This window comes from Oncorhynchus gorbuscha, linkage group LG10 (genome assembly GCF_021184085.1).
Source record: "Oncorhynchus gorbuscha isolate QuinsamMale2020 ecotype Even-year linkage group LG10, OgorEven_v1.0, whole genome shotgun sequence".
NCBI classification, from domain to species: domain Eukaryota; kingdom Metazoa; phylum Chordata; class Actinopteri; order Salmoniformes; family Salmonidae; genus Oncorhynchus; species Oncorhynchus gorbuscha.
This window is the reverse complement of record NC_060182.1, coordinates 6,182,670-6,244,589: the sequence shown is the minus strand read 5'-3', so window position 1 is coordinate 6,244,589 and position 61,920 is coordinate 6,182,670. Positions and strand designations below refer to the sequence as shown.

The 61,920-nt window shown below is 43.7% G+C and overlaps 1 protein-coding gene across 1 annotated transcript; it reads right to left on the bottom strand.

Moving 5' to 3' along the window:
• Window positions 1-1,708: 1,708 nt before the first annotated feature.
• Window positions 1,709-28,342, bottom strand: LOC124045473 (guanine nucleotide-binding protein G(t) subunit alpha-2-like). Its single transcript, XM_046364782.1, has 9 exons — window positions 28,037-28,342; window positions 18,220-18,262; window positions 17,794-17,935; window positions 14,837-14,997; window positions 10,259-10,387; window positions 6,177-6,306; window positions 4,650-4,803; window positions 3,893-4,097; window positions 1,709-2,658 (listed from the first exon to the last, which is right to left on the bottom strand). Exons 1-8 carry the CDS (start codon window positions 28,146-28,148, stop codon window positions 3,910-3,912), a joined length of 1,059 nt encoding a protein of 352 aa, XP_046220738.1. The 5' UTR covers window positions 28,149-28,342; the 3' UTR covers window positions 1,709-2,658; window positions 3,893-3,909.
• Between the last annotated feature and the right edge of the window lie 33,578 nt (window positions 28,343-61,920).

Here is a 61,920-nt window from a genome sequence, read left to right as displayed (position 1 = left end):
TACGACCGGGGCCCGTAGGGCATACGACCGGGGCCCGTAGGGCATACGATGCCTTTTGGGACACATCCCTTGTCTTCATAAACAACACAAGGGCTCCCGAGTGTCGCAGCGGTCTAAGGCACTGCATCGCAGTGCTAGAAGCGTCACTACAGACCCTGGTTCGATTCCAGGCTGTATCACAACCGGCCGTGATTGGGAGTCCCAATGGGACGGCGGCACAATTGGCCCAGCGTCGTCCGGGTTAAGAAAGGGTTTGGCCGGGGTCGGCCGTCATTGTAAATAATAATAATAATGTGTTCTTAACTGTCTTGACGAGATAAAGATTAAATAAAATGAATAAAACCACCAGCTGATGGTAAAGGGTGACATGATGTCCATGTTCAGAGTCTCTATGTAATAGTGTTAAGTACAACTCAACTGTTGTCATCACAGTGTTCTGATCCAATTGTACCTGTCCAAGGCGTTTGGTCCATCCACTCTGCTCTCATACAACAGGTCAAGCAGAAGAGGAATAGCGGCACTGTTGAGGTCAATTCAGAAAGTAATCACAAATTCCTAATTTGCCTCATTGAAAAGAATTGGATTTAGAATTGAAATGTCAATGTACTTCATGAATCGACTGGAATTGAAATGTAATTGACTCCCAAGTCCAAATGATAGTGCTGCAAACAACAGTTTGTTTTCTCGGTGTCAGTACTTTCTGTGTAATCGGTGTCAGTACACTCTGTGTAATCGGTGTCAGTACTCTCTGTGTAATCGGTGTCTGATACGGTCTGTGTAATCGGTGTCTGATACGGTCTGTAATCGGTGTCTGATACGGTCTGAGTAATCGGTGTCTGTGTAATCGGTGTCTGATACGGGCTGTGTAATCGGTGTCTGATACGGTCTGTGTAATCGGTGTCTGTGTAATTGGTGTCTGATACGGTCTCTGTAATAGGTGTCTGATACGGTCTGTGTAATCGGTGTCTGGTACGGTCTGTGTAATCGGTGTCTGGTACGGTCTGTGTAATCGGTGTCTGGTACGGTCTGTGTAATCGGTGTCTGATACGGTCTGAGTAATCGGTGTCTGATACGGTCTGTGTAATCGGTGTCTGATACGGTCTAAGTAATCGGTGTCTGATACGGTCTGTGTAATCGGTGTCTGATACGGTCTGAGTAATTGGTGTCTGATACGGTATGTGTAATCGGTGTCTGATACGGTCTGTGTAATCGGTGTCTGTGTAATCGGTGTTTGATACGGTCTGTGTAATCGGTCTCTGATACGGTCTGTGTAATCGGTGTCTGATACGGTCTGTGTAATCGTGTCTGGTACGGTCTGTGTAATCGGTGTCTGATGTGGTCTGTGTAATCGGTGTCTGATACGGTCTGTGTAATCGGTGTCTGTGTAATCGGTGTCTGATACGGTCTGTGTAATCGGTGTCTGATACGGTCTGTGTAATCGGTGTCTGATACGGTCTGTGTAATCGGTGTCTGATACGGTCTGTGTAATCGGTGTCTGATACGGTCTGTGTAATCGTGTCTGGTACGGTCTGTGTAATCGGTGTCTGATACGGTCTGTGTAATCGGTGTCTGATACGGGCTGTGTAATCGGTGTCTGATACGGTCTGTGTAATCGTGTCTGGTACGGTCTGTGTAATCGGTGTCTGATACGGTCTGTGTAATCGGTGTCGGGTACGGTCTGTGTAATCTTCAGTTATCAAAAACAGAGTACAGAGAAGTCTATCCATCTTTATTTTGTCTCTAAACTTCAAAAATAAGGGCAAACGTAATATTCAAAACGATCCCTTTCTAACAGTACTTGCGATATATTGGTCTGGTCAAAATAGAGTTTGGTCTATTATTATTTAGTCTAAGCTTGTGTCTCACAATAGACAGTTTATGCTATTAAAATAGATTCAATTAAAAATAGATGATCATTTTCAAATATCTGCTGTTAACTTGGTAACTTTTTTACAAAAGTTAAAGAGAAACAGCAGGAGACTACTGAAGGTAAAACATAAACACTAGCTTCAGTTAAAATGGACTTGATGATGATGATGTGATGTTGTAGTAGAAGGTAAAACATAAACACTAGCTTCAGTTAAAATGGACTTGATGATGATGATGATGATGTTGTAGTAGAAGGTAAAACATAAACACTAGCTTCAGTTAAAATGGACTTGATGATGATGATGATGATGTTGTAGTAGAAGGTAAAACATAAACACTAGCTTCAGTTAAAATGGACTTGATGATGATGTTGTAGTAGAAGGTAAAACAAACACTAGCTTCAGTTAAAATGGACTTGATGATGATGTTGTAGTAGAAGGTAAAACATAAACACTAGCTTCAGTTAAAATGGACTTGATGATGATGATGATGTTGTAGTAGAAGGTAAAACATAAACACTAGCTTCAGGGGTTTAAAGGTACGTTACACAATATAAGTGCCGTCCAAGGAGCACTTTCATTTTATTTTTTTACAACAAAAATGTTAAATGTTGATACTCTGTTTTCTACCCAATGGACATGATGATGTTGTAGTAGTAGAGGGATGCATCCGAGGAACCAGGGCTCGGCGGTGGTGACGATGACAGCAGGGTAAACAGTTGTCCACCAACTGTCCACCTTCTCCAGCACAGTGGCCCAATAAAAACCAGTGAGTTGGCTGTTGGAAGTTCTGAAGAGATGAAGAAAAGAGGAAGAACATTTAATATGTCCATAAAAAACTTTGTGAATGCTACTCGTCATAGATCAATCATGTCTGCAGATTCAGTTTTGTTTTGGTCCCCTAAAAGGGAACAAAAGGGACACGCTGCAATGCCTCACAGCTGCTCTAATATATATTTGATCGCATTTGTATTGAGTAAAATATATCTTAATTAGTGTCTTCTATTCAAAGTGTAAAGCCGACGCGATAGAAATGTAAAAGTCATTTCCGGTTTACGTCGACGTGCAGTATGCAGCGTTTTTCATGAACGCTGTCTCCTGTAAAGCCGGAGTGTGCTGTACAGCTGAACTTCTGACATGCACATTAAATAGAGCCCTAGGTCTGTTTTAATGGTACTTTTAGGAGGCTAGTGATGAAAAAGAGGGAGGGAGAGACAGGGATAGTGTTGAGATGGGGAGGAAGGGACAGGGATAGTGTTGAAATGGGGAGGAAGGGACAGGGAGGGAGAGACAGGGATAGTGTTGAGATGGGGAGGAAGGGACAGGGATAGTGTTGAAATGGGGAGGAAGGGACAGGGAGGGAGAGACAGGGATAGTGTTGAAATGGGGAGGAAGGGACAGGCCTAATTACAGTTTGTCAGCAGATGGTCTGTCCACAGCCGGGCCTAATTACAGTTTGTCAGCAGATGGTCTGTTCACAGCCAGGCCTAATTACAGTTTGTCAGCAGATGGTCTGTTCACAGCCGGGCCTAATTACAGTTTGTCAGCAGATGGTCTGTTCACAGCCGGGCCTAATTACAGTTTGTCAGCAGATGGTCTGTTCACAGCCGGGCCTTATTACAGTTTGTCAGCAGATGGTCTGTTCACAGCCGGGCCTTATTACAGTTTGTCAGCAGATGGTCTGTTCACAGCCGGGCCTAATTACAGTTTGTCAGCAGATGGTCTGTTCACAGCCGGGCCTTATTACAGTTTGTCAGCAGATGGTCTGTTCACAGCCGGGCCTTATTACAGTTTGTCAGCAGATGGTCTGTTCACAGCCGGGCCTTATTACAGTTTGTCAGCAGATGGTCTGGTCACAGTCAGACCTAATTACAGTTTGTCAGCAGATGGTCTGTTCACAGCCGGGCCTTAATACAGTGTTTCAGTAAGGCCACAGGACTAATGTTGGTCCTTCATAGTGATTTCCTGTTCGACACTGAGGTGTGAGCGCGTGTCAGGCAGTAATACAGGCCGTCATAGTGTACCTTCAGTCAGGAGCTGCTCAGAACAGCCCGGCGTCTTTTAGGTTGGTTTTGATAACGTCTGTGATGGTGTTGAAGGCCTGGTTCACGTCCTGTGTCTCGACAGCGCAGGTGATGTGGGTGTAGATGGGTTTCTCCGCCTGCCTCAAGTTCAGAGACTCAAACTGCATCTTCACGTGGTTGCTGGCGTCTTCGTATGTGTTGGGCCCTATAGGGAGATAAGAGAGCTGTATAAACTGATCAGAGACTAGTTGCTGGCGTCTTCGTATGTGTTTGCCAGAGGGAATAAGAGGGAGTTTCTTATTTTGTTTTAATTGAGTGAGAAAGATTTCAATGTATTCATTTTTTTAATGTATATTTTTTTTGTTTAATCTTTATTTAACTAGGCAAGTCAGTTAAGAACAAAATCTTATTTACAATAACAGCCAAACCCGGACAATGCTGGGCCAACTGTGCGCAGCCCAGGAATCCCATTCACGGCCCTATGGGACTCCCAATCGCGGCCCTATGGGACTCCCAATCGCGGCCCTATGGGACTCCCAATCGCGGCCCTATGGGACTCCCAATCGCGGCCCTATGGGACTCCCAATCGCGGCCCTATGGGACTCCCAATCGCGGCCCTATGGGACTCCCAATCACGGCCGGATGTGATTCAGCCTGGAGTCATTCATCACACACGGTGAATAAACTCAAAACTCAAAGGTCAAAAGTTCATGGAAAACAACTTTTTGCCATTTTGGGACTCAAGAGTAGGACTCACCATCGTAGTCGGGGAAGCAGACATTGAGGTGGACATTCTTGATCTTCTCCTTGAAGACGTCCTTCTTGTTGAGGAAGAGCACGTGGATGGTGTCCTCGAAGAACCTGTGGTTGCAGATACTGTTGAATAGATGGAGAGACTCGTGCATGCGGTTCTGAAAAGAGAAGAGGACAGAAGAGGAATGAAGGATGGGTCATCGTCATCGTCGGGCTCAACCTCCACTAGCTCGCTGCGGTCACACTAGTTGGTGAGGTTTGCAATATGGTTGAATGTCTCCTCATCTCATCTGTACCCTACCTTTTTTAGTTAAACTAAACTTTGAAGTGTGCGTGTGAAACTGTGTGTGTGTGTGTGTGTGTGTGTGTGTGTGTGTGTGTGTGTGTGTGTGTGTGTGTGTGTGTGTGTGTGTGTGTGTGTGTGTGTGTGTGTGTGTGTGTGTGTATGTGAAACAGTGTGTGTGTGTGTGTGTGTGTGTATGTATGTATGTGAAACAGTGTGTATGTGAAACAGTGTGTGTGTGTGTGTGTGTGTGTGTGTGTGTGTGTGTGTGTGTGTGTGTGTGTGTGTGTGTGTGTGTGTGTGTGTGTGTGTGTGTGTGTGTGTGTGTGTGAAACAGTGTGTGTGTGTGTGTGTGTGTGAAACTGTGTGTGTGTGTGAAACAGTGTGTGTGTGTGTGTGTGTGTGAAACTGTGTGTGTGTGTGAAACAGTGTGTGTGTGTGTGTGTGTGAAACAGTGTGTGTGTGTGTGTGTGTGTGTGTGTGTGTGTGTGTGTGTGTGTGTGTGTGTGTGTGTGTGTGTGTGTGTGTGTGTGTGTGTGTGAAACAGTGTGTGTGTGTGTGAAACTGTGTGTGTGTGTGAAACAGTGTGTGTGTGAAACAGTGTGTGTGTGTGTGAAACAGTGTGTGTGTGTGTGAAACAGTGTGTATGTGAAACAGTGTGTGTGTGTGTGTGTGTAACAGTGTGTGTGTGTGTGTGTGTGTAACAGTGTGTGTGTGTGTGTGTGTGTAACAGTGTGTGTGTGTGTGTGTGTGAAACAGTGTGTGTGTGTGTGTGTGAAACAGTGTGTGTGTGTGTGTGTAACAGTGTGTGTGTGTGTGTGAAACAGTGTGTGTGTGAAACAGTGTGTAACAGTGTGTGTGTGTGTGTGAAACAGTGTGTATGTGTGTGTATGTGAAACAGTGTGTGTGAAACAGTGTGTGTGTGTGTGTGTGTGTGTGTGTGTGTGTGTGTGTGTGTGTGTGTGTGTGTGTGTGTGTGTGTGTGTGTGTGTGTGTGTGTGTGTGTGTGTGTGTGAAACAGTGTGTGTGAAACAGTGTGTGTGAAACAGTGTGTGTGTGAAACAGTGTGTATGTGTGTGAAACAGTGTGTGTGAAACAGTGTGTGTGTGTGTGTGTGTGTGTGTGTGTGTGTGTGTGTGTGTGTGTGTGTGTGTGTGTGTGTGTGTGTGTGTGTGTGTGTGTGTGTGTGTGTGTGAAACTGTGTGTGTGTGTATGTATGTGAAACTGTGTGTGTGTGTAATCACTCACCATTTCCTCGTCCTCCAGCAGCACCAGGTCATACGCGCTGAGGGAACTACAGAACAGGATGCAATGGACGCCCTGGAAACAGTGGATCCACTTCTTCCTCTCTTCTCTTCTACCGCTCATATCAAACATCCTGTCCATCAGAGAGACACAATAATCAATTAATTAACCAATCGATCAATTATTAAGCCCTTTTTACAGGACAGGAGCGATCCGTAACTCCAGTACAATATCATGAGCTCCTCCAGGCTTTTTACACATAGTTCTTGGTTCTCTAGGTCTATGGTGAGAACGTGGTACTTGTAATACAAAGGTTGAAGGTTCAACTCCAGCAGGAATCACATACAAATACTGACAATGCATGCACACTGTATTATACGTTGCTACGAGTACAGACACTACTACGTTGCTACGAGTACAGACACTACTACGTTGCTACGAGTACAGACACTACTACGTTGCTACCGTACAGACACTACTACGTTGCTACGAGTACAGACACTACTACGTTGCTACGGTACAGACACTACTACGTTGCTACGGTACAGACACTACTACGTTGCTACGAGTACAGACACTACTACGTTGCTACGGTACAGACACTACTACGTTGCTACGGTACAGACACTACTACGTTGCTACGGTACAGACACTACTACGTTGCTACGGTACAGACACTACTACGTTGCTACGGTACAGACACTACTACGTTGCTACGAGTACAGACACTACTACGTTGCTACGGTACAGACACTACTACGTTGCTACGGTACAGACACTACTACGTTGCTACGGTACAGACACTACTACGTTGCTACGGTACAGACACTACTACGTTGCTACGGTACAGACACTACTACGTTGCTACGGTACAGACACTACTACGTTGCTACGGTACAGACACTACTACGTTGCTACGAGTACAGACACTACTACGTTGCTACGGTACAGACACTACTACGTTGCTACGGTACAGACACTACTACGTTGCTACGAGTACAGACACTACTACGTTGCTACGGTACAGACACTACTACGTTGCTACGGTACAGACACTACTACGTTGCTACGAGTACAGACACTACTACGTTGCTACGAGTACAGACACTACTACGTTGTTATGGTACAGACACTACTACGTTGCTACGAGTACAGACACTACTACGTTGCTACGAGTACAGACACTACTACGTTGCTACGGTACAGACACTACTACGTTGTTATGGTACAGACACTACTACGTTGCTACGAGTACAGACACTACTACATTGCTACGGTACAGACACTACTACGTTGCTACGAGTACAGACACTACTACGTTGCTACGAGTACAGACACTACTACGTTGCTACGGTACAGACACTACTACGTTGCTACGAGTACAGACACTACTACGTTGATACGAGTACAGACACTACTACGTTGCTACGGTACAGACACTACTACGTTGCTACAAGTACAGACACTACCAAGTTGCTACGGTACAGACACTACTACGTTGCTACGGTACAGACACTACTACGTTGCTACGGTACAGACACTACTACGTTGCTACGGTACAGACACTACTACGTTGCTACGAGTACAGACACTACTACGTTGCTACGGTACAGACACTACTACGTTGCTACGGTACAGACACTACTACGTTGCTACGGTACAGACACTACTACGTTGCTACGAGTACAGACACTACTACGTTGCTACGAGTACAGACACTACTACGTTGCTACGAGTACAGACACTACTACGTTGCTACGGTACAGACACTACTACGTTGCTACGAGTACAGACACTACTACGTTGCTACGAGTACAGACACTACTACGTTGCTACGAGTACAGACACTACTACGTTGATACGGTACAGACACTACTACGTTGCTACGAGTACAGACACTACTACGTTGCTACGAGTACAGACACTACTACGTTGCTACGAGTACAGACACTACTACGTTGATACGAGTACAGACACTACTACGTTGCTACGAGTACAGACACTACTACGTTGATACGGTACAGACACTACTACGTTGATATGAGTACAGACACTACTACGTTGCTACGGTACAGACACTACTACGTTGATATGAGTACAGACACTACTACGTTGCTACGGTACAGACACTACTACGTTGCTACGGTACAGACACTACTACGTTGCTACGGTACAGACACTACTACGTTGCTACGGTACAGACACTACTACGTTGCTACGGTACAGACACTACTACGTTGCTACAAGTACAGACACTACTACGTTGCTACGAGTACAGACACTACTACATTGCTACGGTACAGACACTACTACGTTGCTACGGTACAGACACTACTACGTTGCTACGAGTACAGACACTACTACGTTGCTACGGTACAGACACTACTACGTTGCTACGAGTACAGACACTACTACGTTGCTACGAGTACAGACACTACTACGTTGATACGAGTACAGACACTACTACGTTGCTACGGTACAGACACTACTACGTTGCTACGGTACAGACACTACTACGTTGCTACGGTACAGACACTACTACGTTGCTACGGTACAGACACTACTACGTTGCTACGGTACAGACACTACTACGTTGCTATGGTACAGACACTACTACGTTGATACGAGTACAGACACTACTACGTTGCTACGGTCCAGCACTACTACGTTGATACGAGTACAGACACTACTACGTTGATACGAGTACAGACACTACTACGTTGCTACGAGTACAGACACTACTACGTTGCTACGGGTACAGACACTACTACGTTGATACGAGTACAGACACTACTACGTTGATACGAGTACAGACACTACTACGTTGATACGAGTACAGACACTACTACGTTGATACGAGTACAGACACTACTACGTTGCTACGAGTACAGACACTACTACGTTGCTATGGTAAATATGGAAAAGGAGGACTGAGCATGCCCCCATTCTCCTCAACGGGGCTGTAGTGGAGTTGGTTGAGAGCTTCAAGTTCCTTGGCGTCCACATCACCAACAAACTAACCTAGTCCAAGCACACCAAGACAGTCGTGAAGAGGGCATGTCTAAGCCTATTCCCCCTATTCACTCCAGCCCTGTTCCTGGTCAGCTACCCTCCTAGTGAACCTATAGGAGGGTAGCTCTCCAGGAACAGGGCTGGAGTTTAAACCTATAGAAGGGTAGCTCTCCAGGAACAGGGTTGGAGTGAACCTATAGGAGGGTAGCTCTCCAGGAACAGGGTTAGAGTGAACCTATAGGAGGGTAGCTCTCCAGGAACAGGGTTAGAGTGAACCTATAGGAGGGTAGCTCTCCAGGAACAGGGTTGGAGTGAACCTATAGGAGGGTAGCTCTCCAGGAACAGGGTTGGAGTGAACCTATAGGAGGGTAGCTCTCCAGGAACAGGGTTAGAGTGAACCTATAGGAGGGTAGCTCTCCAGGAACAGGGTTGGAGTGAACCTATAGGGTAGCTCTCCAGGAACAGGGTTGGAGTGAACCTATAGGAGGGTAGCTCTCCAGGAACAGGGTTAGAGTGAACCTATAGGAGGGTAGCTCTCCAGGAACAGGGTTGGAGTGAACCTATAGGAGGGTAGCTCTCCAGGAACAGGGCTGGAGTGAACCAACAGGAGGGTAGCTCTCCAGGAACAGGGTTGGAGTAAACCTATAGGAGGGTAGCTCTCCAGGAACAGGGTTAGAGTGAACCTATAGGAGGGTAGCTCTCCAGGAACAGGGTTGGAGTGAACCTATAGGAGGGTAGCTCTCCAGGAACAGGGTTGGAGTAAACCTATAGGAGGGTAGCTCTCCAGGAACAGGGTTAGAGTGAACCTATAGGAGGGTAGCTCTCCAGGAACAGGGTTGGAGTGAACCTATAGGAGGGTAGCTCTCCAGGAACAGGGTTGGGGTTTAAACCTATAGGAGGGTAGCTCTCCAGGAACAGGGTTGGAGTATCCTGATCTAATGGTTAAGATGTTGGATAAGAAGTGGCTGGTTCAGTTGCAACAGTTACACTACCTTTCCTTCATTTGACATCTTTGCAGGTGAACTATAATGTGCTATGACAAAGGAGCCAGGTAGTTAGCTACTGTAGCTCACCTGAATTTGACATCTTTGCAGATGAACCTCTCCTCGTTGACCCCGTCGGTCTTGATCCTGCACCGAATGATGTCCTGGTCGTTAGGAGTGAAGTCAGCCTGGGTGATACGTTCCAGATCACTGAGGAAGCTGTGTGAGAGGCAGTCAATCAATGAATCAATCAAGATCAGATCACTGAGGAAGCTGTGTGAGAGGCAGTCAATCAATGAATCAATCAAGATCAGATCACTGAGGAAGCTGTGTGAGAGGCAGTCAATCAATGAATCAATCAAGATCAGATCACTGAGGAAGCTGTGTGAGAGGCAGTCAATCAATGAATCAATCAAGATCAGATCACTGAGTTAGCTGTGGGAAAGAGGCAGAGTAAATCAATCAACTAATCAATAAAAAATGTATTTATAAAGCGTTTTTTAGATCAGCAGTTATTACAGAGTGCTTTACAGTAACTAGACCCCAAAGACAACAGCACTGTCTAGCATCCACAGAGGCCATAGACCAGGGATCTCCAACTGGCGGCCCGCAGGCCAAACTTTGGCCCGTGATTGATTTTATTTGGCCCCTCAATTTTTCTGAACACCAAAAAAAAAACACTGAACAAAAATATAAATGCAACATGCAACATTTTCAAAGATTTTTAGAGTTACAGTTCATATACGGAAATCAGTGAATTTAAATTAATTAATTTGGCCCTAATCTATGGATTTCACATGACTGGGAATACAGATATGCATCTGTTGATCACCAAAAAAATAGGGGCGTGGATCAGAAAACCAGTCAGTATCTGGTGCGACCATTAGCCTCATGCAGCGCGACACATCTCCTTCACATAGAGTTGATCAGGCTGTTGATTGGTGGCCTGTGGAATGTTGTTCCACTCCTCTTCAATGGCTGTGCAAAGTTTCTGGATATTGGTGGGAACTGGAACACTCTGTCGTACACATCGATCCAGAGCATCTTAAACATTCTAAATGGGTGACATGTCTGGTGAGTATGCAGGCCATGGAAGAACGGGGACATTTTTCAGCTTTCATGAATTGCGTACAGATCCTTGAGATGGGGCCATGCATTACCATGCTGAAATGGTGATGGCAGCTGATGAATGGCACAACAATGGGCCTCAGGATCTCATCACGATATCTCATTGTCATCCATAAAATGCTATTGTGTTCGTTGTCCGTGGCTTATACCTGCCCATACCATAACCCCACCTCCACCGTGGGGCCCTCTGTTCACAACGTTGACATCAGTAAACACCATACCATAACCCCACCTCCACCGTGGGGCCCTCTGTTCACAACGTTGACATCAGTAAACACCATACCATAACCCCACCTCCACCGTGGGGCCCTCTGTTCACAACGTTGACATCAGTAAACACCATACCATAACCCCACCTCCACCGTGGGGCCCTCTGTTCACAACGTTGACATCAGTAAACACCATACCATAACCCCACCTCCACCGTGGGGCCCTCTGTTCACAACGTTGACATCAGTAAACACCATACCATAACCCCACCTCCACCGTGGGGCCCTCTGTTCACAACGTTGACATCAGTAAACACCATACCATAACCCCACCTCCACCGTGGGGCCCTCTGTTCACAACGTTGACATCAGTAAACACCATACCATAACCCCACCTCCACCGTGGGGCCCTCTGTTCACAACGTTGACATCAGTAAACACCATACCATAACCCCACCTCCACCGTGGGGCCCTCTGTTCACAACGTTGACATCAGTAAACACCATACCATAACCCCACCTCCACCGTGGGGCCCTCTGTTCACAACGTTGACATCAGTAAACACCATACCATAACCCCACCTCCACCGTGGGGCCCTCTGTTCACAACGTTGACATCAGTAAACACCATACCATAACCCCACCTCCACCGTGGGGCCCTCTGTTCACAACGTTGACATCAGTAAACACCATACCATAACCCCACCTCCACCGTGGGGCCCTCTGTTCACAACGTTGACATCAGTAAACACCATACCATAACCCCACCTCCACCGTGGGGCCCTCTGTTCACAACGTTGACATCAGTAAACACCATACCATAACCCCACCTCCACCGTGGGGCCCTCTGTTCACAACGTTGACATCAGTAAACACCATACCATAACCCCACCTCCACCGTGGGGCCCTCTGTTCACAAAGTTGACATCAGCAAACCGCTCGCCCACACAACACCATACACCAGGATTCATCCATGAAGATCACACTTCTCCAGCGTTCCAGTGGCCATTGAAGAAGAGCATTTTCCCACCGAAGTCGGTTACAACGCCGAACTGCAGTCAGGTCAAGATCCTGGTGAGGACAACGAGCACGCAAATGAGCTTCCCTGAGACGATTTCTGAACATTTCTACAGAAATTCTTCCATTGTGCAAACCCACAGTTTCATCAGATGTCCGGGTGGCTGGTCTCAGACGATCCCGCAAGGGAAGAAGCCGGATGTGGAGGTCCTGGGCTGGCGTGGTTGCACGTGGTCTACGGTTGTGAGGCCGGTTGGGCGTTCTGCCAAATTCTCTAAAACGGCAATGGAGGCGGCTTATGGTAGATAAATTAACATTCAATACTCTGGTGGACATTCCTGTAGTCAGCATGCCAATTGCACGCTCCCTCAACATGAGACAGCTTTGGCATTGTGTTGTGGGACAAAACTGCACATTTTAGAGTGGCATTTTATTGTCCCCCAGCACAAGGTGCACCTCTGTAATGAGCATGCTGTTTAATCAGCTTCTTGATATGCCACACCTGTCAGATGGATGGATTATCTTAGTAAAGGAGAAATGCTCACTAACAGGGATGTAAACAAATGTGAGCACTAAATTTGATAGAAAACCTTTTTAGTGCGTATGGACAATTTCTGGGATCTTTTATTTCAGCTCATAAAACATAGAACCAAAACTTTACATGTTGCGTTTATATTTTTGTTCAGTATAAAAGACTATAAAAACACCAGAAAAGTTATTTTAATTGTGTAAATCTGTTCAAAAGTATTCATAACAGATATATGATATATATGTGATATATAGATATATAGATATATAGATATATAGATATATATGTGATATATAGATATATATGTGATATATAGATATATATGTGATATATAGATATATATGTGATATATAGATATATAGATATATATGTGATATATATGTGATATATAGATATATATGTGATATATAGATATATAGATATATATGTGATATATAGATATATAGATATATAGATATATATGTGATATATAGTGATATATAGATATATAGATATATATAGATATATATGTGATATATAGATATATATGTGATATATATATGATATATAGATATATATATATGTATATATGATATATAGATATATATGTGATATATAGATATATATAGTATATATAGATATATATGTGATATATAGATATATATGTGATATATATATATATATATGATATATATATATATATATGATGATATATAGATATATATGTGATATATAGATATATATATATATAGATATATATGTGATATATATATATGTGATATATAGATATATATGTGATATATAGATATATATGTGATATATAGATATATATAGATATATATGTGATATATAGATATATATGTGATATATAGATATATATGTGATATATAGATATATATGTGATATATAGATATATATGTGATATATAGATATATATGTGATATATAGATATATAGATATATATGTGATATATAGATATATAGATGATATATAGATATATATAGATATATGATATATATGATATATAGATATATATGTGATATATAGATATATATGATATATATATATATATGTGATATATAGATATATAGATATATATGTGATATATAGATATATAGATATATATGTGATATATAGATATATAGATATATATGTGATATATAGATATATAGATATATATATGTGATCGTATACAAATGTGATATGATATATATGTGATATATAGATATATAGATATATATGTGATATATAGATATATATGTGATATATAGATATATAGATATATATGTGATATATAGATATATAGATATATATGTGATATATAGATATATAGATATATATGTGATATATAGATATATAGATATATATGTGATATATAGATAGATATATAGATATATAGATATATATATAGATATATATGTATATAGATATATAGATATATATGTGATATATAGATATATAGATATATATATAGATATATATGTGATATATAGATATATAGATATATATGTGATATATAGATATATAGATATATATGTGATATATAGATATATAGATATATATGTGATATATAGATATATAGATATATATGTGATATATAGATATATAGATATATATGTGATCGTATACAAATGTCAGAAAAATTTGAAATGGTCTTTTAGTAAAATATTATATATTTTTAGGCTTCTGGCTGTCAATTTGCATTCTACAAATGATTTGTAATTATGTTCTGGCCCCCTGACCATCCGATCAAGAAAAGAAACGTCCCGCGCCTGAATCTGGTTATTGAGCCATGCCATAGACTCACTAGTGAGCGGAGTCGAGGAGATGGTAGCCCTCGGCTGCTGACTCGAAACACTCCTGGATGCCAGGGTCCATCCACAGCTTCTTGATGCACTCAGCCAGCTCAGGAGACATGGTTCCCTCCTCAGTAGAGTTGGATAGGTTCTCCAGCTTCGTGCCTTCATCCTGGAGCACACAGAGAACAACACCCATACATGCATCAGTATAGCATAGTATCACGTAACATTACCAGGCAGAAAAGAAACACCTGAAACTACTGTAGATCCCTCCACATTCTGGTCTTGAAGAGAACAGAGAACAAACGGTGGGGGGAGGTTCTCTTCTGCACTGTTCAACCAATCCAATGAATGTGGAGGAGGAGTTAAGATGAAGTATCCCTTAACATCCAAAAAGAGGAAGTTGAGTCACAGGCTCTCATTCCATTTCCCCTGACAACCAGAACTTCCGGTTGTTGGCAACTCCGCAATAGTATAAAATGTCTACAGTATAGTATAGTAGTATTGTACAGTATAACATGTCTGTATAGTGTCTGTATAGTGTAACATTATAGTATAGTATAACATGTCTATAGTATAACAGTGTAGTATAATATAGTATAACATGTCTATAGTATAACAGTATAGTATAATATAGTATAACATGTCTAAAGTATAACAGTATAGTATAATATAGTATAACATGTCTATATAGTATAACATGTCTATAGTATAACAGTATAGTATAATATAGTATAACATGTCTATAGTATAACAGTATAGTATAATATAGTATAACATGTCTATAGTATAACAGTATAGTATAATATAGTATAACATGTATAGTATAACATGTCTATAGTATAACAGTATAGTATAATATAGTATAACATGTCTATAGTATAACAGTATAGTATAATATAGTATAACATGTATAGTATAACATGTCTATAGTATAACAGTATAGTATAATATAGTATAACATGTCTATAGTATAACAGTATAGTATAATATAGTATAACATGTATAGTATAACATGTCTATAGTATAACAGTATAGTATAATATAGTATAACATGTCTATAGTATAACAGTATAGTATAATATAGTATAATGTATAGTATAACATGTCTATAGTATAACAGTATAGTATAATATAGTATAACATGTCTATAGTATAACAGTATAGTATAATATAGTATAACATGTATAGTATAACATGTCTATAGTATAACAGTATAGTATAATATAGTATAACATGTCTATAGTATAACAGTATAGTATAATATAGTATAACATGTATAGTATAACATGTCTATAGTATAACAGTGTAGTATAATATAGTATAACATGTCTATAGTATAACAGTATAGTATAATATAGTATAACATGTCTATAGTATAACAGTGTAGTATAATATAGTATAACATGTCTATAGTATAACAGTATAGTATAATATAGTATAACATGTATAGTATAACATGTCTATAGTATAACAGTATAGTATAATATAGTATAACATAAGGTACAGTATAACATGTCTATATTATAACAGTGTAGTATAATATAGTATAACATAAGGTACAGTATAACATGTCTATATAGTATAACAATATAGTATAACAGGTCTATATAGTATTATAGTATAGTATAGTATAACATGTCTATATAGTATAACAGTATAGTGTAGTATAACATAAGGTACAGTATAACATGTCTATATAGTATAACAGTATAGTATAACAGGTCTATATAGTAGTATAGTATAGTATAACATGTCTATATAGTATAACAGTATAGTGTAGTATAACATAAGGTACAGTATAACATGTCTATATAGTATAACAGTATAGTGTAGTATAACATAAGGTACAGTATAACATGTCTATATAGTATAACAGTATAGTATAATATAGTATAACATAAGGTACAGTATAACATGTATATAGTATAACATTATAGTATAGTATAACATAAGGTACAGTATAACATGTCTATAGTATAACATTATAGTATAGTATAACATAAGGTACAGTATAACCTGTCTATATAGTATAACAGTATAGTACAGTATAACATGTATATATAGTATATCAGTGTAGTACAATATAGTATAACATAAGGTACAGTATAACATGTATATAGTATAACATTATAGTATAGTATAACATAAGGTACAGTATAACATGTCTATAGTATAACATTATAGTATAGTATAACATAAGGTACAGTATAACATGTCTATATAGTATAACAGTATAGTGTAGTATAACATAAGGTACAGTATAACATGTCTATATAGTATAACAGTATAGTATAATATAGTATAACATAAGGTACAGTATAACATGTATATAGTATAACATTATAGTATAGTATAACATAAGGTATGTATAACATGTCTATAGTATAACATTATAGTATAGTATAACATAAGGTACAGTATAACCTGTCTATATAGTATAACAGTATAGTACAGTATAACATGTATATATAGTATATCAGTATAGTATAGTATAACATGTCTATATAGTATAACATAAGGTACAGTATAACATGTCTATAGTATAACATTATAGTATAGTATAACATAAGGTACAGTATAACCTGTCTATATAGTATAACAGTATAGTACAGTATAACATGTATATATAGTATATCAGTATAGTATAGTATAACATGTCTATATAGTATAACATAAGGTACAGTATAACATGTCTATAGTATAACATTATAGTATAGTATAACATAAGGTACAGTATAACCTGTCTATATAGTATAACAGTATAGTACAGTATAACATGTATATATAGTATATCAGTATAGTATAGTATAACATGTCTATATAGTATAACATAAGGTACAGTATAACATGTCTATAGTATAACATTATAGTATAGTATAACATGTATAACATGTCTACATGGTACAGTATATTATAGCATCGTTTCACACACACATGCAAACACCCAGCCTGCAGTACCCACCTCCGCAGCCGGGGATCCGTACTTGATCCCCAGGATGCCCATGCCTCTGACGATAGACAGAGCAGACTGCAGGATGTTACCAAAGATCGCCCCTCTGGATGACACCTTCTCCTCCTTATTAAAACCACCCAGGTGAAGGATTCTGGGAAGAAGAAGAAGAAAGAAGAAGTATTGGGTTAGTATTGAGTTATTCCACTTTTTTTAAATTGTTTAACGTAGTCCTTGTTGTGCATAGAGTTGTATGGTTTGTTTAACTTTGTGACCTCTGAGTCTCAGTGTCACTCTGTTAAAGTGGAATTTCCCTGTGGCTCAATTATCCAAACTGCCACCTAGTGGTGCTTCTGTGGCAGTGCAGCTCACTTCTCTGCTGCCTCATTAACAGAGAGAGAACCCGAAAAAGAGTACTTCATTTGTAACTTAACTTACTTCATTTGTTTTACAATGGTGCTTTTCCCAGACTCCTCAGCACCTGAAAGAAAACAAAAAATACACCATTTATTACAACAGTTAAATAAAGGTCAACAATGTCATTTTTAATTACAAAGGGTTTTGTCAGTGACTGGCTCAAAAAAACGAGCTGACAAGGTGAAAAACCTGCCGATGTGCCCTTGAGCAAGGCACTTAACCCTAATTTGCTCCAGGGGTGTTCTACTATGACTGACCCTGTAAAACAACACATTTCACTACCCTATCCGGTGTACGTGACAATAAAATATATAAAAATATATTATTATTATATTATTATATTATTATATTATTATATATTTAAAATATCTTAATACTCCTGGACCTGGTGGCCAGCGAAACATAGGGTTATTCCCAAATGGCACCCTCTTCCCTATATAGTGCCCTAATTTTGACCAGAGCCCCTTGGGACAGATTGAAAATAGAGCAGTTTGACAGAACAGTCTGTGTGGAGATCACTGACATCTCCTTACTGGGACTCAGAACACACCAGGACAAAGGTCTGGATGTCACTTAAAAACCTTTTTTTTTTTTAAACCTTCATTTTAAACGCTATTGTTTGACCAGTGTTTAATAGGATGCCATTTGAGAGGCAGCCTGGGTCTCTCAGAGAGTTCAGGGAATAAAAGACCTTGATGTCACCTAAAATATTTATTTTAAACCTTTGTTAAAACCTTTAAAACTAATATACTATGAGTCCCGACCCCAACATGTAACCAGACCAGTGCAGTACGGCTCAGCTCGTTTTTTGAGCTCAGAATGACCCTTATTCCCTACATAGTGCACTACTTTAGACCAGAGCCCTATGGAACCCTCTTCCCTACATAGTGCACTACTTTAGACCAGTGCCCTATGGAACCCTCTTCCCTACATAGTGCACTACTTTAGACCAGAGCCCTATGGAACCCTTCCTCTTCCCTAGAGCCCTATGGAACCCTCTTCCCTATATAGTGCCCTACCCTCTTCCCTACTTTAGACCAGTGCCCTATGGAACCCTCTTCCCTACATAGTGCACTACTTTAGACCAGAGCCCTATGGAACCCTCTTCCCTACATAGTGCACTACTTTAGACCAGAGCCCTATGGAACCCTCTTCCCTACATAGTGCACTACTTTAGACCAGTGCCCTATGGAACCCTCTTCCCTACATAGTGCACTACTTTAGACCAGAGCCCTATGGAACCCTCTTCCCTACATAGTGCACTACTTTAGACCAGAGCCCTATGGAACCCTCTTCCCTACATAGTGCACTACTTTAGACCAGAGCCCTATGGAACCCTCTTCCCTACATAGTGCACTACTTTAGACCAGAGCCCTATGGAACCCTCTTCCCTACATAGTGCACTACTTTAGACCAGAGCACTATGGAACCCTCTTCCCTACATAGTGCACAACTGCTTAAATAGGGTTCCGTGTGGGACTAACCTGGTTCTCTCAGGCAGATTAGGACAAAGGCCTCGATGTCACTTATTTAAACCCCTTTATTTAAACACCATATTGAAAAGAAGACCTCGGCTTTGTTGTGTTTTTAGCCTCGCTGACAGTTCATGTAATGCGGTGTCCAGCTGGATCAACCTGCTACTTTCAAATGTCCCATTAATTCAGTCAATCAACACTATGGTACCGACCCCACCCTGCACCAAGCCCGTGTGTTAGTACCTATTGCTCAGCACTTAGCCTGGTTCCAGTTCTGTTTGTGCTGTCTTGCCATGACTAAAGCGGCATGACAACGAACATAGAAAGGAATAGGTTATACAACACAAACAATCTGGTGCCCAGGCTCTCAGCTGAGCTTAAAGACTCTCTACAGGTCTCTCTGTTAACCATCACGCCTAACATCCTGCTGCCTAACATCCTGCTGCCTAACATCCTGCTGCCTAACATCCTGCTGCCTAACATCCTGCTGCCTAACATCCTGCTGCCTAACATCCTGCTGCCTAACATCCTGCTGCCTAACATCCTGCTGCCTAACATCCTGCTGCCTAACATCCTGCTGCCTAACATCCTGCTGCCTAACATCCTGCTGCCTAACATCCTGCTGCCTAACATCCTGCTGCCTAACATCCTGCTGCCTAACATCCTGCTGCCTAACATCCTGCTGCCTCTCTCCGGTTGCTCGACGTGGCCGGTTGTGTCATCATTACGCACACCTGTCACCGTCGTTACGCGCACGTGGACTCCATGTCACCTCATGACACTCACGTGGACTCCATCACCTTCCTGATTACCTCCCCTGTATCTGTCATTCCACTTTGTTCTCTCCTCAGGCGTTATTGACTCGGTTTCATGTCTGTACGCTTTCCATATTTATTATTTTGTACTATGTTCTATTGATTATAAAATGTGCAATTCCTGTACTTCCTGACTCCCAGCGAACACTTTACAATGTATCCCTTGTTGAAGAGGTATTCTGGCCTCAGTGGAACTTCCTGGACAAATAAAGGTTAAATAAAAACAAAATAAAAATTGGGCAATAGAAACCCAAGAGGAGATTCTTTATTTAGTCTACTCTAATTGGTTAAGTCCTGCACCACTCCTAGTCACAGATAGCACCCATTGGCTCGGTGCCCATCCAGATTAAGGTTGGCCCGCCCTCCTCTTCATCCACCTCCCTATTGAGTGTTGGGCTTTATGTCTCCTGTGTCTTAACACATCAAGCATTATATAACCTGGTCCTGTCTTAACACAACAAGCATTATGTAACCTGGTCCTGTCTTAACACAACAAGCATTATGTAACCTGGTCCTGTCTTAACACATCAAGCATTATGTAACCTGGTCCTGTCTTAACACGTCAAGCATTATGTAACCTGGTCCTGTGTCTTAACACAACAAGCATTATGTAACTTGGTCCTGTCTTAACACGTCAAGCATTATGTAACCTGGTCCTGTCTTAACACAACAAGCATTATGTAACCTGGTCCTGTCTTAACACATCAAGCATTATGTAACCTGGTCCTGTCTTAACACAACAAGCATTATGTAACCTGGTCCTGTGTCTTAACACAACAAGCATTATGTAACCTGGTCCTGTGTCTTAACACATCAAGCATTATGTAACCTAATCCTGTCTTAACACAACAAGCATTATGTAACCTGGTCCTGTCTTAACACAACAATCATTATGTAACCTGGTCCTGTCTTAACACAACAAGCATTATGTAACCTGGTCCTGTGTCTTAACACATCAAGCATTATGTAACCTGGTCCTGTGTCTTAACACATCAAGCATTATGTAACCTGGTCCTGTCTTAACACATCAAGCATTATGTAACCTGGTCCTGTCTTAACACATCAAGCATTATGTAACCTGGTCCTGTCTTAACACATCAAGCATTATGTAACCTGGTCCTGTCTTAACACATCAAGCATTATGTAACCTGGTCCTGTGTCTTAACACATCAAGCATTATGTAACCTGGTCCTGTCTTTATATAACCTGATCCTGTGTCTTAACACATCAAGCATTATGTAACCTGGTCCTGTCTTAACTCAAGCATTATGTAACCTGGTCCTGTCTTAACACATCAAGCATTAACCTGATCCTGTGTCTTAACACATCAAGCATTATGTAACCTGTCTTAACACATCAAGCATTATGTAACCTGGTCCTGTGTCTTAACACATCAAGCATTATGTAACCTGGTCCTGTCTTAACACAACAAGCATTATATAACCTGATCCTGTGTCTTAACACATCAAGCATTATGTAACCTGGTCCTGTCTTAACTTAACACATCATTATGTAACCTGGTTATGTAACCTGGTCCTGTCTTAACACATCAAGCATTATGTAACCTGGTCCTGTCTTAACACATCAAGCATTATGTAACCTGGTCCTGTCTTAACACATCAAGCATTATGTAACCTGGTCCTGTCTTAACACATCAAGCATTATGTAACCTGGTCCTGTCTTAACACATCAAGCATTATGTAACCTGGTCCTGTCTTAACACATCAAGCATTATGTAACCTGGTCCTGTCTTAACACTCAAGCATTATATAACCTTCCTGTGTCTTAACACAACAAGCATTATGTAACCTGGTCCTGTCTTAACCTGGTCCTGTCTTTATGTAACCTGGTCCTGTCTTAACACATCAACACAACACATCAAGCATTATGTAACCTGGTCCTGTCTTAACACATCAAGCATTATGTAACCTGGTCCTGTCTTAACACATCAAGCATTATGTAACCTGGTCCTGTGTCTTAACACATCAAGCATTATGTAACCTGGTCCTGTCTTAACACAACAAGCATTATGTAACCTGGTCCTGTCTTAACACATCACAAGCATTATGTAACCTGGTCCTGTCTTAACACAACAAGCATTATGTAACCTGGTCCTTAACACATCAAGTCTTAACACAACAAGCATTATGGTAACCTGGTCCTGTCTTAACACAACAAGCATTATGTAACCTGGTCCTGTCTTAACACAACAAGCATTATGTAACCTGGTCCTGTCTTAACACAACAAGCATTATGTAACCTGGTCCTGTCTTAACACAACAAGCATTATGTAACCCTGTCTTAACACGTCCTTATGTAACCTGATCCTTAACACAACAAGCATTATGTAACCTGGTCCTGTCTTAACACAACAAGCATTATGTAACCTGGTCCTGTCTTAACACATCAAGCATCCTGTCCTGTCTTAACACATCAAGCATTATGTAACCTGGTCCTGTGTCTTAACACATCAAGCATTATGTAACCTGGTCCTGTCTTAACACATCAAGCATTATGTAACTTAACACATCAAGCATTATGTAACCTGGTCCTGTCTTAACACATCAAGCATTATGTAACCTGGTCCTGTCTTAACACAACAAGCATTATGTAACCTGGTCCTGTCTTAACACCTGTGTCTTATCCTGGTCCTGTCTTAACACATCAAGCATTATATAACCTGATCCTGTCTTAACACATCAAGCATTATGTAACCTGGTCCTGTCTTAACACATCAAGCATTATGTAACCTGATCCTGTCTTAACACATCAAGCATTATATAACCTGATCCTGTCTTAACACATCAAGCATTATGTAACCTGGTCCTGTCTTAACACAACAAGCATTTGGATCTGTGGATCAAGAGATATAAAACAACAATCAACCTGAGAAACGAGACCTTAAAACCTGTGTTCGCTTCCCGTCCCCAATCTAATGTCTAGGCTTTACTGCATAGAGCTAACAAAACAAGTATTGGGACAAATTCACTTGTGTATTAAAGTAGTAAAAAGTGTAGTATTTGCTCCCATATTCCTAGCATGCAATGACTACGTCAAGCTTGTGACCATACACATTTTTGGTATGTATTTGCTCATTATTTTGGTTGTGTTTTAAGATTAAGAGAACGTTAGACCCTGTCATATATCCCCCCAAAAATGCTAACCTCCCTTTATTGAAATGGTGAGAGGTTAGCATGTCATTCTCATTCATTATTCACGATTAATTCAGGATTCTCCGTGATCATGGTAGCATCCACATTAATGTAGAAGTGTTTAGAAACATATTATATTCTTATTTATAATAAAAGTGACTCCAAATTGACACAATACATTATTTACCATTTAATACCTATTGGGCTCAAAATAACCTGAAACACAACCAAAACAAACAGAAAATGCATCCAACAAGTTTGTAGAGTCACAAGCTTGATGTAGTCATTGCATGCTGTGGAATATGGGACCAAATACATGAACTTTTCACCACTTTCATACTCAAGTGAATTTGTCCCAATAGTTTTGCTCCCCTAAAATGGGGGGACTATGTACATAAAGTGCTGTACTTTCTAAACGGTTCAGCTGATATGGATGAAAATACCCTCAAATTAAAGCTGACAGTCTGCACTTTAATGTCATTGTTTGATTATAGATTATAGAGTATAAAGCCAAAATAAGACAAATGCTTCACTGTTCCAATGATTAGAAAGGGCACTGTATATACTGACTGTTTCGGGATCTGATCTTTGACCTTGATTGAGACTTTAAGTGGCTACATGCAGAGAGGCTAAGGGAATTACCCTTTTCACACTACTGAACCTCAGCCCAGTCAAACCCTGCTGATCTGAGAACCCATCTGAACCCTGCTGATCTGAGAACCCATCTGAACCCTGCTGATCTGAGAACCCATCTGAACCCTGCTGATCTGAGAACCTAGTCAAACCCTGCTGATCTGAGAACCCATCTGAACCCTGCTGATCTGAGAACCTAGTCAAACCCTGCTGATCTGAGAACCCATCTGAACCCTGCTGATCTGAGAACCCATCTGAACCCTGCTGATCAGAGAACCCATCTGAACCCTGCTGATCTGAGAACACATCTGAACCCTGCTGATCTGAGAACCCATCTGAACCCTGAGAACCCATGAACCCTCTGAGAACCCATCTGAACCCTGCTGATCTGAGAACCCATCTGAACCCTGCTGATCTGAGAACCCATCTGAACCCTGCTGATCTGAGAACCCATCTGAACCCTGCTGATCTGAGAACCCATCTGAATCCTGCTGATCTGAGAACCCATCTGAACCCTGCTGATCTGAGAACCCATCTGAACCCTGCTGATCTGAGAACCCATCTGAACCCTGCTGATCTGAGAACCCATCTGAACCCTGCTGATCTGAGAACCCATCTGAACCCATACATCATAGGTGCTGGAAGAGGAACTAGGTGAAAAGAACACTGTAAGTCAGAGCCAGCACAGTACAGTTTGGATTGGGTCAGAATGATGTGGAGTAAAGTACTTAAATAAAAATACTTTAAAGTACTACTTAAGTTGTTGTTTGGGGTCTAATTTACTATTTATATTTTTGAAAACTTTTACTTTTACTCCACTACATTCCTAAAGAAAATAATGTACTTTTTACTCCTACATTTTTCCTGACACACAAAAGTACTCGTTACATTTTGAATGCTTAGCAGGACAGAAAAATGGTCCAATTCACACACTTATCAAGAGAACCTCCCTGGACATCTACTGCCTCTAAACTGGTGGACTTATTAAACACAAGGGCTTTGTTATGTCTGAGTGTTGGAGTGTGCCCCTGTCTATCGTCAATTTAAAAAACAAGAAAATCATGCCTTCTGGTTTGCTTAATATAAGGAATTTGAAATTATTAATACTTTTACTTTTAATACTTAAGTATATTTAGCAATTACATTTACTTTTGATACTTAAATATATTTAAAACCAAATAATTTTAGACTTTTACTCAAGTAGTATTTTACTGGGTGATTTTCACTTTTACTTGAGTCATTTTCTATTAAAAACTTCTTATGGCTGAGATCCTGCTAACGGGATCGATGACAACAGCCAGTGAAAGTGCAGGGAGCCAAATTCAAACAACAGAAATCTCCTCATTTAAAATTCCTTAAAAATACAAGTATCTTATACCATTTCAAAGGTAATCTAATCTCCGATTTCAAAAAGGCTTTGCAGCGAAAGCACCACAAACGATTATTTTAGGTCACAGAAAAACACAGCCATTTTCCCAAGCCAAAGACAGGAGTCATAAAAAGCAGAAATAGAGATAAAATGAATCACTAACCTTTGATGATCTTCATCAGATGACACTCATAGGACTTCATGTTACACAATGCATGTATGTTTTGTTCAGTAAAGTTCATATTTATATCAACAAATCTCATCCGGTGATTTTGCAGAGAGCCACATCAATTTCCAGAAATACTCATAATAAACGTTGATCAAAGATACAAGTGTTAACATGGAATTTTAGATCCACTTCTCCTTAATGCAACCGCTGTGTCAGATTTCAAAAAATCTTTATGGAAAAAGCAAACCATGCAATAATCTGAGTACGGCGCTCAGAGCCCAAACCAGCCAAAAAGATATCCGCAATATTGTGCAGTCAACAGAAGTCAGAAATAACATGATAAATATTCACTTACCTTTGATGATCTTCATCAGAATGCACTCCCAGGAATCCCAGTTCCACAATAAATGTTTGTTTTGTTCGATAATGTCCATCATTTATGTCCAAATAACTACTTTTGTAAACAAATCCAAAGTCACGAAGCGCGTTCACTAGGAGCACACGAAATGTCAAAAAGTTCCGTTACAGTCCGTAGAAACATGTCAAACGATGTATAGAATCAATCTTTAGGATATTTTTAACATACATCTTCAATAATGTTCCAACCGGAGAAATCCTTTGTCTGTAGAAAAGCAATGGAATGCGAGCTAACTCTCAAGTGAACGAGCGTCACGAGCCTGTGGCATTCTGCCAGACCACTGACTCAACGAGCCCTTTACAGTAGAAGCCTGAAACAAGTTTCTAAAGACTGTTGACATTTAGTGGAAGCCTTAGCAAGTGCAACATGACCAATATCCCACTGTATCTTCAATAGGGAATGAGTTGAAAATCGACTAACCTCAGATTTCCCACTTCCTGGTTGGATTTCTTCTCCGGTTTTTGCCTGCCATATGAGTTCTGTTATACTCACAGACATCATTCAAACAGTTTTAGAAACTTCAGAGTGTTTCTATCACAATATACTAATAATATGCATATATTAGCAACTGGGACTGAGTAGCAGGCCCTTTACTCTGGGCACCTCTGGGCACCTTATTCATCCAAGCTACTCAATACTGCCCCCAGCCATAATTAAGGTATCTTAACTTTTACTCAATGGCAATTGGGTACATTTTCCACCACTGTGTGAAAGCACAGTTTGGATTGGGTCAGCAGGATATTGTGAAAGGTTAAATGCTGTCTGACGAGAGGATGGGTACACCAATCTGGACTGGATTCTGAGACTGGACTAAACCAGTTAGAGTAATAGGCTTGGCCTCTCATCAGCAAGGGAACATGATTGACTTGGACCTAAAGTAGTGATTCTTTCAGCACCTCACTGTGTCCTGACTTTCGCCTGGACTACAATTCTTCCGGGAGGGAGCAATGTACCTCAGGGAGAAATGTACCTCAATGTACCTCAGGGAGAAATGTACCTCAATGTACCTCAGGGAGAAATATACCTCAATGTACCTCAGGGAGAAATGTACCTCAATGTACCTCAGGGAGAAATGTACCTCAATGTACCTCAGGGAGAAATGTACTTCAATGTACCTCAGGGAGAAATGTACCTCAATGTACCTCAGGGAGAAATGTACTTCAATGTACCTCAGGGAGAAATGTACCTCAATGTACCTCAGGGAGAAATGTAACTTAAAGCTCTTAGTCTGAACTTTAACAATGTTCCTTATTTTCTACGTTCAGTCACATATATCTTAAAACATTCTAAGAGAAAGAACATTATGCCTTGATCGGTGTTTGTTTGCTCTTAACTGTCAATGTTCAGACAAAGTGAATAATCAATTCACAGACAAAAACAGGACTTAATTGTCTGTGTTTGATTGAAATGTGACCATGGAGAAAGTATCATAGCATTTCATGGACTATATTCAACAGCAGAAACATGAAATGTGCAAATTACAGATGTTTTTCAAACAGGTGACATATGGTCATCTCAGTTTAATTTGAAATAGTTTTAGTGCTATCGGGAGGCCAAATGTGTTGTGTTAAATGTTGCACAACACATTTCCTGTTTATTATTCCATGGTATTTAGTTGAAATATATCCTTTCAGTTTCTATATGAACAGGGAAAAAAATATAATGGGGGATCCTAACCTCTTAGCCATTAGACCAACAGGACATCCTTCTGGCTTCTAAGTCTCAGACAGGGTTAACTCTTCACAACAACATGATGATTTTCAAATCACCTCCGATACATTCAGACCAATGGGTTCAGTTCACTTACCCAGCATCAGCACTTTAACTGCCTTAGACTCGGCCAGCTGCTTCTTCAGCTCCTTGGAGTCTATCCCCTCCTCTCCCTCCATCTCCAGATCCTCCGGCTGGTCCATCGACATCTTGGCGGTTAGTTGTCCGGAGTGCCTAGCTACACAGAAACAGCCTTTCAGTCACTAAACGATGTGTGATCGCACAGATAAAGGAACAATCAGGTGGATCGTTAAGAAGTGGTTTGGCTAGGTAGGCTACTGTTCAAAGGTTGAGTCAGAGTGTCGCTCCTCTGCAGGTTCAGGTGCTAAATGTCACTCGGGTAGAGTCTCTGTGGTTTAAAGCTCATGTCATAGAACATGGAACCAGAAGCCAAATCCTATTAACACAGCTAATCAGGTCTGGACTGAAGAGACCAAAACACGACCAATTTGGCTCCTCTACGGTTGGTTAGGGATTTGATATGGAGAGATGCATTGACTGTTCCCATTTTCTGTAACTTTGACACCAGAGATGGACCTTTCAGAGGTTTTCTACTGTATATGATTTATTAAAGAGCAAAAATTGGTACCTCCATTAGAGGACTTTAAAATGAAATGTATATATAGGTATATAGCCATTGATTCTTCAAGACTATAACTCAATGCCTTATGAGCTTGTTGTTTTACTCCAATGTTTGTAAACACAGTACATGTAAACAAACGCTGTATAGCCTGAAAACATGGTTCATATTATAATGTTGATATCATGGATGGTCAGTCCAGGTGTCATATCTCTGTCTAGCAGAGAGTGGTTACATTTCTCCAGCCCCGTCCCTCAGCTGTTTAACAGCTTTGTTATTGTTTGAACTGCAGATTGCCCTTTTAAGAGCTCTTGTATATGATTAAAAAGTGCAGGTTCCTATTACCGTGATGCTTCCGGAACTATATAAACCATGCTGTAAAGGACAATGGGAAAGAAACATTACCGAGCTAGCACAGTACAGGTCAGGTCGGCACGACTGTGTGAGAAGGTTATGGGTGTGTGCAGGCTTTTGATCCAGCACTGCTTTAGCCTACCTCATCACCCCCTTAGACCAGGGTTAACCTACCTCATCACCCCTTTAGACCAGGGTTAACCTACCTCATCACCCCCTTAGACCAGGGTTAACCTACCTCATCACCCCTTTAGACCAGGGTTAACCTACCTCATCACTCCCTTAGACCAGGGTTAACCTACCTCATCACCCCCTTAGACCAGGGTTAACCTACCTCATCACCCCTTAGACCAGGGTTAACCTACCTCATCACCCCTTAGACCAGGGTTAACCTACCTCATCACCCCCTTAGACCAGGGTTAACCTACCTCATCACCCCCTTAGACCAGGGGTAACCTACCTCATCACCCCTTTAGACCAGGGTTAACCTACCTCATCACCCCCTTAGACCAGGGTTAACCTACCTCATCACCCCCTTAGACCAGGGTTAACCTACCTCATCACCCCCTTAGACCAGGGTTAACCTACCTCATCACCCCCTTAGACCAGGGTTAACCTACCTCATCACCCCCTTAGACCAGGGTTAACCTACCTCATCACCCCCTTAGACCAGGGTTAACCTACCTCATCACCCTCTTAGACCAGGGTTAACCTACCTCATCACCCCCTTAGACCAGGGTTAACCTACCTCATCACCCCGTTAGACCAGGGTTAACCTACCTCATCACCCCCTTAGACCAGGGTTAACCTACCTCATCACCCCCTTAGACCAGGGTTAACCTACCTCATCACCCCCTTAGACCAGGGGTAACCTACCTCATCACCCCTTTAGACCAGGGTTAACCTACCTCATCACCCCCTTAGACCAGGGTTAACCTACCTCATCACCCCCTTAGACCAGGGTTAACCTACCTCATCACCCCCTTAGACCAGGGTTAACCTACCTCATTACGAGAGTAGGATTCTGACTCACCTCCGTTACACCTTAGACCAGGGTTAACCTACCTCATTACGAGAGTAGGATTCTGACTCACCTCCGTTACACCTTAGACCAGGGTTAACCTACCTCATTACGAGAGTAGGATTCTGACTCACCTCCGTTACACCTTAGACCAGGGTTAACCTACCTCATCACGACCTTAGACCAGGGTTCAGCTCCCACCCATGACAAAGGCAACTACAGGAGTGTTGGTGAACCCTGGCAGAACCCTGGTAGAACCTTGGTCAAACCCAGGCAGAACCCTGGTAGAACCATGGTCAAACCCTGGTAGAACCTTGGTCAAACCCTGGCAGAACCCTGACGCAGTTCAAGAACCCTGGTAACCTCTCCGGAAGAACACTTTTATCCCCAAAAAGAAAGAAAGGGAACCCCGATCTAAGGCTTGCATCTCTTCATCTGGACTCAAGTGCTTTCCTGAGATGGACGTCACTGAATCTGCCCTAACAGAAACGCTAAGTGACAGCTAGCTAATTTACTCCAGAGCCAAATCCCCAAAGGCTTCCATCGTCAGCTAATCATGGCCTCATCATCTAGCCAATCCAATGAATGTCTCTAAGGCGTGGATGACTGGACTAGGCCAACCACACACATAGGCGCACGAGCAGACATTCACACACGTGGTCACGCACACATACACTTGCATGTATACGCGCAGATACACACACACACACACACACACCCACACGCACACATATATATATATATACGCACGAGCACAGAGACACACACCACCCCCACCATCATCACTGCTGATCTGTTGAGGAGATTACCCCTACAGAGCCCCTGATCCACCCAGGGATGGACAGGCTTAAACTGGGCAGATGGCCCCTTGCCGTCTGTGTGGGTGGACTCTGGGCAAATAGGGGAACAACTGGGTCACCCTGCTCAGCCATGGAACGGCCCCAAAGCTTTGCATGTCATGAGTTTAATACGAAGCGGGTGGCCCTGTCCCAGACTCCCAGAGTCAATCCCCAGCATATTGTACTCTTTTGGGTCCAATTGATGTGTTGCCATGTGTGACTAACTGGTCTCTGAACCCGGGTCATCTGTGCACCACAACACTGCGAGATTCCCCGGTGAGTTAGAGTCTAGGCGTTACTCACTACGACGGCATGGTTGACCACATCACCATGGTTACACATGCTCAATTATTTTTTTTATCTTGGTTTTTTTTCTTCAATATTTCAGATAGATAGTTGCTTCTATCAATGTAATTGTCTGCATCATTTCAAGTCGCCCATATATGTGTTTTATAAATGTACAGTACCAGTCAAAAGTTTGGACACCTACTCATTCCAGGATTTTTCTTTATTTGTACTATTTTCTACATTATAGAATAACAGTGAAGACTTCAACACTATGAAATAACACATATGGAATCGTGTAGTAAGCAAAAAAGTGTTAAACAAATGAAAATATATTTTAAATTTGAGATTCTACAAAGTAGCCACCCTTTGCCTTGATGACAGCTTTGCACACTCTTGGCATTCTGTCAACCAGCTTCATGAGGTTGTCACCTGGAATGCATTTAAATTAACAGGTGTGCTTTGTTAAAAGTTAATTTGTGGAATTTCTTTCCATCTTGATGTTTGAGCGAATCAGTTGTGTTGTGACAAGGTAGGGGTGGTATACAGAAGATAGCCCTATTTGTTAAAAGACCAAGTCCATATTATGGCAAGAACAGCTAAAATAAGCAAAGAGAAATGACAGTCATTACTTTAAAACATGAAGGTCAGTCAATCCGGAAAATGTCAAGAACTTTTCAAGTTTCTTCAAGTGCAGTCGCCAAAAACCATCAAACGCTATGATGAAACTGGCTCTCATGAGGACTGCCACAGGAAAGGAAGACCCAGAGTTACATCTGCTGCAGAGGATAAATTCATTAGAGTTAACTACACCTCAGATTAGAGCCCAAATAAATGCTTCACAGAGTTCAAGTAACAGACACATCACAACATCAACTATTCAGAGAAGACTTGCGTGAATCAGGCCTTCATGGTTGAATTGCTGCAAAGAAACCACTACGAAAGGTCACCAATAATAAGAAGAGACTTGCATGGGCCAAGAATCATGAGCAATGAACATTAGACTGGTGGAAATCTGTCCTTTGATCTGATGAGTCCAAATTTGAGATTTTTGGTTCCAACCGCCGTGTCTTTGTGAGATGCAGAGTAGGTGAATGGATGATCTCCGCATGTGTGGTTCCCACCGTGAAGCATGGAGGAGGTGGTGTGGGGGTGCTTTGCTGGTAACACTGTCTGTGATTTACTTAAAATTCAAGGCACACTTAACCAGTCAGGCTACCACAGCATTCTGCAGCGATATGCCATCCCATCTGGTTTGCGCTTAATGGGACTATCATTTTTTTTCCCGACAGGACAATGACCCAAAACACACTTCCAGGCTGTGTAAGGGCTATTTGACCAAGGAGAGTGATTGAGTGCTGCATCAGATGACCTGGTCTCCACAATCACCAGCCCTCAACCCAATTGAGATGGTTTGTGATAAGCCGGACATGCAAAGTGAGGGAAAAGCAGCCAACAAGTGCTCAGTATACGTGGGAACTCCTTCAAGACTCTTGGAAAAGCTTTCCTCAATGAAGCTGGTTGAAAGAATGCCAAGAGTGTGCAAAGATGTCATCAAGGCAAAGGCTGGCTACTTTGAAGAATCTAAAATCTAATATATTTTGATTTGTTCAACACTTTTTGGGGGTTACTACATGATGTGTTATTTCATAGTTTGATGTCTTCAGTATTATTCAACAATGTAGAAAATAATAAAAATAAAGAAAAACCCTTGAATTAGTAGGTGTCCAAACTTTTGACTGGTACTGTATATTATATTATTTTAAAAAGTATGTGAACCCTTTGGAATTACCTGGATTTCTGTATAAATTGGTCATCAAATTGAATCTGATCTCCATCTAAGTCACAACATTAGACAGACACAGTCTGCTTAGACTAATAACACACAAACAATTTGACGTTTGCATACTTTAAACATTCACAGTGTAGGTTGGAAAAGGTATGTGAACCCCTAGGCTAATGACTTCTCCAAAAGCTAATTGGAGTCAGGAGTCCGCTAACCTAGAGTCCAAACAATGAGATGAGATTGGAGATGTTGTTTAGAGCTGCCTAAAAAACACTCACAAAATTTGAGTTTGCTATTCACAAGAAGCATTGCCTGATGTGAACCATGCCATCGAACAAAAGAGATCTCAGAAGACATAAGAATAAGAATTGTTGACTTGCATAAAGCCGGAAAGGGTTACAAAAGTATCTCTAAAAGCCTTGATGTTCATCTGTCCACGGTAAGACAAATTGTCTTTAAAATGGAGAAAGTTCAGCACTGTTGCTACTCTCCCTAGGAGTGGCTGTCCTACAAAGATGACTGCAAGAACACAGTGCAGAATGCTCAATGAGGTTAAGAAGAATCCTAGAGTGTCAGCTAAAGACAGAAATCTCTGGAACATGCTAACATCTCTGTTGATGAGTCTACGATACGTAAAGCACTAAACAAGAATGGTGTCATGTGAGGACACCACGGAGGAAGCCTCTGCTGTCAAAAAAAAACATGAAGTTTGCAAAGGTGCACCTGGGTGTTCCACAGTGCTACTGATAAAATATTCTGTGGACAGATGAAACTACTGTTAAGTTGTTTGGAAGGAACCCACAACAGCAACAGTATGTGCGGAGAAAAAAGGCACAGCACAGCAACATCAAAACCTCATCCCAACTGTAAAGTATGGTGGAGGTAGCATCATGGTTTGGGGCTGCCTCAGGGCCTGGACAGCTTGCTATTATCGACGGAAAAATGAATTCTCAAGTTAATCAAGACATTTTGCCGTAGAATGTTAGGCTATCTGTCTGCCAATTGAAGCTCAACAGAAGTTGGGTGATGCAACAAGACAACGACTCAAAACACAGACGTAAATCGACAACAAAATTGTTTCACACAAAGAAAATACGCCTTCTGGAGTGCCCCCGCCAGAGTCCTAACCTCAACCCGATTGAGATGCTGTGGCATGACCTCAAGAGAGCTGTTCACACCAGACATCCCAAGAATATTGTTGAACTGAAACAGTTTTGTAAAGAGGAATGGTCCTAAATTCCTCCTGACCGTTGTGATCTTACAAATTGGTGCATTCACCTTATGACATCCAGTGGAACAGTCACTTTACAATAGTGCATCTAAATCTTAAGGGGGGGGGGTGAGAGGGATTACTTATCCTATCCTAGGTATTCCTTAAAGAGGTGGGGTTTCAGGTGTCTCCGGAAGGTGGTGATTGACTCCGCTGTCCTGGCGTCGTGAGGGAGTTTGTTCCACCATTGGGGGGCCAGAGCAGCGAACAGTTTTGACTGAGCTGTACTTCCTCAGTGGTAGGGAGGCGAGCAGGCCAGAGGTGGATGAACGCCACCCCTCCCCTACCACCCCTCCCTAACCCTACCACCCCTCCCCTACCACCCCTCCCCTAACCCTACCACCCCTCCCCTAACCTTACCACCCCTCCCCTAACCCTACCACCCCTCCCCTAACCCTACCACCCCTCCCCCCCTAACCACCACCTCCCCCCTAACCCTACCACCCCTCCCCCCTACCACCCCTCCCCCCTAACCCTACCACCCCTCCCCTAACCCTACCACCCCTCCCCTGACCTTACCACCCCTCCCCTAACCCTACCACCCCTCCCCTAACCCTCCCACCCCTCCCCTACCACCCCTCCCCCTAACCCTACCACCCCTCCCCTAACCCTACCACCCTCCCCTGACCTTACCACCCCTCCCCTAACCCTACCACCCCTCCCTAACCCTCCCACCCCTCCCCTACCACCCCTTCCCTACCACCCCTCCCTAACCCTATCACCCCTCCCCCACCCCATCCCTACCACCCCTCCCCTAACCCTACCACCCCTCCCACCCCACCCCTCCCCTACCACCCCTCCCCTAACCCTACCACCCCTCCCGTAACCCTCCCACCCTCTCCTAACCCTCCTAACCCTCCCCCCTAACCCTCCCCTAACCCTCCCACCCCTCCCCCCTACCACCCCTCCCCCTAACCCTCCCACCCCTCCACCCCTCCCCTAACCCTACCACCCCTCTCCTACCACCCCTCCCCTAACCCTCCCACCCCATCCCCTACCACCCCCCCCCTAACCCTCCCACCCCTCCACTAACCCTACCACCCCTCCCCTAACCCTACCACCCCTCCACTAACCCTCCCACCCCTCCCCCTACCACCCCTCCCCTAACCCTACCACCCTCCCCTAACCCTACCACCCCCCTCCCCCCCTAACCCTTCCACCCCCTCTAACCCTCTAACCCTACCACCCCCTCCCCCTAACCCTACCACCCCTCCCCTAACCCTACCACCCCTCTCCCTAACCCTCCCACCCCTCCCTAGCCCTCCCACCCCTCCCCCTAACCCTCCCACCCCCCCTCCCCCTCCCCTAACCCTACCACCCCTCCCCTACCACCCCTCCCCAACCCTCCCCTAACCCTCCCCTCCCACCCCTCCCCTAACCCTACCACCCCCCCCTAACCCTACCACCCCTCCCCCCCAACCTAACCCTACCACCCCTCTCCTAACCCTCCCACCCCTCCCCTAACCCTACCACCCCTCCCCCCTACCACCCCTCCCCTAACCCTCCCCTACCACCCCCCCCCCTAACCCTCCCACCCCTCCCCTAACCCTACCACCCCTCCCCTAACCCTCCCACCCCTCCCCTCCCTACCACCCCCCCCCCTAACCCTCCCCCTAACCACCCCTCCCCTAACCCTCCCACCCCTCCCCTAACCCTACCACCCCTCCCCTAACCCTACCACCCCTCCCTCCCTACCACCCCTCCCCTAACCCTACCACCACTCCCCTAACCCTCTAACCCTACCACCCCTCCCCTAACCCTACCACCCCTCCCCTAACCCTCCCACCCTCCCCCCACCACCACTCCCCTACCACCCCTCCCCTAACCCTACCACCCCTCCCCTAACCTTATCACCCTCCCCCCTAACCCTACCACCCCTCCCCTAACCCTACCACCCCTCCCCTACCACCCCTCCCCTAACCCTACCACCCCCTCCCGTAACCCTCCCACCCCCCCTCTCCCTAACCCTCCCACCCCTCCCCCCACCCCTAACCCTCCCACCCCTCCCCTACCACCCCTCCCCTAACCCTCCCACCACTCCCCTACCACCCCTCCCCTAACCCTCCCACCCCTCCCCTCCCACCCCTCCCCTAACCCTACCACCCCTCCCCTAACCCTACCACCCCTCCCCTAACCCTCTAACCCTACCACCCCTCCCCTAACCCTACCAACCCTCCCTAACCCTCCCACCCCTCCCCTACCACCCCTCCCCCACCACCCCTCCCCTAACCCTACCACCCCTCCCCTAACCTTACCACCCCTCCCTAACCCTACCACCCCTCCCCTAACCCTACCACCCCTCCCCTAACCCTACCACCCCTCCCACCCTAACCCTCCCACCCCTCTCCTAACCCTCCTAACCCTCCCACCCCTCCCCCACCCCTAACCCTCCCACCCCTCCCCCTAACCCTACCACCCCTCCCCTACCACCCCTCCCCTAACCCTCCCACCCTCCCCCCTAACCTTCCCACCCCTCCCCTAACCTTACCACCCCTCCCCTAACCCTACCACCCCTCCCCTAACCCTCCCACCCCTCCCCTACCACCCCTCCCCTAACCCTACCACCCCTCCCCCTAACCCTAACCCTACCACCCCTCCCCTAACCCTTCCACCCCTCCCCTAACCCTCTAACCCTACCACCCCTCCCCTAACCCTACCACCCCCCCCCCACCCCTAACCCTACCACCCCTCTCCTAACCCTCCCACCCCTCCCCTAGCCCTCCCACCCCCCCCCTAACCCTCCCACCCCTCCCCTAACCCTACCACACCTCCCCCCTACCACCCCTCCCCTAACCCTTCCCTACCACCCCACCCCCCCTAACCCTCCCACCCCTCCCCTAACCCTACCACCCCTCCCCTAACCCTCCCACCCCTCCCCTACCACCCCTCCCCATAACCCTCCCACCCCTCCCCCTAACCCTACCACCCCAGTCCCCCTAACCCTACCACCCCTCCCTAACCCTACCACCCCTCTCCTAACCCTACCACCCCTCCCCTAACCCTACCACCCCAGTCCCATCCTAACCCTCTAACGCTACCATCCAGACCATCCAGTCCCATCCTTCAGCCTCCCTCAACCCCTCCCATCTATCTCTGAACACCATCCAGTCCCATCCTTCAGCTCCCCTCAACCCCTCCCATCTATCTCTGAAGAGCATCCAGTCCCATCCTTCAGCTCCCCTCAACCCCTCCCATCTATCTCTGAAGAGCATCCAGTCCCATCCTTCAGCTCCATTCAACCCCTCTCATCTATCTCTGAACATCATCCATATTAGATTTCTATTTGCCATTCCACTGTGCTGTGATGTTTCACAAAAGTTCGAAACATTTCTATTCTCATAGTTTCTACAGATTGTAAATTAAAGATACCCGTTTTTTTTGCTAAGAGTATTATTATATTATTGATCGATTTAACTATGAATTTTCAGCCAGCAGTGCTATTTGCAAAGTTAATTATTCAGCCATTCCTGAACTTGCAACCAAAAACAAGCTACATATGGATAGTACCCAAAACAAATGATCTAATGATTCTGTCTCTTCGCAGCAAAATCTCCATTCTTAAATCATGTCGTGTTTGTGTTCATTGATTAGCCATGGAACTTGAACACTAACAGAATTCCTATACCATAGATATAAGACGGTTTTCTATACCTAACCCACTGTATTCTACTGGCTCTACCTGAAGCCTGCATGGGCAACAAGGTGAAAAACCTGCCAACTTAATAACTAGCGTGTAGAGCCTTGTCTCAGACTGAGATAAAGGAATGCGAGTCCCTCACACGGAATATTGCTGTGCCACAGGCTTTCATTCACCAAAATACATGTAAATAGATTCCCAGCTGGGCCAATCCTATTGTCTCCTGCACGTTTTTTTTTCACGCAACTATTTGCAGAGCCAGTACCATGTGTGACTGACTGGTATTTGAACCCAACCTCGCCTACTTAGTCACTGGCTGCGACCTCAAACCAATTTGTTAATTTGTTAACTAATTATAGGTTATTGTTGTAAGACACGTGTATGTCAGGGGTTTATTGCCTATACTTGAAGAATAGGGCTTTTGAGGTAGGCCATAGACCAGCTCGGGCAAATACGCATGATTAAAACGAATTGGGCTAATAATTTCTCTAGGAAAAGAAATGTCCCAGCGTATTAGAAATTCCCGGGCCCATTTCTGGTCTCAGTCCCTGCCTGGTAGAGCTGTCTGTCTCTTTTTCTGTCTCTCATTACCTTCATTCACTTTCAATTAACACTATGAAACCGTGGTGAGTAATAGTATGGTGGTTTTGAGATTCAACAGATGGTATTTAGTAACCAGAGGAGGCTTCTGTAGATAAGTATTATCCTTTATTTATACCTGTAGTCAATGAGCTTAGCCATAGAGTTGGATAGAGGGAGCACATTTAGAAATCGAGACAGAAGGTAGAATTGTTCCCTTCTCCCATTGACTTGCCAAGCCCCAGTCTGTCTCTATGGTATTAGACTGCTAGCATGTAGGGTCAGTTACAGGGTTTATCTAGTTTGTCTCTATGGTATTAGCCTGCTAGCATGTAGGGCCAGTTACAGGGTTTATCTAGTTTGTCTCTATGGTATTAGACTGCTAGCATGTAGGGCCAGTTACAGAGTTTATATAGTCTGTCTCTATGGTATTAGCCTGCTAGCATGTAGGGTCAGTTACAGGGTTTATCTAGTTTGTCTCTATGGTATTAGCCTGCTAGCATGTAGGGCCAGTTACAGAGTTTATCTAGTTTGTCTCTATGGTATTAGCCTGCTAGCATGTAGGGCCAGTTACAGGGTTTATCTACTTTTGTCTCTATGGTATTAGCCTGCTAGCATGTAGGGCCAGTTACAGAGTTTATATAGTCTGTCTCTATGGTATTAGCCTGCTAGCATGTAGGGCCAGTTACAGAGTTTATCTAGTTTGTCTCTATGGTATTAGCCTCCTAGCATGTAGGGCCAGTGACAGGGTTTATCTAGTCTGTCTCTATGGTATTAGCCTGCTAGCATGTAGGGCCAGTTACAGGGTTTATATAGTCTGTCTCTATGGTATTAGCCTGCTAGCATGTAGGGCCAGTTACAGAGTTTATCTAGTTTGTCTCTATGGTATTAGCCTGCTAGCATGTAGAGCCAGTTACAGGGTTTATCTCGTCCCTCTATGGTATTAATTAGTCTGCTAGCATGTAGGGCCAGTTTCAGGGTTTATCTAGTCCCTCTATGTTATTAATTAGCCTGCTAGCATGTAGGGCCAGTTACAGGGTTTATCTAGTCCCTCTTATGGTATCAATTAGCCTGCTTAGCATGCAGGGCCAGTTAGATGGTTTACTCCAGGCCCTAGCCAATATAGCTATACCATATATAAGTGGTTTAGCCTGAAAGAGAGCGTATATAGGGATACTCACAGTGATGACGTGGAATAAGCCACTACTCACAGTAATCCCTCAAATACTAAAGCAACTACGCACGTAACCTCACAAATTACTTTGAATAGCATACTTATCGTTACGTTTGTACTTCCTCTTGGGTTGGTTTTAAGAAGCGGACGGTGACATAAATTCTACTTTTGAAGACAACCCGGGAAGACAGTCTTAGAGACGCGTTCATTTGAGGACTGGATACGTGGAAATCAAATTCATATGAAATGTTCCTTGAATAACGCATATTAAAAACTATCCAATCACCATAGTGGTTTGACACAACTGTTGATACAATGTTTAAAAAGTAGATTTAAAAAAAACAAACATCTTAAAACAAAAATGGGAATACACTATTTATATAATATTCAGAACCAATTTCAGTGTTGTTGTTTGGAATTAAAATAGATTTGAATTTAAACATAATAGAATTAAAATAGATTTGAATTTAAACATAATAGAATTCAAATAGATTTGAATTTAAACATAATAGAATTAAAATAGATTTGAATTTAAACATAATAGAATTAAAATAGATTTAAATTTAAACATAATATAATTAAAATAGATTTGAATTTAAACATAATAGAATTCAAATAGATTTGAATTTAAACATAATATAATTAAAATATATTTGACTCCAATCTTGGCTGCCATCACCAACACTTTATGGATACATTGTAATTGAACTACAGGAAATGGTTGACAGGTAAGTGATACAGATAGTTTCCCACACTTTGACAGGGCCATGTATTATGTATTATCTACTGTATAGTACCACAGTCTCTCCTGACATTTGTTGTTGTTGGTGGTTTACCTTTATTTAAATACACAAGTCCAGGCCCTAGTTTCTATAGGCTGATCTGGTGGTAAAAATATCAACCTGTTTATAACTAGGCAAGTCAGTTAAAAACCTATTCTTACTTACAATAACGGTCTACCCCGGCCAAACTCTAACCAGGACGACACTGGGCACCGCCCTATGGGACTCCCGACCACGGCCTGTTGTAATACACCCCGGGATTGAACCAGGGTCTATAGTGCTGCCTCCAGCACGGTGATGCAATGCCTTAGACCGCTGCACCACTTGGGAGCCCAAATGCTTTAAATGGTACAATGGGATGAATGAACAGATTGGGAGAGATGAACAGGCTTATCTAAGGACAAGGCTGACTTTATTCTCCATCAGCTTTAGAGAAGGATGTTCCATCTTGGCGCCAACGCCAGGTGACGTCCTTCAGTAGAAGTGAACGTGTGTTAACGCTCTAATATTGGCTATTATATTTTGGGACCAATTGTGACCTTATAGCATTGATGTTTTAATCTGCACTAGTCTCTTCTTCTAAGAGCAGTGAAGTACAGACACAGTATACAGAGCAGTGAAGTACAGACACAGTATACAGAGCAGTGAAGTACAGACACAGTATACAGAGCAGTGAAGTACAGACACAGTATACAGAGCAGTGCAGTACAGACACAGTATACAGAGCAGTGAAGTACAGACACAGTATACAGAGCAGTGAAGTACAGACACAGTATACAGAGCAGTGAAGTACAGACACAGTATACAGAGCAGTGAAGTACAGACACAGTATACAGAGCAGTGAAGTACAGACACAGTATACAGAGCAGTGAAGTACAGACACAGTATACAGAGCAGTGAAGTACAGACACAGTATACAGAGCAGTGAAGTACAGACACAGTATACAGAGCAGTGAAGTACAGACACAGTATACAGAGCAGTTTACCACCAGATCAGCCTATAGAAACTAGGGCCTGGACTTGTGTATTTATAAACCGGTTGATATTTATTGGGATGAATCTTGCCCTGGAGGCAGAACTGAGTGATTTGCGCTAGATGGGCCAGTTTAACGACTGATGATTGGTTGAAAGAAATTGATAATAAGAAGATTGTAAGAGCTGTACTTTTAGATTTCAGTGCAGCCATTGATATTATTGACCAAGATCTGCTTTTCAATGTCAACCACATCCTGGATTCAGAACTATCTATCTAATAGAACACATAGGTTTTTCTTTAATGGAAGCTTCTATAATCGTCAGAAGCCAAATCTTGTGAAATTGCTGCAACCCTAACCAAAGAGTTGCAGTCCGTTTTAGAATTTGTGGCCAGTAATATCCTTTTCATACACAGAAAAGAAAAATCCCACTAATTTACCATCCCTGCATTTGTATACCAGCCTTTTCATACATCTGAAAGGGGTAAAAAAAAAACATGGGAAAATAAATAAAAAAAACACTTAAAGACCTGCATTTTCACAGACTCTGTAACCAGAATACAGGTATCAGATCTGTGTGATTGGTTCTGTGCTTCTCTGCAGGTAAATCCATTAACACTCCCGTTGTTTAACACCTCCCCAATTTGAACTGCAAACAGCATCCATGGTTTACACCTCCCCAATTTGAACTGCAAACAGCATCCATGGTTTCACAACACCCCCAACTCTCTACCCCTCCACAATTGTCCAGTTACACACTGATATGTATAAAAGGGACATACCTGCAAGAAAATGATAAATAAGGGGCTGTTTGAAAGGGGGCCATATAAACATTGCCGTATATATATTTTTTTTACAGGTAACATACCACATCTTCTGTCTGAAATGGGTATAATAGTCAGCTTATATACAGCACTGACACACTCACTTACCCAACCAGACATGCCACCGGGGGTCTTTTCACAGCCCCCAGGTCCAGAACAAATTCAAGGAAACATACAGTATTATACAGAGCCATGACTGCATGGAACTCCCTTCCAACTAATATAGTGCAAATGAAGAGCAAAATCTAGCTTCAACAAAACAAATAAAGCAACACCTCACAGAACAATGCCTCTATCCCATGTGACTTACTTCTTGTATTGTATGTACTGACATGTACAGTACCAGTCAAAAGATTGGATACACCTACTCATTCAAGGGGTTTTCTTTAATTTGACTAGTTTCTACATCGTAGAATAATAGTGAAGACATCAAAACTATGAAATAACACATGGAGTCATGTATCAACCAAAAAAAAGTGGTAAGCAAGATTCTTCAAAGTAGCCATCTTTTGCCTTGATGACAGCTTTGCACACTCTTGGCATTCTCTCAACCAGCTTCACCTGGAATGCTTTTCCAACAGTGTTGTATGAGTTCCCTCATATGCTGAGCACTTGTTGAGGTCCAACTCATCCCAAACCATCTCAATTGGGTTGAGTTCGGTGATTGTGGAGGCCAGGTTATCTGATGCAGCACTCCATCACTCTCCTTCTTGATCAAATAGCCCTTACACAGTCTGAAGGTGTGTTGGGTCATTGTCCTGTTGAATAACAAATGATAGTCCCACTAAATGCAAATCAGATGGGATAGTGTATTGCTGCAGAATGCTGTGGTAGCCATGCTGGTTAAGTGTGCCTTGAATTCTAAATAAATCACAGTGTCACCAGCAAAGCAGCCCCACACCATCACACCTACTCCTCCATGTTTCACGATGGGGACCACATGCAGAGATCATCCTTTCACCTACTCTGCGTCTCAAAATAACACAGCGGTTGGAACCAAAAATCTAAAATTTGGACTCCAGACCAAAGGACAAATTTCCACCAGTCTAATGTCCATTGTTCATGTTTCTTGGCCCAAGCAAGTCTCTTCGTCTTATTGGGGTCCTTTAGTAGTGGTTTCTTTGCAGCAATTGGGCCATGATGGCCCGATTCACACAGTCTTCTCTGAACAGTTGATGTTGAGATGTGTCTGTTACTTGAACTCTGTGAAGCATTTATTTGGGCTGCAATGTGAGGTGCAGTTAACTCTAATGAACTTATCCTCTGCAGCAGAGGTAACTGGGTCTTCCTTTCCTGTGGCAGTGAGAGAGAGACAGTTTCGTCATAGCGTTTGATGGTTTTTTGCGACTGCACTTGAAGAAATTTGAAAAGCTCTTGAATTTTTCCAGATTGACTGACCTTCATGTCTTTAAGTAATGATGGGCTGTTGTTTGTCTTTGCTTATGTGAGCTGTTCTTGCCATAATATGGACTTGGTCTTTCACCAAATCTTCTGTATACCACCCCTACCTTGTCACAACACAACTGATTTGCTCAAACGCATTAAGAAGGGAAGAAATTCCACTAATGAACTTCTAACAAGTCACGCCTGTTAATTGAAATGCATTCCAGGTGACTACCTCATGAAGCTGGTTGAGAGAATGCCAAGAGTGTGCAAAGCTGTCATCAAGGCAAAGGGTGGCTACTTTGAAGAATCTCAAACATAGAATATGTATTTTGATTTGTTTAACACTTTTTTTTGGCTACTACATGATTCCATATGTTTGATGTCTTCCATTTTGCCTTCCATTTTTCACCACTTGATACCTAGTCTTCTCCACAAGAGGGAGCTATGTAACTGTAACTATGTAACCTATATCTATGTAACTGTAACTATGTAACTATATCTATGTAACTATATCTATGTAACGGTATCTATGTAACTGTATCTATATCTATGTAACTGTAACTATGTAACTGTATCTATGTAACTGTATCTATGTAAATGTAACTATGTAAATGTATCTATGTAACTGTATCTATAACTTTGTAACTATGTAACTATGAAACTGTATCTGTAACTATGTAACTATGTAACTGTATCTTTGTAACTGTATCTATGTAACTGTAACTATGTAACTATATCTATGTAAATGTAACTATCTATGTAACTGTATCTATGTAACTGTATCTATGTAACTGTATCTATGTAACTGTATCTATGTAAATGTAACTATGTAACTATATCTATGTAACTGTAACTATCTAACTGTGTCTATGTAACTGAGCTCCAGAGACTAACTCTAGAGCTCTGTCAGAGTGACCATCAGGTTCTTGGTCACCTCCCTGACCAAGGCCCTTCTCCCCCGATTGCTCACTTTGGCCGGGCGGCCACCTCCAGGAAGAGTCTTGGTGGTTCCAAACTTCTTCCATTTAAGATTGATGGAGGCCACTGTGTTCTTGGGGACCTCAATGCTGCAGAAATGTTTTGGTACACTTCCCCAGATCTGTGGCTTGACACAATCCTGTCTCGGAGCTCTACGGACAATTCCTTCAACCTCGTGGCCTGGTTTTTGCTCTGACATGCACTGTCAACTGTGGGACCTTATATAGACAGGTGTGTGCCTTTCCTAATCATGTCCAATCAATTTAATTTACCACAAGTGGACTCCAATCAAGTTGTCGAAACATCTCATGGATGATCAATGAAACTGGATGCACCTGAGCTCAATATCGAGTCTCATAGCAAAGGGTCTGAATACTTATGTAAATAATGTATTTCCTTTTTTTATTTGTAATAAAAGTGCAGAAATGTCTAAAAGACTATTTTTTCGCTTTGTCATTATGGCGTATTGTGATGTCATTATGGCGTATTGTGATGTCATTATGGGGTATTGTGATGTCATTATGGGGTATTGTGATGTCATGATGGGGTATTGTGATGTCATGATGGGGTATTGTGATCTCATTATGGCGTATTGTGATGCAATTATGGGGTATTGTGATGTCATGATGGGCTATTGTGTGTATGTTGATGAGATTTTTATTTTATTTAATCAATTTTAGAAGAAGGCTGTAACTTAACACAATGTGGAAGAAGTCAACTGGTCTGAATACTTTTCGAATGCACTGTAAATGTTAACAAACACAGTAAAGCCTTAAAACTAGTTTAGTTTAGTTTCAGGTATGTTGCATTGAAAGTGTCTAACATTGCCTTGATTCGATCACGATTCCCACAGTAAAGGGACATGTTGATCGTTTTAACTAAAGGGAGAAAATTCTAGAAAGGTGATTGAAGTTCAATCTCATGCTGGTCTGAGAGGGTCCAGTGTACCTGCAGTTTAGAGGGAACATTGGAGATACCCCTCCTCTCCCACTGCGGTTTGGTCTGAGAGGGCCCAGTGTACCTGCAGTTTACAGGGAACATTGGAGATACCCCTCCTCTCCCACTGCGGTTTGGTCTGAGAGGGCCCAGTGTACCTGCAGTTTACAGGGAACATTGGAGATAGCCCTCCTCTCCCACTGCGGTTTGGTCTGAGAGGGCCCAGTGTACCTGCAGTTTACAGGGAACATTGGAGATAGCCCTCCTCTCCCACTGCGGTTTGGTCTGAGAGGGCCCAGTGTACCTGCAGTTTACAGGGAACATTGGAGATAGCCCTCCTCTCCCACTGCGGTTTGGTCTGAGAGGGCCCAGTGTACCTGCAGTTTACAGGGAACATTGGAGATAGCCCTCCTCTCCCACTGCGGTTTGGTCTGAGAGGGCCCAGTGTACCTGCAGTTTACAGGGAACATTGGAGATACCCCTCCTCTCCCACTGCGGTTTGGTCTGAGAGTGCCCAGTGTACCTGCAGTTTATATGGAACATTGGAGATACCCCTCCTCTCCCACTGCGGTTTGGTCTGAGAGGGCCCAGTGTACCTGCAGTTTACAGGGAACATTGAACTCTCTATGAACAAGGGAGGGGCTACAAAGGTGACTCACATTATGGCTTCTTCCACATACTGTATCAATGATCAAATAAATGTACAGTAGCGGCTGTATGGTTCACAATTGTATGAATGAAAGCGTATATACTGCACACAGTGCCTTCATCAAGTATTTACACCCCTTTTTCCACATTTTGTTGAATTACAGCCTGAATTTAAAATACATTAAATGAAGATTGTTGTGTCACTGGCCAACACACAATACCCCATAATGTTAAAGTGGGGTGGCAGCGTAGCCTAGTGGTTAGAGCGTTGGACTAGTTACCGCAAGGTTGTAAGTTCGTAGCCCTGAGCTGACAAGGTACAAATCTGTCGTTCTGCCCCTGAACAGGCAGTTAACCCACTGTTCCTAGGCCGTTATTGAAAATAAGAATTTGTTCTTAACTTACTTGCCTTGTAAAATAAAGGTAAAATAAATAAAAAAAGTGGAAGTGTGTTTTTAGATTATATATTTTTATTTATTTATGCATTAAAAATGAAAAGCTGAAATGTCTTGAGTCAATAAGTATTCAACTCCTTTGTTATATCAATACTTAAGTTCAGTAGTAAAAATGTGCTTAACAAGTCACATAATAAGTTGCATGGAAAATAATAGTGTAAATAGTGTTTAACATGATTTTTGAATGACTACCTCATCTCTGTACGCCACACATACAATTATCTGTAAGGTCCCTCAGTCGAGTAGTACATTTCAAACACTTATGCAACCACACGGACCAGGGATATGTTGTGACTGCTTCGCAAAGAAGAGCACCTATTGGGAGATGGGTGAAACATTTATAGAAGCGAACATTTTGAATATCCCTTTGATCATGGTGAAGTTATTAATTACACTTTGGATGGTGTATCAATAGACTCAGTCACTACAATGATACAGACGTCCTTCCTAACTCAGTTGCTGGAGAGGAAGGAAACCGCTCAGGTATTTCACCAGGAGGCGAATGGTAATTTTAAAACAGTTACAGAGTTTAATGGCTGTGATATGAGAAAACTGAGGATGGATCAACAACATTGTGGTTACTCCAGTAAAAATGCAAAAAATGTTTCAAAGAAATTTCTTACCAAAATGGAATGGAATGTTCCGGAGTGGCGTCGTTACAGTTTTGACTTGAAAATGGCTTAAATGGCTGATCAACCCCACATAGCCTGGTTCCTCTCTAGGTTTCTTCCTAGGTTTTGGCCTTTCTAGGGAGTTTTTCCTAGCCACCGTGCTTCTACACCTGCATTGCTTGCTGTTTGGGGTTTTAGGTTGGGTTTCTGTACAGCACTTTGAGATATCAGCTAATGTACGAAGGGCTATATAAATAAAATTTGATTGATTTATTGATCAACAGCCGACAGAGCTTGAAAAATAAATCATATTTATTTATTACATATTGTAAAGTCCAGGTGTGAAGGGCTCTTAGAGACTTACCCAGAAAGACTCACAGCTCTAATCACTGCCAAAGGGGATTCTAACATACAATAGACTCTGGATTGAATACTATGTAAATGAGCTATTTTTTGTATTTCATTTTCAATACATTTGCTAACATTTCTAAAAACGTCTTTTCACTTTGTCATTATGGGGTTTTGTATGTATGGGGTATTTCTGGGTGAGAGAAAAAATATATAATTTAATACATTTTTAATTCACAAAATGTGGAATAAATCAAGGGTATGTATACTTTCTGAAGCACTGTGAATGACTACAGACATTTAAACTACATTGATACAGAAATGGTTTTTTATTTATATTTTACCTTTATTTAATTAGGCAAGTGAGTTAAGAACAAATTCTTATTTTCAATGACGGCCTAGGAACAGTGGGTTAACTGCCTTGTTCAGGGGGCAGAACGACAGATTTTGTACCTTGTCAGCTCAGGGATTTGAACTTGCAACCTTTCAGTTACTAGTCCAACACTCTAACCACTAGGCTACCCTGCCGCCCCGAATGAATCATAGGATCTAGGATCTAGTATTATTACCAAAACAGAAGGCCACAGACAACACACGTTGTGATTCACTCCACAACATGGCTTACATGTTTCATGTAATAAGGAGTTTGTAATTAATGTCTGTGGTCAATTTGTCTCAGGGAACAAGAGACATTAATGTCAGCATTCCATGAATTGTCACCTGAATCTTTGCGATCAAACGTGTGAGCCATATTAGGTCATGGGAGACTCGTTAATAATGTGTGTTTCGCACTAGTCGGAGGCATTTCCTCATTCAATACGGTGTAGTTCCTCTCCAAGCACCTTACATAGGCCTATGCAACGGCTTTCAAATCGTCTCAGTTCAACGGCTTTCAAATACAAAGTATTGGTTTGACCCATAGAGAATGATAGAGGACTCTAGGGTCCAAAAGCCCGTTTTTAGCTTGAGCAGCACCATTGAGGACTTCCACCATTTTGACGTTATCAACTTGGTGGGACTTCCTATGGGTTAAGGAGGGATCACATAATTCCATCCAGGTCATTAGGAGGAATCAGCCAATGAATTATACTCGTGAGCAAACATTCCATAGCTGCAGGTGATAGTAAATCACCAACCTTGTCTTTAATACCTGTTCAAACACCCTGCAGGGGGCAGTATACACCCTTTCAGTTTGTTTACCAATTCATAGAAGTAATAAAATAAGAAAATTGACGACTTCAAAATAGTGATGGCCTCAATGGTACTGCCCATGCGCTCACAATCACCATAATGGGACAGATACAAAGAAGAGTCCTCTATCATGCTCTATGGAGTCCTCTAGTGTGCTCTATGGAGTATTCTAGCGTGCTCTATGGAGTCCTTTAGCGCGCTCTATGGAGTCCCTAGCATGCTCTATGGAGTCCTCTAGCATGCTCTATGGAGTCCTCTAGCATGCTCTATGGAGTCCTCTAGCATGCTCTATGGAGTCTTCTAGAGTGCTATATGGAGTCCTCTAGCATGCTCTATGGAGTCCTCTAGCATGCTCTCTGGAGTCCTCTAGTGTGCTCTATGGAGTATTCTAGAGTGCTCTATGGAGTCCTTTAGCATGCTCTATGGAGTCCCTAGCATGCTCTATGGAGTCCTCTAGCATGCTCTATGGAGTCCTCTAGCATGCTCTATGGAGTCCTCTAGCATGCTCTATGGAGTCTTCTAGCGTGCTCTATGAGTCCTCTAGCATGCTCTATGGAGTCTTCTAGCATGCTCTATGGAGTCCTCTAGCATGCTCTATGGAGTCTTCTAGCATGCTCTATGGAGTCCTCTAGCATGCTCTATGGAGTCTTCTAGCATGCTCTATGGAGTCCTCTAGCATGCTCTATGGAGTCCTCTAGTGTGCTCTATGGAGTATTCTAGCGTGCTCTATGGAGTCCTTTAGCACGCTCTATGGAGTCCCTAGCATGCTCTATGGAGTCCTCTAGCATGCTCTATGGAGTCCTCTAGAATGCTCTATGGAGTCCTCTAGCATGCTCTATGGAGTCTTCTAGCATGCTCTATGGAGTCTTCTAGCATGCTCTATGGAGTTCTCTAGCATGCTCTATGGAGTCCTCTAGCATGCTCTATGGAGTTCTCTAGCATGCTCTATGGAGTCCTCTAGCATGCTCTATGGAGTCTTCTAGCGTGCTCTATGGAGTCTTCTAGCTTGCTCTATGGAGTCCTCTAGCATGCTCTATGGAGTCCTCTAGCATGCTCTATGGAGTCTTCTAGCGTGCTCTATGGAGTCCTCTAGCATGCTCTATGGAGTTCTCTAGCATGTTCTATGGAGTCCTCTAGCATGCTCTATGGAGTCCTCTAGCGTGCTCTATGGAGTCCTCTAGCATGCTCTATGGAGTCTTCTAGAGTGCTCTATGGAGTCTTCTAGCATGCTCTATGGAGTCCTCTAGCATGCTCTATGGAGTCTTCTAGCATGCTCTATGGAGTCTTCTAGCGTGCTCTATGGAGTCCTCTAGCATGCTCTATGGAGTCTTCTAGAGTGCTCTATGGAGTCTTCTAGCGTGCTCTATGGAGTCCTTTAGCACGCTCTATGGAGTCCCTAGCATGCTCTATGGAGTCCTCTAGCATGCTCTATGGAGTCCTCTAGCAGGCTCTATGGAGTCCTCTAGCATGCTCTATGGAGTCCTCTAGCATGCTCTATGGAGTCCTCTAGCATGCTCTATGGAGTCCTCTAGCATGCTCTATGGAGTCTTCTAGCGTGCTCTATGGAGACTTCTAGCTTGCTCTATGGAGTCCTCTAGCATGCTCTATGGAGTCCTCTAGCATGCTCTATGGAGTCTTCTAGCGTGCTCTATGGAGTCCTCTAGCATGCTCTATGGAGTTCTCTAGCATGCTCTATGGAGTCCTCTAGCATGCTCTATGGAGTCCTCTAGCGTGCTCTATGGAGTCCTCTAGCATGCTCTATGGAGTCCCTAGCATGCTCTATGGAGTCTTCTAGCATGCTCTATGGAGTCCTCTAGCATGCTCTATGGAGTCTTCTAGCATGCTCTATGGAGTCTTCTAGCATGCTCTATGGAGTTCTCTAGCATGCTCTATGGAGTCCTCTAGCATGCTCTATGGAGTTCTCTAGCATGCTCTATGGAGTCCTCTAGCATGCTCTATGGAGTCTTCTAGCGTGCTCTATGGAGTCTTCTAGCTTGCTCTATGGAGTCCTCTAGCATGCTCTATGGAGTCTTCTAGCGTGCTCTATGGAGTCCTCTAGCATGCTCTATGGAGTTCTCTAGCATGTTCTATGGAGTCCTCTAGCATGCTCTATGGAGTCCTCTAGCGTGCTCTATGGAGTCCTCTAGCATGCTCTATGGAGTCTTCTAGAGTGCTCTATGGAGTCTTCTAGCATGCTCTATGGAGTCCTCTAGCATGCTCTATGGAGTCTTCTAGCATGCTCTATGGAGTCTTCTAGCGTGCTCTATGGAGTCCTCTAGCATGCTCTATGGAGTCTTCTAGAGTGCTCTATGGAGTCTTCTAGCGTGCTCTATGGAGTCCTTTAGCACGCTCTATGGAGTCCCTAGCATGCTCTATGGAGTCCTCTAGCATGCTCTATGGAGTCCTCTAGCAGGCTCTATGGAGTCCTCTAGCATGCTCTATGGAGTCCTCTAGCATGCTCTATGGAGTCCTCTAGCATGCTCTATGGAGTCCTCTAGCATGCTCTATGGAGTCTTCTAGCGTGCTCTATGGAGACTTCTAGCTTGCTCTATGGAGTCCTCTAGCATGCTCTATGGAGTCCTCTAGCATGCTCTATGGAGTCTTCTAGCGTGCTCTATGGAGTCCTCTAGCATACTCTATGGAGTTCTCTAGCATGCTCTATGGAGTCCTCTAGCATGCTCTATGGAGTCCTCTAGCGTGCTCTATGGAGTCCTCTAGCATGCTCTATGGAGTCCCTAGCATGCTCTATGGAGTCTTCTAGCGTGCTCTATGGAGACTTCTAGCTTGCTCTATGGAGTCCTCTAGCATGCTCTATGGAGTCCTCTAGCATGCTCTATGGAGTCTTCTAGCGTGCTCTATGGAGTCCTCTAGCATGCTCTATGGAGTTCTCTAGCATGCTCTATGGAGTCCTCTAGCATGCTCTATGGAGTCCTCTAGCGTGCTCTATGGAGTCCTCTAGCATGCTCTATGGAGTCCCTAGCATGCTCTATGGAGTCTTCTAGCATGCTCTATGGAGTCCTCTAGCATGCTCTATGGAGTCTTCTAGCATGCTCTATGGAGTCTTCTAGCATGCTCTATGGAGTCTTCTAGCATGCTCTATGGAGTCCTCTAGCATGCTCTATGGATTCTTCTAGCATGCTCTATGGAGTCCTCTAGCATGCTCTATGGAGTCTTCTAGCATGCTCTATGGAGTCCTCTAGCATGCTCTATGGAGTCCTCTAGTGTGCTCTATGGGGTATTCTAGCGTGCTCTATGGAGTCCTTTAGCACGCTCTATGGAGTCCCTAGCATGCTCTATGGAGTCCTCTAGCATGCTCTATGGAGTCTTCTAGCATGCTCTATGGAGTTCTCTAGCATGCGCTATGGAGTCCTCTAGCATGCTCTATGGAGTCCTCTAGCGTGCTCTATGGAGTCTTCTAGCGTGCTCTATGGAGTCCTCTAGCATGCTCTATGGATTCTTCTAGAGTGCTCTATGGAGCCTTCTAGCATGCTCTATGGAGTCTTCTAGCGTGCTCTATGGAGTCTTCTAGCATGCTCTATGGAGTCTTCTAGCATGCTCTATGGAGTCTTCTAGCTTGCTCTATGGAGTCCTCTAGCATGCTCTATGGAGTCTTCTAGCATGCTCTATGGAGTCCTCTAGCATGCTCTATGGAGTCTTCTAGCATGCTCTATGGAGTCCTCTAGCATGCTCTATGGAGTCCTCTAGCATGCTCTATGGAGTCCTCTAGCATGCTCTATGGAGTCCTCTAGCATGCTCTATGGAGTCTTCTAGCATGCTCTATGGAGTCTTCTAGCATGCTCTATGGAGTTCTCTAGCATGCTCTATGGAGTCCTCTAGCATGCTCTATGGAGTCCTCTAGCGTGCTCTATGGAGTCCTCTAGCATGCTCTATGGAGTCTTCTAGAGTGCTCTATGGAGTCTTCTAGCATGCTCTATGGAGTCCTCTAGCATGCTCTATGGAGTCTTCTAGCATGCTCTATGGAGTCTTCTAGCATGCTCTATGGAGTTCTCTAGCATGCGCTATGGAGTCCTCTAGCATGCTCTATGGAGTCCTCTAGCGTGCTCTATGGAGTCCTCTAGCATGCTCTATGGAGTCTTCTAGAGTGCTCTATGGAGTCTTCTAGCATGCTCTATGGAGTCCTCTAGCATGCTCTATGGAGTCTTCTAGCATGCTCTATGGAGTCTTCTAGCATGCTCTATGGAGTCTTCTAGCATGCTCTATGGAGTCCTCTAGCATGCTCTATGGAGTCTTCTAGAGTGCTCTATGGAGTCTTCTAGCATGCTCTATGGAGTCCTCTAGCATGCTCTATGGAGTCTTCTAGCATGCTCTATGGAGTCTTCTAGCATGCTCTATGGAGTTCTCTAGCATGCGCTATGGAGTCCTCTAGCATGCTCTATGGAGTCCTCTAGCGTGCTCTATGGAGTCTTCTAGCATGCTCTATGGAGTCCTCTAGCATGCTCTATGGAGTCTTCTAGCATGCTCTATGGAGTCTTCTAGCATGCTCTATGGAGTCCTCTAGCATGCTCTATGGAGTCTTCTAGCATGCTCTATGGAGTCCTCTAGCATGCTCTATGGAGTCTTCTAGCATGCTCTATGGAGTCCTCTAGCATGCTCTATGGAGTCCTCTAGTGTGCTCTATGGGGTATTCTAGCGTGCTCTATGGAGTCCTTTAGCACGCTCTATGGAGTCCCTAGCGTGCTCTATGGAGTCCTCTAGCATGCTCTATGGAGTCCTCTAGCATGCTCTATGGAGTCTTCTAGCATGCTCTATGGAGTTCTCTAGCATGCTCTATGGAGTTCTCTAGCATGCTCTATGGAGTCCTCTAGCGTGCTCTATGGAGTCCTCTAGCATGCTCTATGGAGTCTTCTAGAGTGCTCTATGGAGTCTTCTAGCATGCTCTATGGAGTCCTCTAGCATGCTCTATGGAGTCTTCTAGCATGCTCTATGGAGTCTTCTAGCATGCTCTATGGAGTTCTCTAGCATGCGCTATGGAGTCCTCTAGCATGCTCTATGGAGTCTTCTAGCATGCTCTATGGAGTCTTCTAGCTTGCTCTATGGAGTCCTCTAGCATGCTCTATGGAGTCTTCTAGCATGCTCTATGGAGTCCTCTAGCATGCTCTATGGAGTCTTCTAGCATGCTCTATGGAGTCCTCTAGCATGCTCTATGGAGTCCTCTAGCATGCTCTATGGAGTCCTCTAGCATGCTCTATGGAGTCCTCTAGCATGCTCTATGGAGTCTTCTAGCATGCTCTATGGAGTCTTCTAGCATGCTCTATGGAGTTCTCTAGCATGCTCTATGGAGTCCTCTAGCATGCTCTATGGAGTCCTCTAGCGTGCTCTATGGAGTCCTCTAGCATGCTCTATGGAGTCTTCTAGAGTGCTCTATGGAGTCTTCTAGCATGCTCTATGGAGTCCTCTAGCATGCTCTATGGAGTCTTCTAGCATGCTCTATGGAGTCCTCTAGCATGCTCTATGGAGTCTTCTAGCATGCTCTATGGAGTCCTCTAGCATGCTCTATGGAGTCCTCTAGTGTGCTCTATGGGGTATTCTAGCGTGCTCTATGGAGTCCTTTAGCACGCTCTATGGAGTCCCTAGCGTGCTCTATGGAGTCCTCTAGCATGCTCTATGGAGTCCTCTAGCATGCTCTATGGAGTCTTCTAGCATGCTCTATGGAGTTCTCTAGCATGCTCTATGGAGTTCTCTAGCATGCTCTATGGAGTCCTCTAGCGTGCTCTATGGAGTCCTCTAGCATGCTCTATGGAGTCTTCTAGAGTGCTCTATGGAGTCTTCTAGCATGCTCTATGGAGTCCTCTAGCATGCTCTATGGAGTCTTCTAGCATGCTCTATGGAGTCTTCTAGCATGCTCTATGGAGTTCTCTAGCATGCGCTATGGAGTCCTCTAGCATGCTCTATGGAGTTCTCTAGCATGCTATATGGAGTCCTCTAGCATGCTCTATGGAGTCTTCTAGCGTGCTCTATGGAGTCTTCTAGCTTGCTCTATGGAGTCCTCTAGCATGCTCTATGGAGTCCTCTAGCATGCTCTATGGAGTCTTCTAGCGTGCTCTATGGAGTCCTCTAGCATGCTCTATGGAGTTCTCTAGCATGCTCTATGGAGTCCTCTAGCATGCTCTATGGAGTCCTGTAGCGTGCTCTATGGAGTCCTCTAGCATGCTCTATGGAGTCTTCTAGAGTGCTCTATGGAGTCTTCTAGCATGCTCTATGGAGTCCTCTAGCATGCTCTATGGAGTCTTCTAGCATGCTCTATGGAGTCTTCTAGCATGCTCTATGGAGTCTTCTAGCATGCTCTATGGAGTCCTCTAGCATGCTCTATGGATTCTTCTAGCATGCTCTATGGAGTCCTCTAGCATGCTCTATGGAGTCTTCTAGCATGCTCTATGGAGTCCTCTAGCATGCTCTATGGAGTCCTCTAGTGTGCTCTATGGGGTATTCTAGCGTGCTCTATGGAGTCCTTTAGCACTCTCTATGGAGTCCCTAGCATGCTCTATGGAGTCCTCTAGCATGCTCTATGGAGTCCTCTAGCATGCTCTATGGAGTCCTCTAGCATGCTCTATGGAGTCCTCTAGCATGCTCTATGGAGTCCTCTAGAATGCTCTATGGAGTCCTCTAGCATGCTCTATGGAGTCTTCTAGCATGCTCTATGGAGTCCTCTAGTGTGCTCTATGGAGTATTCTAGCGTGCTCTATGGAGTCCTTTAGCACGCTCTATGGAGTCCCTAGCATGCTCTATGGAGTCCTCTAGCATGCTCTATGGAGTCTTCTAGCATGCTCTATGGAGTCTTCTAGCATGCTCTATGGAGTTCTCTAGCATGTTCTATGGAGTCCTCTAGCATGCTCTATGGAGTCCTCTAGCGTGCTCTATGGAGTCCTCTTAGCATGCTCTATGGAGTCTTCTAGAGTGCTCTATGGAGTCTTCTAGCATGCTCTATGGAGTCCTCTAGCATGCTCTATGGAGTCTTCTAGCATGCTCTATGGAGTCTTCTAGCATGCTCTATGGAGTCCTCTAGCATGCTCTATGGAGTCTTCTAGCATGCTCTATGGAGTCTTCTAGCATGCTCTATGGAGTCTTCTAGCATGCTCTATGGAGTCTTCTAGCATGCTCTATGGAGTTCTCTAGCATGCTCTATGGAGTCCTCTAGCATGCTCTATGGAGTCCTCTAGCGTGCTCTATGGAGTCCTCTAGCATGCTCTATGGAGTCTTCTAGAGTGCTCTATGGAGAGTCTTCTAGCATGCACTATGGAGTCCTCTAGCATGCTTTATGGAGTCTTCTAGCTTGCTCTATGGAGTCCTCTAGCATGCTCTATGGAGTCTTCTAGCATGCTCTATGGAGTTCTCTAGCATGCGCTATGGAGTCCTCTAGCATGCTCTATGGAGTTCTCTAGCATGCTATATGGAGTCCTCTAGCATGCTCTATGGAGTCTTCTAGCGTGCTCTATGGAGTCTTCTAGCTTGCTCTATGGAGTCCTCTAGCATGCTCTATGGAGTCCTCTAGCATGCTCTATGGAGTCTTCTAGCGTGCTCTATGGAGTCCTCTAGCATGCTCTATGGAGTTCTCTAGCATGCTCTATGGAGTCCTCTAGCATGCTCTATGGAGTCCTGTAGCGTGCTCTATGGAGTCCTCTAGCATGCTCTATGGAGTCTTCTAGAGTGCTCTATGGAGTCTTCTAGCATGCTCTATGGAGTCCTCTAGCATGCTCTATGGAGTCTTCTAGCATGCTCTATGGAGTCTTCTAGCATGCTCTATGGAGTCTTCTAGCATGCTCTATGGAGTCCTCTAGCATGCTCTATGGATTCTTCTAGCATGCTCTATGGAGTCCTCTAGCATGCTCTATGGAGTCTTCTAGCATGCTCTATGGAGTCCTCTAGCATGCTCTATGGAGTCCTCTAGTGTGCTCTATGGGGTATTCTAGCGTGCTCTATGGAGTCCTTTAGCACTCTCTATGGAGTCCCTAGCATGCTCTATGGAGTCCTCTAGCATGCTCTATGGAGTCCTCTAGCATGCTCTATGGAGTCCTCTAGCATGCTCTATGGAGTCCTCTAGCATGCTCTATGGAGTCCTCTAGAATGCTCTATGGAGTCCTCTAGCATGCTCTATGGAGTCTTCTAGCATGCTCTATGGAGTCCTCTAGTGTGCTCTATGGAGTATTCTAGCGTGCTCTATGGAGTCCTTTAGCACGCTCTATGGAGTCCCTAGCATGCTCTATGGAGTCCTCTAGCATGCTCTATGGAGTCTTCTAGCATGCTCTATGGAGTCTTCTAGCATGCTCTATGGAGTTCTCTAGCATGTTCTATGGAGTCCTCTAGCATGCTCTATGGAGTCCTCTAGCGTGCTCTATGGAGTCCTCTTAGCATGCTCTATGGAGTCTTCTAGAGTGCTCTATGGAGTCTTCTAGCATGCTCTATGGAGTCCTCTAGCATGCTCTATGGAGTCTTCTAGCATGCTCTATGGAGTCTTCTAGCATGCTCTATGGAGTCCTCTAGCATGCTCTATGGAGTCTTCTAGCATGCTCTATGGAGTCTTCTAGCATGCTCTATGGAGTCTTCTAGCATGCTCTATGGAGTCTTCTAGCATGCTCTATGGAGTTCTCTAGCATGCTCTATGGAGTCATCTAGCATGCTCTATGGAGTCCTCTAGCGTGCTCTATGGAGTCCTCTAGCATGCTCTATGGAGTCTTCTAGAGTGCTCTATGGAGAGTCTTCTAGCATGCACTATGGAGTCCTCTAGCATGCTTTATGGAGTCTTCTAGCTTGCTCTATGGAGTCCTCTAGCATGCTCTATGGAGTCTTCTAGCATGCTCTATGGAGTCCTCTAGCATGCTCTATGGAGTCTTCTAGCATGCTCTATGGAGTCCTCTAGCATGCTCTATGGAGTCTTCTAGCATGCTCTATGGAGTCCTCTAGCATGCTCTATGGAGTCCTCTAGTGTGCTCTATGGGGTATTCTAGCGTACTCTATGGAGCCCTTTAGCACGCTCTATGGAGTCCCTAGCATGCTCTATGGAGTCCTCTAGCATGCTCTATGGAGTCCTCTAGCATGCTCTATGGAGTCCTCTAGGATGCTCTATGGAGTCCTCTAGCATGCTCTATGGAGTCCTCTAGCATGCTCTATGGAGTCCTCTAGCATGCTCTATGGAGTCTTCTAGCGTGCTCTATGGAGTCCTCTAGCATGCTCTATGGAGTCTTCTAGCATGCTCTATGGAGTCCTCTAGCATGCTCTATGGAGTCCTCTAGCATGCTCTATGGAGTCCTCTAGCGTGCTCTATGGAGTCCTCTAGCATGCTCTATGGAATCTTCTAGAGTGCTCTATGGAGTCTTCTAACATGCTCTATGGAGTCCTCTAGCATGCTCTATGGAGTCTTCTAGCATGCTCTATGGAGTCTTCTAGCATGCTCTATGGTCTTCTAGCATGCTCTATGGAGTCCTCTAGCGTGCTCTATGGAGTCTTCTAGCATGCTCTATGGTTTGGACTTCTTTTTTTCCTTGTTTTATTTTTTCTCAAAATGGAGACAATGGGCCGTCATTGGGCACCACCTTTCAAAGTGCATTGCATTATGGGAATACAAAGTGTCCAGCTTGTGCCTACATGTCAGTAAGGTCACATGAACTTTTGCAGTTAGAGAAGATGAGGTGAAGCGAGAGGGTTTACTCATCCAATCATTAGGCTGTTTTATTTTTGACCCATGCGAACCTGACCAAAGACATGACTGAAACAGGGACCAATTGTGCGGTGATTCATGTCTACACTGAATCAGATATGTACTAAATGTTTGTAATGTTTAGGCTCTCTCTCTCACTAATTGATTGTACAATGCAAAACACATATGATTTCTGTCTGCGAGGGTGTGATATGGGGGTTGGAGACGTGTTCATTGTGACATTATAAATAAACAAATTCATAAACAATGGCAACACTGCCGTGTTGATCTGTAGCTTGTCTGACGCAACCCATGTGACTCGCAGCGCAGGGAGAGCTGTGACCAACAAGAGTCTGGAAAGGAGGCCGTTTGTTAACGTAATATAATCGCTCAGAAATTGTGCGACGGATTTGATTGGTTCTTCTCAACAAACAACAAACAAACAAAACATTTCTTTGAGGGTTGAGACCTCTCATTGTTTGAATTTTTAAAATCCAAATGTTGTAAATGGAAGGTCAGTGGACTGGGGTCTGTGTGTGGCTCTGGGTGTTTGAGTGATAAAGACACAGAGGAGAGCCGACCAGTAAAAACACAGCCCCTTACATCATTGGAGCATTTTGTCGACAACATCAAAGAGCCATTCCAGACTCTGATATCAGGAAGAAGTTAGGTGTTAGCCAGGCTAGTTGGTCTGAGCCTTGCTGTTGAAAAACTAGATTAGTGTTTGACCTTTGATCTATGCAATTGAACAACAGCATAAATAGGCCTAGAAATGTTAACATTTTGCATTTGAATATCAGAATCCCTGCTGCACTTGGTTTTTGAACAGATGACCAGATTACCATCAGTTAGAAAGCGCTACCAGTGATTTGAACAGATAACCAGTGTCACGTTCTTTCAAAATCGAACCCAGAAGCAGACCAGGACAAGGAGAGTAGGAAGAAGGTGAGTATTTATTTACAAGTGAATGTGAATGGGTAGATATATCCAGGTGGCGTTTAAGGCAAGCAATACGTAGAAAACAAAACAAATTCTATCCAACTTGAGGCTGATACTATGGCACAACATACTGTTCATGGCTAACGATCCGGCAGAGAATGGATGTCAGGTCCGGGCTTATGAAGAGGAGAGATGATGATCGGGTAATCAGAACTCCCAACTGGCTACATTGCCCGGCAACCAGACAGGGGGCGTTCCAGGACGCCGGAAAAAAACACTCCAGGACAGAACACAGGCAAAAAACAGACTCAGGAAACGGGATTCGTGACAGTACCCCCCCTCCGACGAACGCCACCGGGCGGACTACCCAGAGCGCCAGGGTGGAGGCGGTAAAAGTCGCGAAGCAGGTCATCGTCAAGGATCTTACGCCGAGGAATCCAACTCCTCTCCTCAGGACCATATCCTTCCCAATCCACTAAATACTGGAACCCTCGACCCCGCCGTCTGGAGTCCATGATGCGGCGCACCGTGTAGACAGGACCACCTCCGATCATCCGAGGAGGAGGAGGACGAGGAGGAGGGGGCAACAGAGGACTGAGGAGAACCGGCTTGAGGCAGGAGACATGAAAAGGTGGGATGTACTCTTAGTGTAGCAGGCAACTTGAGTCAGACCACAACAGGATTAATGATCTTCTCCACTACAAACGGACCAATGAACTTCGGTGACAGTTTCCTCAACTCAGTCCGTAGAGGAAGATCCCGTGTAGCCAACCAAACCCGATCTCCGATGGTATAAGCGGGAGCAGGAATACGGCGACGATTTGCCTGGATCTGATACCGGTCAGAAACTCTAAGGAGGACCTTCCTGGCCCGATTCTAGGTCCGGTGGCAACGACGAATGTGGGCCTGGACAGAAGGAACCGAAAGATCACTCTCCTGAGAAGGAAACAAGGGAGGTTGGTATCCGTACAGGCATTGGAAGGGGGACATCCCAGTGGCAGATGAAGGAAGGGTATTATGGGCATACTCGACCCAGGGTAATTGAGATGACCAAGAGGTGGGATCAGAGGAGACAAGACAACGCAGCGTGGACTCCATCTTCTGGTTGGCTCTCTCCGCCTGACCATTAGATTGTGGGTGAAAGACGACAAGAGTAGAAGGCGCAGGGATGGAGTTTACCGTCAGTGGAGCTACGCTGGGACAGGATGGCGCCCACCCCCACATCAGACGCGTCCACCTCAACAACAAACTAACGGGAAGTGTCAGGTTGAGAGAGAATCGACGCGTTGGTGAATCGGCTCTTCAAGTTCAGAAATGCTCGGTCTGCCTCAGGAGTCCAACAGAAAATTCTGGTGCAAGACGTCAGAGCAGTTAAAGGGGCGGCCACCCGGCTGTAATCACGGATAAACCTCCGATAGAAGTTCACAAATCCCAGGAATCTCTGGAGCTGCAATCTCGTACCGGGCCGGGCCCAATCCCGAACCGCCCGAACCTTCTCTTGGACCATCTTGATCTCACCCCTGGAGATGATGTACCCGAGGAAGGATGTAGTGTGGGCGTGAAAATCACACTTCTCTGCCTTCACAAACAGACGGTTCTCCAATAACCGCTGCAGGACCTGCTGAACATGCTGGATGTGGCTGGAAAGCTCCTTGGAGAAAATCAGGATGTCATCCAGGTAAACGAACACAAACAGACCGATCATATCCCTCAGCACGTCATTCACCAAACTTTGGAACACTGCTGGAGCATTGGAAAGTCCAAACGACATCACCTGGTACTCGAAATGTCCCATAGGTGTATTGAATCCAGTCAACCACTCGTCCCCCTCTTTGATCCGAACCAGATGATACGCATTGCGTAGATCAAGCTTCGTAAACACAGTAGCACCCTGTAAAGAATCGAAAGCGGAGCTCATCAAGGGCAAGGGGTACTTGTTCTTGACCGTAATATCATTCAACCCCCGATAATCAATACACGGTCGAAGAGAGCCATCCTTCTTACTCACAAAAACTAAATCCAGCTCCCAGGGGTGATGACGAGGGACGAATGAGACCTGCAGCAAGAGACTCCTTTATGTAGGTCTCCAGGGCTTCCCGCTCAGGTCGAGAAATATTGTATAACCGTCCCTTGGGAAAGGCAGCTCCAGGGAACAGCTTAATTGTACAATCATAAGGTCGGTGGGGAGGAAGTGACTGAGCTGCTTACTGAATACCTCACCCAACTTGTGATATGTTTCAGGAACCAGGGACAAATCAGGAAGAACAGACTCACTGACCCGACTGGGGACAGCATGAGAACAGGCAGTCCTGAGGCAGTTAGCATGGCACTCAATGCTCCAACTAGTTACCTTACCAGTCACCCAATCGAACGAAGGATTGTGTTCTCTTAGCCAGGGGTATCCAAGAACCAGAGGAACATGGGGGGGAAGGCAAAATGAAAAAGGAAATAACCTCTGAATGATTCCCGACAACAACATCTTAACCGGTTCAGTCCTCATAGTGATCTGTGCCAGACTACTGCCGTTCAGAGTGGTTGCTTCAATGGCTTCCGGTAATTGCTCCTTGGAAAGCCCCAGCTGTTCCACTAAGTCGGCATCAATGAAGCTGTCATTGGCACCTGAATCGATGAAAGCGTTAATCGCTAAACTCTGATTCTTATTTATGAGGGTA

Bases quoted from the DNA above. Each gene is read 5' to 3' on its own strand.
- LOC124045473 (XM_046364782.1), bottom strand. From the start codon at position 28,148: ATGTCGATGGACCAGCCGGAGGATCTGGAGATGGAGGGAGAGGAGGGG. The intron at 17,936-18,219 runs GTAAGTTAAGTT...TCTTCTTCCCAG, and splicing joins ACCATTGTAAAACAAATGAA to AATCCTTCACCTGGGTGGTT. The intron at 6,307-10,258 runs GTGAGCTACAGT...TCTGATGGACAG, and splicing joins TGCAAAGATGTCAAATTCAG to GATGTTTGATATGAGCGGTA.